Below are 52649 nucleotides of genomic sequence, written 5' to 3'. Positions count from 1 at the left end.
TTTACCCGATATTTAGAAAGCGAATTGAGTCATATTTGTTTTGACGACTAATCCTTATGCTATTTCAAATCGATCCGGTACCTTTGGATAAAAGAGTCCATCACGTGACGGCGTCAAATGGCGAGGAAGAAAAAAAAATCTCTTCATGTCGGTTCCGTATGACATACGTAAGAAGCGGGTCTTCGCAGTATTGCACTAAACTCGCCGTCGGGTGTTATGTCTGAATAGTTACGGCGCTTGCGCTCCCAGACTCCCATCCTTCTTAGAATCCGGCAGCAGACTGAAAATGTTATTGATTCCCATTCGTGTTGCAGTATTGGTTGGAGGCTGCCATTATATTCTGGCGTATCTTGCAATACGAGAGAGATGTAGACGAGCTCTGGCTGTGTTTTTCGTAAAGCTTGCTGCTTTTTTTTCTCGTTTTATCTTCAATTATTGAGCTTCCATCATTCTAGCTGTTACCTCGTTGGTAATAAGTGAGTGATATAAAATGTCTTCGTTGACAAGATCTTCCTTTCGAGAAAGTGGTGCAACTATAGGTTCAGATAGTGACCGCAGAACTGTGATCGTCGAACGGCTCAATGGATCTTTTGGCTTCACTTTACAGGTATCTAATATTCAAACAAGGACATTTGATGCCTTGTATATTTAGCCGAGAAACTAACTACAATCTCATCCCGTTTGATGTCGCATATTTAGAGTTATGGCATCCAATATCGTGAAGAGTCTGATGTAGAAATTGTCACCTACGTCGACTTCGTGGATCCTAATGGACATGCTAATAAAGCTGGCCTTCGTTCAGGTACTGGACATTTTCTGCCAAACATTTCAGTTAAATGTTATTGTACGACCGCAGTCGTGATCCTAATTTTGATACTTACCAACACGGAGGCATTTCCCGTTATTAATTTGGTCACGAATTTAAATTGTTCAGCTCGATGATTTTCTCTAACAACTCATTCTTGCAACTCATCGTGACCTGAAAAACTGTTTGTTGTTTTTTTTGTTTCGTTCTCTTACACAAAGGGGACGTCATTGTATCGATTAATGGCCAAGATGTGGAGCGTGCGGACCATGCAACCTTAGTTTCGATTATCCAGTCGTGTCCCGATCGTATACGGATGGTCGTCGTGTACGAAAATTGGTCTGTAACGAAAAACAACAACATATCATACATAAAATATGAGATGAGTCAGTCTTGATTTATTATGGAAATTTGTTTCTTTTTTTTTTTGTTCTTGTTATTTCGGTTGGGAAAAATGACACTCAATAAAGTGTCCGTAAGGTGGAATTGCACATGAAGTACATCCGGCTGACGCAGATGTTGGAGGCCAAGGCTCGCGACTACCAGGAAGTCTGCGCCAAAGAGAAAGCTGTTGTATCCCGTATGGAAAAATTATTTTAATTCTACTCATACAAAGACAGCAATGTCCTACCCAAGCGCTGGACAGCCAATAACTTGGAAGAACTGACCATCTTTTCCCCGATAGGTTTGGATAAAAACCGAGGGCCAGGAACGTACCACACGATTCAGAATCCGTCTCGTGTAGTGATCCGTCGCCATCCCACTAATTCACCGCCATCTATTACTCCCGGATCTTATTCCAGCAAATCACTACCCCGCCCTCAGAATCCGACTGAAGCAGCTCGGAGGAGTCCATCGGCTGGCGGATCTTCATTTCACACGGATGCACAATGCAGCCAAGGCAGCAGTAGAGGGCTGTCGTATTTGTGTATTGGCCGTGCATCTGATTGTGACTGTTGCTTCCGGCCAGAAGGATATAGGATCTCTACGTCAGCGTCTGAACCTCGCCGTTCCAAGCAGCAAAACCAACAGCGTCCGCGTAGCGTTCATTTATCCTGTTACAAGGAGACCAGTGCTCCTTCACCAGATGAACACTACTTGATCCGTCCGTCAGATCGAGGTGGTGGTAATTGCAAGGCTTATGGTGGTTACGGGTTCGGGTACGAATACTCAACGGTCAGAAATCAGCATCCCCATAAGTAAGAAAATTTCGAAATTTCCAGTTGGTACTGGTAGCGAAAATCTTATTTTTTTTATATTTGTAGCCCAACGTCTTGTATGAACAGGCCGGTGGATCCCCAGTATTACGGCCTGTATCCCCAGCCGCCAATCCCTCCACACAAGTCAGCTGACGATCTTCTTTTGGCTGCCCAATTCCAGAATCAGTGTCATTTCAACAATTTCACACATAGTCAGCATCCCCAGGTTTGAATTTTATTATGAACAGCTCAAAATCTAATTCCATGCTATTATGCATAGACATTTTTACGCAGTTTCAGGTTCCTTGCCATCCTGTTAGCCGTGGTCCACATCAGGGGAAGCCGCAACAATCGCATGCATTAGATTCCATTGCATTTTACACCCGTCCGCCTCAACCTACGGTGTCTCGTTCAGCAGCGAGAGTGGTGTCGCAACCCCACCAACCTTCACAATCTCATTATCGTCCGTTTTATCAGCCACAAGCCGAACGTCAATTAAGCAGCCCGGGAAACGACGACGAGGGTGGCTTTAACGAGGCTCGGCGCTTCCGTACGTTACCGGCTGTTAATGCTAAAAGAGGCCCTGATAACCGTTAGGATTGTATATTTTTCATTTTCGATAATGTGTTATATACCTGTCTTCTCTACGTGATTTAAGAGATTTGTTAATTGGTTTTGTATTAACGACATTTCAGTATAATAAAGAAAAAAGAAATTTTCCAACATTAAAATGCGTGTCCGGTTCATCTGATTTCAAACGATGTGTACTAAATAAACAGTGGATCACGATTGCTGTTCGATCGGTTCAAGGAGGTTCAGCTCAAATATGTCTCAGGCCAATGAGTATGGCTTTCAACATAAATCCAAACTGTCACAGTGACTATTGACTAAAAGAAAAAAAAATAAACCAACATAGCATGGATATCATCATGTAACCGTGTCAAAATGTTATCGTAACGCTGATTAACGCATTCAGTTTCGCCTTGGTTTACTTTATTGATATACACCTACCTGTGTGCCAAGGTTTCATTACGTGTGTACGTGTCAGTACGGCCAGAACAACCGCACCTGATTGACACACGATAAATCTCGTGATTGTTTTGGCCTTTCGTTAGAACAAAAGTGAAACGAAATGGCGGATCTTAAAAAGTTGTCGGTGAAAAACACCTTCAGCCGTTGGGCTCGGAGGAAAACTTACGGGCTGGAAGAAGCGGATCCGAATGCCGGACATGGAACTACAGCGTTGGCCAAAGTGCTCAACACCTTCGATTTGACCCTTTTGGGTGTCGGCAGTACATTGGGTGTTGGCATTTACGTCTTGGCCGGTTCTGTTGCCCTCGACACGGCCGGTCCAGCTGTTTGCATTTCATTCATGGTAGCGGCCATCGCATCCGCATTCGCAGGTATCATTGAAATTCCATTTCTTGTTTTTTTCCGATAAGTATTGCATATATAATTGATGACTTCATATTTTTGACGTTGGGCTGATGACGTTTGAAGAGATAGAATGCCTACTAGAATACTTTTCAAAAGTTGTCAGAGAACGAACAAAAAAAGGAAATGGGAGATCAATGTCCAGTCAGATAGAAGTTGTGTCAAGTTGAAAGATCAATGACTACTGGGAGATAATGTGTGGTTTCGTTCTCACTTTGTTTACGATTTGAACGTTTATTTTTGTTACGTCTTCTGTTATTATTGACTTGATTGGGAAATGTATTGATCACTATTTATTTCTATTTCAGCAATGTCGTATGCGGAATTTGGTGCCCGTGTACCCAAAGCCGGTTCTGCTTATATTTACAGCTACGTCACCGTTGGTGAATTCATCGCCTTTGTCATTGGCTGGAATTTGATCCTCGAATATCTTATTGGTTGGCATTAATTTTGGGACATGTAGAAACGCAATATTTATTTTAAATTTATGAATCTTTAAGGCACGGCTAGCGTGGCTCGAGCCTTTAGCGCTAATTTGGATGCTTTGACCAATTACACAATGAGCCAGGCGTTCCAGGAGACGTTTCCGCTTAACTCACCAGGCTTCTCCCCTTATTTCGACTTCTTTTGCTTGACCGTCACTCTTGCTCTGGCAGGTAAGCGAAATTAGATGCCATTCATTCCACCGGTTCTAAATTTTACCTTCTATATACTAATCCAACAGTACTTCTGGGGCTGGGAGTCCGCTCATCGGCCATCTTCACAAACATTTTCACGTTTGTTAATATTACCGTAGTTATTTTTGTCATCATAGGAGGTTCTATTAACGGTATAATATTTTAAACTTTCTTGTCTTTGACATAATTCATCAGGCCTTTTCAAAATTTAATAATGTTGAATTCTGTTGCATAGCCGATCCGAACAATTGGCGTATTCCAGCTGAACAAGTACCGGAAGGTTTCGGCACTGGAGGTTTCTTTCCTTATGGATTCTCCGGAGTAATGGCTGGTGCCGCAAAATGCTTCTTCGCTTTCGTTGGTTTCGATTCCATCGCGTCTACGGGTATGTATTTAACAACTTCATTTCATTAATTGGAAATTTAAACTACCCTTTACATCGTAATAAGATCCTCTTATTCGTTATAGGAGAAGAGGCCAAGAACGCCAAAAAATCCATCCCTTTCAGTATCAATTTGACGCTCATCATCGTCTTTTTCGCCTATTTTGGCGTTTCCACCGTTATTACACTTATGCTGCCCTACTATCTTCAGGTGATTGAAATTTCTCAGGTCATTTTGAGGCCTTTTCTTAACATCTTTTTGCGTCACAGGATCCCAACACACCATTGGTATACGCTTTTGAGCAGATTGGCTGGGACATTGCAGCCATGACAATCAGCATTGGGTCCCTGTTTGGGCTAGCTGCAAGGTATGCATCTTGTATTTCATTGTTTAATAATTTCTCTTGCAATAATTAAACAAAATTCACTGAACCTCAGTTTGTTGGGAGCCATGATTCCTCTTCCGCGCGTGATTTATGCCATAGCCAAGGATGGACTCATGTTCCGTTTTCTGGCCAAAATTAACCCAAGATTCCAGGTCGGTATTTTCCCCAGTACATTAAATTGTTAAACAGTGCTAATTTTTTTTATTGTTCAAAATATAGACGCCCGTCATTGCCACAGCCGTTTCAGGAGTTTTGGCAGGTACGCAAAATGTTTTGTTTCAGTTGCATCGGAGTTCGTTATAAATAAGCTATCTATTTTATCACTAACAGCCGTCCTTGGATCTCTTTTCGATTTGGACTCATTGGTGGACATGTAAGAATGAATCCAACAACATTCAAACGCCGCACAAGCAACCATTTAAATTATTTTTCATTACATGTTTCGGGATTAGGATGAGCATTGGCACTCTACTAGCTTATACGTTGGTGGCTATTAGCGTTCTCATTTTACGGTAAGTGACCGAGGAACTCATTAAAAATGCCCGTATAAATTCCATTTAAAATCTACATGTACCTTGCAGCTATGAAGCGGCTGAAGTGGACCTTCTTGCAATGAACGGTGAAGTGGACAAGGAATCCCGAATGCCATGGCAACGATTGCCTACCAAGCAGTCGTCTAGAAAAGCAATTTATTCGACTGTTGCCTACTGTACATACCCCCTGCCTCATTTGATATTGATTGTGCCACTAGTATAGCGTGTGTAATTCACTTTCCTCTCAGGTATTCTTTCCCTCATCCTTTGCGGGATGTTCGTTCTGCTGGAAGACAACACCAGTCCTTGGGTGCTTTTCGGAGTTGGAATCAGGTAAGCATGTCGATTCTCTAATCATTAAGTAAAATCATTAAGACCAATTACTTTTTATCTTGATGCAAGTTTTGGACCGATGGTGATGCTTGTTATTTATCTCATCATGCTTCCTCGTTCGAGAATCCCGCTGTACTTTAAAGTACCTGGCGTTCCCGTCGTTCCGTGTCTTTCCGTCATTATCAAGTAAAAGCATCAACTTTTATTTATGGAGATTGCAAAATTTATAACATACTTATTGTAACTCTCGTTCAGTACCTACCTCATGTTAAAACTAGACGGTGCTACTTGGATCCGTTTCGGTGTCTGGATGGCCATTGGTAAATTTGGAGTTGCCATCGCATTAACGAAAGTGTTTATTAATTTTTGACGTTTGCCAATGTATCATCATCAGGTTTCCTGCTCTATTTTGGCTACGGAATGTGGAACAGCTCTGAAGAATACATCCGAAGAGGCAAAATTCCACCTGGCGGTACGGCTCCTTTGCCGGATAAGAATACAGTGAACGCCGTTGCGTCCGTCACAACCACCGCTAGCATTGGGTTCGTTCCAGATCCGACCAATAAGAAAATGTCTCTAACTCGTCTTGTACCTGTAACATCGTTGGACGATGATGACCTTCACGACAAACAGCACGATGCGCATCAAGAGAAAGGAAATGAAGACGAAGCTGCGAAAGCTTTTGCCCTGGCCAACCTCAAGGCCCACGAAGAAGCTCAAGAGCTTTTCGACAAAGCCCGATTGGAGAAAGAACAGGCTATTTTTATGGCGGCCATGCTTCATTCTCACGAGCTCTCCGAGCAAGTGTTTCAACAATTGAGGGCTGAGAAAGAGGCGGAGCAAATGGAATTGCAAAAAAATATGGCCGTTGTTGCCCAGCAAGTCGCAGAGCTTCATAACAGTTTGGAACAAATCTTCGCCACCATCGGCAAAGAGCAGCAAGTGGCTGTTGATGCGATATCGGAGAAACCACCACTTACTCCACGTCCAGCTGGTCCGTTAGTTGCCATTATGCAAGAGCTAAAAACCAAGACGCCAGTCATCGATCCGACCGAGGAAAGCGATAAGGGGGATAATTTGGGCGTTGGAGAACATGGCAGAGCAATTCCGATTTCCGAAACTACTCCGGTTTCATCAGGTGCAAGCCCAATAGGACATCGTACGCCACTGGACTCCCCAGGAAGTGAAAGGAAAGCTTCCAACACTTCGTCCGAATTGATGTTGAACGAGTTGAAAAAAGCTTTTAATTCCGCCCTGGCCGCTCATCCGTCTGACGGTGATGACGACGGCGTCTCTGTCGAAAACGTCAGTATTACGCCGAGCGCTATTGCTCACCGTCGTGAATCACCTGGCCTTATAACTGAAAATGATTCGGCTGCCGCGGAGGCACATTAGCCATTTCTTATGTTTCTTACAGCTATTTAGTGACTTGAAAAGATGTATTGAGATGATCACTAAAAGGTAAACACACCTTGTTCAATGAAAGCCTCTGCTAAATCAATATACATTTTGCTTATTGTGTTCAGTGCCCATTATTATCCTTTATCGCCAAGACGCGCATTTTACATCCGCGCTTTGTATATCATGCCTATAAGAGACGGACGGCTGCATATCAAGTTATATGGGAAAATAGAATTTTAAAAATTACGATCACATCCCCGCAAGGGTTATGCCGTGATCATTATGTGTTCCGTCCTTATCAAAGGGAGTGCTAAACAGCTGTCCTTTCGTACTACACAATACGCTTCGCGCTAGCGCTGTAGCGTACTGGAGCCCTAGTGTTGTGGTTAATATTCCGTGTATTTAAAAAACGATTGATTTGACGCAAAAACAAACCACTTTATCGAAATTAACGTTTAAGTTTGCTTGTTCATTGTGATTTTTAAGGGAATCTAAGCGTTTTCATTTTTTGCAGATTTTGGCAAAAATGGTAAGGCTATAGCCTTCTCACTTTTCCATTTTTGGCCAAAATTTAGATTTGATTTAAAATACATGATTCCGATTCTAAATTGAACGAGAATCACAAATATGAAGTTTATTTTTACGTTGGGCTTATAGCTTTTTTAATAAACGGAAAAAACGGGTGATCAATGCTGGCACGCCAACGGTTAGTTGGACGAGAAAATAAATATTTTTACTGAAATCAGCGTTGTATTTTAGGTTAACTTGAATCAAATATAATGTCAAAATTACAACCCTGAATTTCTTCCATGCTCAAAATTAACCCCGACAAAATAAGCTCGGCAAAATAAGCCCGACTTTTTCGGCTATTTCATTTTTTTGCTCGAAACATCTAGATATAGCTATAAAAATACATGAAATTGATTCTAAATTAAACGAAAATCACAAATGTGTCATTCTTTTTTCATTAGACCAACCATTTTTTAAATACACCGAATATTTTTGCTGCTTCGCGCTAGCGCTGTAAGCCGAGAAAGCTTTTGCCCTGGCCAAACTCAAGGCCCACGAAGAAGCTCAAGAGCTTTTCGACTTATGCTTATAAGGACCGCTCGGGTGCATATCTAGTTACATGGAAAAATAGGAATATTTAAAATTTTGAAAAATTATGATCACACCCTGCTAAGGGTTGTGCCGTGATCATTTGTGTGTCCGTCCTTATCAAGGGGAGTGCTAAACAGCTCTCCTTTCGTCCTACACGATATGCATTGTGTAACGCCATCTATTTATATGGTCTTTGAGAACAGTCAAACAGCGTTTGCAATGTGTTTGCCAAATTTTCCAATGTTAAAAGAATACTAAAAGGCAAATTTGTAAGACAGAGCTGTAAAATTAAAGTTTATACTTGAAGCTATACAGTTCATTTATTAAATCTATAAAATATTGGTTACACTCAAACTTAAAGTGAAAATGATAAAATTTTTCTTATTTTAGAAAGCCAAAAAGAATAACTCAAGGCTACAAGAATTATTTTCGTCAGGTTTGGTTCATTAAAGATTTTTTGTCTAGCATGATTCTTGTCGTATTGCTACTCGACTAGAATATTAATCGAGGTAAAAACAGAAAACCTTCGTGAACCAATTTAAGCTAATTGAATATCTCCTAAGTGCCTCACTCGTGCAACACAGGTGAGAAACGCTTCCGGGATGTCTTGTTTCACAGCTATCACCTATTTTCATCTAAGCATCACATATGCTAGATTCGAGCTTGTAGTTATTGATTCACAAGGTGCTGCAAGTCGTCTTCATTAATGCACGAGATGTAACTAATGGACCTCTGTACTTTCAGTGCTACGTAACGTCGTTGTATACCAAGTTGAAAACCATTGAGTTGTCGATACGATCCCGTTTAAGCAAGGTTGCCGTCTGGACGCAGCTGGAAGGTTTGGTATTTTGTTTTAGGCTCTACAAACCAAGAAAAAATAGAGATGTGTAAGCGGTTCCCGTTTCCTTCAGTATTTCGGGCAGCATTCGCCGAATTTTTAGGCACCTATATTTTGGTAGTAAGTTGTCTTTAAAATCACTTATAAATAACCTTGGGCAAACAAAACAGAATGACAAGCAAACTACAAACGCCTACGTGTCAATTGAATTGCTAATATAATTATTTGCAGGTCATTGGGAATGGGAGCATAGCTCAATCGCAGTTAACCAATGGTGAAAAAGGTGACTATTTTACTATTAACTGGGGGTGGGCTTTGGGTTGTTCTTTAGGAATGATCGTGTCAGCCAATATATCAGGTACGGTAAATGTAAAGCCAACTCTTTATGATTTTCATTGTCGCATGCTTTGTCTTTGCGGACAGGCGGTCATTTGAATCCCGCGGTGACAATGGCGCTAGCATTGGTTCGTCGTTTTCCTTGGAGAAGGCTGCCAGTGTATTGGTGTGCTCAATACGTAGGAGCTCTTGCCGCTTCTGGAACAGTTCTCGGAGTATATCACGGTAAATACTAAATCCCAGATAACTTTTTTCGCGTATATTCCGATCGCCTTTCTTTCTCGAGTAGAAGGAATTTTAGAAGGAAAAGTCAACGGCAAATTTCGCATTGAGAAGAACATTACAGAACCTGGAATGGCTTCAATTTTTGCCAATTATCCAGCCCATTACTCGTCGGCTAGTATTGGTTTAATTGAAGAAGTATGTTTGAAACTGCACTTTCTTTTCGTTACCCCCGGGATGTATCATTAATGCGTTACATCGCAGATATTATCGACCATGATTTTCACGCTCGTCATATGCGTGGTAACTGACAAACGGTATTCAAACGTGCCAAATTTCTTGCAGCCACTCTATGTTGGTTTCACGCTGTTGGCCATCGGTGTCGCCTACGGATCTAATGGAGGTTACGCCCTCAATCCGGTATGTCAAGGACACTACCTTTTTTTTATTAACCACGATTCTTGTTCTTATTTTGGTTATGATTAAATGATATTTCAGGCGCGGGATCTCGCTCCTCGATTGGTTTCCTTCCTTGGTGGATGGGGACTAGGTGTATTCAGGTTTGCTAGTTGTTTAGTAAATTAAAAAACATATTCAGTTTTTCGAAAAATGAGTTTTGATTTACAGCTTTCGAGAATACAACTGGTTCTGGATATTTTTGGTCGGCCCGCATGTTGGAGCTATTCTTGGTGTCTGCATCTTTCACCTAATTTTGAAGAATGGCTCAACAGATATCAGTGAGCGGGTTTCATCTATAGACGTTTCGATGATCAATCCACGTCTATGGCACCACTTTCCCAACAGAGGACTTGATGTTGAACCATCAGATGGACGTGAATCTCACAACAGTCACGAAGAAAATCATAAAAGCACGGACTACAATATTGCGAGGACACTCTGAACATTATACAGGGACTTCCTGTCAGCAATAACGGCAATTGCATTACGGCATTTGCCTATTACAGCACTTTAAAATACTACTTACGTATTGTACTTGCTATTCGTTCCTTTAATTAAAACAGGAAGAATAAATCTTATTTGGGATGATAGACTGAGAGAATAAAATTGAATATGAAAATAAATAATGAATAAAGACATCACGTTGGCTTTTATGTTTTAAAAATTTGCCTTGTACAATGAATCTTTAGTATGCAGGTCAAAGCCGCTGCTTGCTCGCATAACGCATATCAGTGTGAAAATGGAAACACTTTCATCCAGCGTCTAGTCACGCATATGTAGTCTATCAGCCAAGGCGTACATCCACGCAAAGTCACGCTACATTCCATATGTTGTAGTATAAGATTCTTTCGTGCTGCACGAGACGCAACTTGATTAATAAAAACATGTGAGTCGCACTTACGTTCTTCTCAAGAAGCTGTGGACGATTTCAGCATGTCGCTAGTAAATTATTCCAGATCGCCATATATTTTCTTCGCCATCATACATCTTCCATTATCCTTGATGACATCTATATCAATAGAATGGAGCCATACACACTAACAGGAAACCAGTTAGCCCTACCATGAGGCCTCCATCCAGCACGACGTTAGATTCCTACAATATAACAAAATGTCATTAACCTCACATTTTATCTTTTTAAAGAAGATTAAAAAAAAGGACCAAATGCAAGGTCAGACGATCAAAAATAATCAAGAAAGGCCTAAGGTGTGGCTAAGATCAGGTGTAATTTGTCCTTAATCTGAGCCTCGTGACTTCTTAACTTCACTCTGACAGGCACGCAAGCATCTGCCGAAAATCCGTTCCCTTTCTCTTATCTCATATACAGGTTCTCGACATTTCCATGTTATTAAACCCACGCAGCTTTTGTTGTTTCAAAAGGATGCCATGTATGCAGTGGAACTTTTGAAGCCTTCGTATAAATAGGGTCGAACGATGAATTCTTTGTTCTTCAATCCCAGTCTCCTTTCGTAGAATGAAGGTACCAGTCGAGTATAGTTAAGTTGTACATTGCGATAAATACTTGTTCTAATAAATTTTTGCAGATTTGGCTAGCTGTCGTTCTTCTAACCGCCGTTGTGTTATCGACCGCGGCTCCAGCTAAAAATGAAGCTAAAATTTCTACTGAGGTCATTAAAGCTGACGTTGAAGATTCCACTCTAGCATCCACTGATATCACCGAAACTGACGAAGATTCCGAGGCTACCGATACTGTAAGTTGATCTTAAACATTACACAAGTTACTGTACTGAAAATACGAATGTCATGTTTTCATGACAGCCATTAAAAGCAACCACTGGAGAAAAGAATGAACCTGAAAAAGAAAAATCTGAGAAAATGAAACAAAAGGACGAAGGAGATTATGGGAAAGAAGAAAACGAGGAAAATGAAAATGAAGAAAATGAAAACGAAGAAAATGAAAATGAAGAAGAAGATTCTGATGAAGGAGATTCAGAAGAAGAAGATTCCGAAGAATCTGAAGGAAAGAAAAGTTTTAAGAACAAAATTAAAAAGGTTGAGTCCGAGGAAGAAAACCACGAAGGCAAGGCTGGTGCCGTTGAAATCCCAACCCGGGCCAGACCAGTTGACTCACCTGTTGCCATTCAGCCACATCGGGCTTTCGACGTCCCTCGATCCGGATCGCGCATGTCCAAGTCTGAAAGTTTTTTTAGCCCTGCAAAATCTACCTATGGAACAGCAGGAACACACAACCCAAGACCCGACAGCCCAAAATCTTCGGCCGTTGAATTCCCCTTTTGGCACACACCAGTTGTCCCAGCTAAGCCCTTAAATGAAGAACGCCCAGTTTCTCCTTCAATTAAATTTCACCAAGCCGAAGAGCATAAAACTAAACATCCCAAGTGGTTTTTTAGTACCCCCAAATCTAAACCTTCTGATGACTCGTCTAGCAAGAATGAGAACTCCAAACCCTTTGTTGCTGAAAGCACTATCAACAAACCTGCTGATGTTCAAGTGCCGGCCTGGCAAGTTACCAACACCAGGCCCGCTGTAAGAGGATCGTACAATCCTACTGTTTCGCAATCGGATCATAGCAACTCGCAATCCAAATGGTTTTTTAATACAGCTACAAAATCCTCTGATGAATTTGGTAGGAAGGAAAGCAGGCAGTCTGCTGACATTGAAAGAGTGACGCATAAATCAACTACCGTTCAATCAGACCCATGGTCTAAGCCTGTTATCGCATCTCCATCGACGGTCCAAGTACCAGCTTACAAAGCTGCTGATGTTTCTCAGCCATCCACACGCAAGGTTTATCCTAGATGGTTTTTTAATATAAAAGATTAAAGATACATTGATTATTTGGCACAACAGCGAGGTAAAAGTAAAACAAATACACGCCTTAATTATTTTGCAAGCTTACTATTTTTTACTTTAAATCAACAGGCGGCATTGTTCTTATGAATATTATTTATAAATGATGTCTGTAGTTTATAACAATACAAATAGTGAGCGTCACCATATTGCCCAAAAATTGATTGCTTTTCTCGATTGTTCATAATTGTTAAGTTTTGTTTGCTACTTAAAAAAAATGAAACATGCTATTCAAATTCACAAATTCAAGTGTCAAAAAAGAGAGAGTGGGGTAAAAACAGTGCAAATTGCTACGTACATTTATAGAAAGTCACTTTAGACTTGACCTAAAATTTTGGATTCAGGTCGGATCCGCATGGATGAGATTGATGAGCGGGAGATGATAACGTAATAAGAGGAACTCCAAGGGTAGCGCGACTTTCATTGTAGATAGAAGGGTCACACACGTGAGTGAACTTGAAGGTTATTGTTGAATAGGTCCAACAGTGACTTCAACATGCTGGTACTATTAAAGAACTTATAAAAATAGATGAAACTCGATTTCTGCAAACTAAGCACGAATACGAATGCGATAAGACGAATTAAAAATGAATAGGGTTGGCCAAACAAAAACACTGCTTTTAACTTAGAGTGTGGAAAACGGGACGGTGCGAAAAATGGCGACGAGACATGTGAACGGCGAAAATGTGTCAATCTCGTTGGACACGTTACACAACATGCCGTTGCCATCAAAACAAAAGACTAATGATGAGCGATCAGCAATAGGCATAAAAAGGGCGGGGGCAATTTGGGGGCGCGCGAAGCCCGACCAAGTTACCATGGCAACTCGAGAACATCGATGATTCTTGGCGACCTAGCGATTTAAAAAAATAAAGAACCAAAAAAAAACCCTACGATATTTGAGTCTGTTATCTGAAAAATCAATAATTAAACGATTAAGTTGCCGTGTGCGGCTGGACTCTCTTGGTAACATGTTTTTAAAACGGGAAGAGAACAATATTGTTTCCCAGGGTGTGATGGCCTAAGTTATTGATAGACGCCTTACGACGGCAACGGCAGACGGGAAATCCGTTTGGAAAATGCTTTTCTTTCTTTTTTTTTAGAAACGTAAGTGATTAAATATTGAATAATAAATAATATTAAAGCAACCGTAAAAAAATAACGTTACAAAGATTCAATTTCTATAGAGCCCTTGGTAAACTACGAGGAGGTAAATAACAGATTAAGGATTGACGTCCGCATGAAATTTCGCGTTTTAGTAGAAAAAAGATTTCTGCGTTTCTTTATCGCGGTTTAGACGCTCTTACTGTTGCATCTCCATAGTTTGTGAATCGCTGTGGAAACGAAGTATGCCCGTTGCATACATTATTTTTGTTATTGACATTCTTAATTTCATAATTCCTTGCAGTACTCAATGATCGATGCATTCGATTAGAAAACGTTAGTGAGCACACAGTTTTATTTGCAACTAGCAAGCAACTTTTTAACTTAACCATTGTTTTGTTAGTGCTTTCATTCCAGGGTACTGGAGCCTTATCCCATTTAAACTGTAGAGAAAATAAATCCTCATATTTGTTTGTGAAACCAACCTCAAGTTACTGCAGTTCCCCAGCACAAAATACTATAGCAAGCATGCAAAATCTTAGTAAAGAAATCCTACTTCTAGAAATGAAGAAAAGTATTCCAATTCTTAGCAACTCATTACACAAGGGTGAAAGTGGACGAATCGGTGTTATTGGAGGTAGCTTGGAGTACACAGGAGCTCCTTATTTTGCTGCAATTGCTGCTCTACGTGTTGGATGTGACCTAGTACATGTTTTCTGCATGAAAGAGGCTGCTCCAGTTATTAAAAGTTATAGTCCTGAGCTTATCGTCCATCCCTTGCTTGATGCCCCAAATGCATTTGAGGCTATTTCAGCATGGCTACCTCGAATTCATTCTCTAATACTAGGACCTGGTCTTGGTAGAGATGAATCAGTTTTCAAAGTATTGGGTCCCATAATTAACCATGCAAAGGAACTTAAAATTCCTCTTGTGATAGATGCAGATGGATTATTCTACATCAATAGCAACCACCATATTATTCAAAATTGCACCAATGTGATTCTGACACCAAATACTATAGAGTTCACCAGACTTTATAAAGCCATCATGGGTATAACCATTGATCCTAGTCAACCTGTACAACCCGAAGATGTAGGTGCCTTGGCTAAAAAATTGGGACATGTAACAATTCTCCAAAAAGCAGAAAAAGACATAATAACTAATGGGATTAACATCAACATCTGTGAAAAGATGGGTTCACCAAGGAGATGTGGTGGACAGGGTGATTTAATGTCTGGAATGTTAGCCACTTTCCTCTACTGGAAGACGCACGACCAATACAGTCATGAAGTTACCTTATCGGCAGGAGCTGCGGCAGCCCATCTTAGCCGAATGATCAACAGAAAAGCTTTCGAAATCCATGGTAATCTTATTTTATTGTTTCTTTTTTTATAATTTTTAGTTCTAAACATTTTCTTCGATCAATATTTTCACATAGGTCGTGGAACACTCGCCTCTGACATGATTCCTTATATCCCTGAGTGCTTCAGGTCTTTGTTTAATCAAGAGTAAATAAATTTATGAATGTTTTCGCACGCAGTTAGAAATTTCGAATTATGTGTAATATTTTTGTAGAGACAATCAACTATAATACAAAATACGTCCTATGCTGTAATTTATCACCAACCGGCTTGATGGCGTTGATAGTAATTTCATCCGGTTTTTTAATTAGTAATCTACAGATTTGCAGCTTGGCCCGCAGAAGAATCCTATACCCGAAAAGACCGCGTTATTTACTGGAGTTATTGCAGTGTGAAGAACGAAATAAATTATACTTGTTGATCACTGTTTTGAGAATGGTCCGCTGAAGTAGATAGCTCCGTGAGTGGTATGGCTTCCTTATTTCCATTTCCTCTTTGGACAGTAGGGTGAGCAGAGGAAGAGCGTGGTCGGACGGGTGTATCTGATCTACCTGTTACGGCTAGACCAGGAGCACGGCGGAATCCGACTGGTCTTATGCCAAAGGGTGAAGGGAAGGCAGTTCCGGTAGGTGAGATTCCTAGATTTCCAGGCAACCCACGACCCAAAATAGCATGTCCTTCAAAACAGATGGTCAACAGTACTAATATACAATTTGTAAAAAATAAAATAATAATTTAACACTTGTACGGGCAATGGAATCCTGTCGCAAAGCATGCAACGTTCCAGGCGGTGGTGAGGACGGAGTGGAGGTATTCACATCCAGTATTTTGCCGATCAAATGCATTTTTCTCTGTCGAGCTTTGATTCTACCTTTACTTAATCTGAAAAATGCAGAAAAAATTCTTCTCACACTACCTAATAAATGTTTATAGAACAAAGAGATACCTTTGTTTAGCAGCCATACATCTGATATGGTCGTCGAAGACAAACCGAGCTGCTAACTGTGGCAACCTGTGTGCAGGACTCCGATCCGAAAGAAACGTCGTTGACGTCGGTGAATTATGGACGGTCACATGCAGGCAACGTGAATCATCTTTATCCCCGGTCACTTCAACATCCTACCCAATCCAAGAATCGTTTTCAAATACGCAGCGTAAAATTAAAGTAAAGCAAAGAAGAACACAGACACACACACACAATAATCGGCAAGAGAATATTATACCTGTAAGAAACCAACAAACTTGGCTACTCCCCAACCAAGTCGTCTCGAATCAGGTTCAACTAAAATCAACTGGATGGGGTCAATAACCAAGAATCGCCGCAGCCTCGTACCCTCTCGGTTTACCACGGTGCACGCAATCAAATCCGAGTTGTCTAGATAAAAAAAAAAAATAGAAGCAGCTAGTAGGGGTTTTTTAAAATGGTAAAACCATTAAATGTCATCTCACTTAAATCAAGAATATCAGATATTTTTATGCACTGCTGCACACAGACTAGAGGAAGTTGTGTTTCGACTTCCCCGCTGATCGCTATACTTAAGCGTCGCATCAGCACAAACACTCTTATGGCTCGACGAGCCCTTTCCACCTAAAAAATACTTGTTAAGACATCACTTTACAAATAGAAATAAAAATACACTTTCATACTTCTCCGCAAGGGAGACGCTTTGTAAATTCGATACCGGTCATCGGCGTCCCAGTAGGAGGAAGTAGGATAGACGAATCTTGCAGAAGATACTCAACCTAAGAGATATACAAAAATATATATACATTAGATTGAGTGAACCACTATGTGGTTTAATAAACGAACCTGTAACGGGCGCTTGATAATCTCATTGACCTCTGCTTCAAACAATTCGAGAAACATATCTTCCGACTGAAATATTATATAGCACGGTTATTACTTGGTATTTTTTTTAAATTTTTATTGCACGTACCTTGAAAAAGGTACGAGCCACCATGATGCTTTCTTCTTTAGCCTGTTCCAGGACAGCAAGGTTCTTGTCATCCAGTCCATGGTGATTCGGTTGATTCGTTATAGCCACTGCAATAAGCAAGTTGATAGCAAGATCAACAGTAACTGGGCGAATCTTGCTCGTCATCTGACAAGCAGATGTCAGTAACAGAACAAGTTTTGCAATCAGAATCGGCTTCCATTCGGTCGTATTCCAAAAAGGTTGATCTTCGTTGACACCTGAATATTTCACCATTTTGAGTGAATGCGTGTACCACAGCTATTTGACGTTCGTTTACCTCTGTTTTGTCCTATGGCGTAAAGAAGACTAAGTCCAAAAAGAGCCTCATAATCATTTTCGGCCGGGTCGAGGCAGTCGAGAATTGTTTCCAAATGAGAAGTCAAGTTACTTATGCTGTTGGAACTAACAGCCGTAGAAGATGACATTCGCTGCTCTTTTTCTTCATCAGTGATATTATCTTCGATGGCTACAGAGCTTTCATGATTAGAACCACTTGGCATAATCTGGTTTCCTTCGAAATTGATGAGTAACTTAAGAATAGTGACTACTAAAGGCTTGTGATGAATGATGAGGAAAATCTGGCTCAGAAGAAAGAGGGAAACGACTCGACTAACCATAGGGCGGTCTCCGCTTTTTGTTTGAACTTGTCCTAAGAAAAGTAGAATTTTTCTTTTAAATTGCGAAACAGGTTATTTTAGAGGTTTTACCTTTATTGAGCGAATTGATGTACAGGGGGAGTAAAAGGCGTTGGAAGAGCTGTTCAACCAGAACTTCATTCAAATTGTCAATCGAGAGACAAAGAATATCGTTTACGTAATGTATGTGGTCTAGGTGTTCAGCAACTAAATCTGAAAGTCGACCTCGGCTTTGGTGACTAAATTAGAAGATTATTAATGAAACGAAGCACGAAGAAATGTAGTCTGTGGGCTAACTTACTCAGCATCAGCACGAACGCAATTGTCCAATTCCACAATATGGTTTCCAATAAACCAGACCAAATTTGAAAAATAAGGGGCAGCTGTTCGGTCACGGATGAAATTGAGCATTGCTTCATCTCCAACCTAATTTAAATTTTTTATAAGGCATTAAGAATATTGATGGCCATTAAATTTGACCCAGATTAGGAAGTACTAGTGAGTACCTTATAAACATTCAGGGTAAGTGTCCGAACAGCAATTCGTACCATACTTTCAGAATGATTGAAAAACTTTATTGCTTCAGTGTAAAGTGGAAAATCATTGGTGTTCTGGTGGATCATATATATATATATATATGTTAGTCATTGGCTTTGCAGGAATCAATCCAAAAACTTTAAATTGGCAAATTACCTCATTAAAAAAAAAGTGTATGGTGTGAATATTTAATTTCAGTGACAAAGTTTTTAGAAATGAAATATAATAGGCCATAACTTCCTCGTCAGAGAAATCAAACTTGTGCACAATTATGCAGTTGACATGGTTATTTGATAATAAATAATCTACATAAGCAAAATTAAATAATTTTTATTACAAATTTGATTACTAAATACATTTAAAATACTTACACAATGAAGTTTCATTGCGGATGTTTTCAAATAAAATATTCAAAGTCTGCAACAGCTGGACACAAACAAATGATCCACATTTTTGTTTCATAATCCTCAAAAAAAATGAAAGCATATTCTTTTCCAGGAAAAAACTAGAAATGAAAAATGGTTACAAAGGAATATAGAAATGGTACACTAAATAAGCATACTCAAAAACTGAGCTATCATTTTGGTCTCCCCAGATAAGAATCTCTGTTATGGATCTCAAAGTTTCAACTAGCAAGCTCCTGTTGCTTTCACTAACTGTTTGATTTTTTATCATAACATTGTAGAGGTATCTGAATGCGGAAAAACATTGTTGGTGTTAAAAAAAATTCCCACCTCTGCTTTTTATTTCTATTTACTTCAGGTGTTCCAGTGAATGTGGATTTTTGGGCTTCGATCCACTCCCGCCGAACCAGGAACCAGAACGGCTTCGAAACATATCGTTTACCCTTAGATTTTGAGCAAATTATTGGTTTTTAAAAACGAATGCCTTCATCAGTGTAGAGATACAAGAATTATAATTCATCTATTTGCAAATGTTTTGTTCACCAATGACCCTATTATATTGTTAAATGGACGTACACTAGCAGACTACGATTGGTCTTATTACTGGAACAGCATTGTGAGTTTTGATCGATTGTGATGAGATTATTAAAAGTTCAAAAGTTTGTTCTACTAGTGCTAGATTAACAAGTTAATCCACGAATTCAAAATCATTTTGAATAATTTAATACAGTTAATAATGGGCGATATTCGTTTTTTAAACAGTCAACTATATTTTAATCGCCAATAAATTAGTTTACTTTTTGAATTTTCCTTCGTTTTGGCTCTATTCAAAAATTCAGATTTCAAATTCACTATGAAACAAAAATTTTGATTTTGCCATTAGTCTTTGTTATTTACGGTATCGGTAAGTAGTAATATAAATTTTCATGCGTGCGATGGCGCGTAAGGTGAAAAGAAATATTGCAACGGTTAGTGAGTTGTCAACATTAGTAAGACTGATAGCCGTATGGTGGCGCGTTGAAACTTCACGTCCTTGTCCAAAAACTTTCAATCCGGTGAGTCTCTATTTCCATTCCTCTCTATTTTGCATTTCCAGATCATCATTCTTGGTATATCAATTTTATTCGTTACTTTATAATGGCATTTATTGAAACATGAATTTTAAAATGTTTTATTATTCTCGACGGGACGAGTAATAAAGCTTCGACAAGATACCCGGCATACGGCGTCCAATATTTGAATTGGTTGAAATGATAGATTGTAATGTTAATGTTGGCAGTAATTTTATACAAATAATTTGAGCAATGTATGACGAAGCATCAAATTTGTTGTTAAAGTTTTAAATTCATTAAGCTAATATCTCTGGTTCACTATTTATAGGCCCTTTCACCATGGATAACTGGTTAAAAATCTGCCTAGTTGTTGTGTTTGCTGTTGCTACAACAGGAAATGAAGAAGCTACACCTGCCAAGCTACTGTTCTCAAAACAAATTCTAAACAAATATCTAGTGGAAGGAATGGACATTGTTATTAAGTAAGTTGGTGCTAATCATAGTTTTCTAAATTTTTGCTAATATTGCAGTTACTTTTTTGTTTAGATATTCTTTATTCAATGTTGGTGGTACTGCAGCTCTAGATGTTCAAGTTGCTGATAACACTTTTGGTCCACAAGACTTTGAAGTTGTTGGTGGGCAGTTGAAGGTCACAATTGGTAGGTTTCTGTTAAAGATAATTTTTTATGGTAGATTCATGTAAAAATATTTTCTCTATGTAGACCGTATTCCTCCTGGTTCTAATGCGACACACGTAGTTGTTATCCGTCCTTCCAAATACGGATATTTCAACTTCACAGCGGCTGAGGTTTCCTACTTACCTAGCGAAGATGCTGCCGAGGTAGAAGGAATAATGTTTTTGCCTTGTTTTTTTTCTCCAAAGAGGAAAAATAGTTTTAAAAATTTCTTTTTCTCTAGGCACTTGTTGGTCTTTCTAGTGAGCCTGGACAGGGTGCTATTGTGCCATTCAAAGAATACGACCGAAAGTTCTCTCCTCATCTGGTAGGTTTTGAGTTATGTTTATTTTTTAGAAGCAAGGTATTAACTGATCGTTTTATTCATTAGTTGGATTGGCTGTCCTTCGCTGTCATGTCGATGCCTTCTTTGGTGCTTCCCTACGCCTTGTGGTACTCATCCAAAACCAAATACGAAGCTATCATGACACAGAAGAAAGACAAATAAGAAATCGATGGCCAAGTGTCAATTTGTGTCTGTGAAGTAATAATAACCCTCCATTCTGCTAAGCATTGTGTTCTCGATGAGGCAGTAAATTACCATGTTTCTGTTAAGGAAATTGAAGAGAGGGTTTTACGGGTGCAAACAGTAATAAACTGTTTTATCCTGATCGCATTGTCTTGCATCCAAACACGCATATTTTTCGTCTTGGTTATATATTCGTTGTTGATACGTGAAATATTCATGGAGACTATAGAAAATAACTTGCTGGGAAGCTGTCATCTTTTCTAGAAAGCGGGTTGCATATAAAATTGCAACGCATTTGGTATTAAGCTTCTATGGCGAACTTAACGACGGATTTCGTCGAATTGAGGATAATGCTAGCTGCAAAGACAAAAAAACAATCTGCAGACTTAGACGTGATAAGGAAATAGAATACTGAAAGTCCCTCGAAATTGGCAAAGGCAAATAGCGTCATACAAACTGGTAAGCAAAAGAAGAGTAAAGATTACGCTAGCATGCATAAACAAATGTTGACCATATGGTTTATTGCTGTTTTACCTCACTATGCTGGACTAAAGAGTTTAAGTCACCTTGACTCGATAGATGCATAGATATATAGATGTACCGACGGGCGACGGGGAAATAAACCAGTCAAGAATCATCTTGTTAAAGTAAGCTGGTTTCCGGAAAAGTTTCGTTTTATTCCTTCGTTGTACACCAGTATTTCTTAGTAGACCAGTATTTTATTTTGGATGTCTGAAACATCTCTGGTCTGAAACCGATCAACAAAAAACCGAGCCCGAACGGTATGTCAAATTATCTTTTTAGCAGTAATAAAATTAGAGCATCCGTAAAAATTGTTGCATTGGCCTACTGTCAAAAATTGTGTTTACAAGCTGGAATTCGAGAAGTGGATAAAACTATAACGTGAAATATTTGTACCATTTATGCAGTGATAGATTCATATTAATTTAAAATGAGTGAATACGAATCTGCTGGCAGTCTTAATCTGCCGATTGAATCCATGAAGATGATGGCAGAGAGTGTGGGGGTCGCCGGTCTTTCAGACTCGGCGGCTAAAGAGTTAGCTGATGAAATAAATTTTCGACTGAAAACAGTCATACAAGATGCCACAAAGTTTATGCACCATGGGAAAAGGAAAAAGCTTTCCACAATGGATATTGATCATGCACTTAAAATAAAAAATATTGAGGTAAGCCCTAGAATAGTAAAACATTTCTTTTGAATCTGATGTTCTTATGAGTCTTGTACCATTGTTAAGCCCCTGTATGGATTTGCAAATGCAGACCATATTCCATTTCGCTTTGCAAGTGGTGGAGGCCGTGAACTGCATTTCCTGGAGGATAAGGAAATTGACATTGCAGAAATTATTGGTGGTCCCTTACCAAAATTACCTTTAGATGTTGCCCTGAGAGGTATGCATTAGTATATGCTTCAAAATTATCTGATACTTAATTCAAAGTCATATTTTAGCTCATTGGCTCAGTATTGATGGAATTCAGCCAGCAGTTCCAGAAAATCCCCCATCACTGTCCAAAGATCAACAGCGACTGGAGAGCTCTGATCCTGTGTCTAAGCTAGCGAAAATTGGAGACAAAACCCAGAAAAAATCTACAACTCTCACGTACATAGGGGAATTTTTTTCCATGTCAATTGTTACCTCATGTTTGATTTGTGATTTTAGAGCAATTAAGAAGCCCAAAACAGAGACTGTCCAAGTTAAACAGCTTACAGCCCATGAATTGTCTGTTGAACAGCAATTATACTACAAAGAAATTACCGAAGCTTGTGTGGGATCTGATGAAGCAAGACGAGCCGTAAGCCTAAAGAATCATGCTTACTCTTTCATTTGTAGGTGTCGAGCCATACTTACCATATTGTTTATCCATGAATAGGAAGCTTTCCAAAGTTTGGCTTCAGATCCAGGATTACATCAAATGTTACCCCGCCTTTGTACTTTTATCGCTGAAGGCGTACGTGTTAATGTAGTACAAAACAATCTCGCCCCTCTGATTTACCTGATGCGCATGGTTAAAGCGTTGCTTTCCAATCAAACACTCTACCTTGAAAAATACGTGAGTCGCTTTTCTTTCTTTCATTATTTCTTTCAAAGATTATATCCTTGTTGTTCGCTTTCGCCTTTGCTGAATATAGCTTCACGAGCTTGTTCCTGCAGTCACATCTTGCATGGTTAGCAAACAGCTTTGCCTTCGACCAGAAGTGGACAATCACTGGGCTTTGCGAGACTTCTCCTCCCGCCTCATTGCACAGATTTGCAAAAATTACCACACCACGACAAATAATTGCCAGACTCGTGTCACCCGATTGTTCTGCCGAGCATTAGCTAATGACAAAATGCCATTAGCATCATTTTATGGCGCACTTGTTGGTAACGCTGATATTCAAAGATAAATTCCACCGACGAACAAATCCAACATTATCTTTTAATTGCAGGACTATCGGAGCTAGGGACGGAAGTTATCAAGGCCTTTATCATTCCGAAAATACGTGCGATAGGTGAACGTATCGAACTTTATTTGGATGGATCAGGCCAGGCAAATGCTGATCGTATTGCGGCTTCTCACATCAAACAGTTGACGATTGTAGGTTCCTTGAGAAGAGCAAACAATTTAATGCCAAGTTCCTCTACAATAGTTTTTTTTCGTATTGTAATATACAGAAAGTCATGGTACCTATATTGAAAGTAACCCGTCAGCCGCCCGACAACGTTGACGACTATCGTCAAGAATTCGGGTACCTTGGTCCGGCACTTCACGGTGCCGTAAACAGGGCGAGATCGCAGACTACGACAACGACAGCGTCCTCGGGTGTGATTTCATCAGGTGCAGGTAAAAGTGTCTTTTCGCGGAATAAAATTTTACGTGTCATTACATTTATTTCTTTGTTTTATACAGCCGGCAGCCTGGGATTATCTGCTGGACGTGGCACTATCGTGATGGGCGGAGCCACTGGCTCGGCAACGACTTCGCGGAATCAGACTAGCGCTGTCGCGAACGCTGCTAGCAATCCTACTAAATACATGTTTGTAACTTCCAGACCATCAACACCAGTTCAGGTATTTTTACTAAAGTTAGATCCAGCTAACCAATTACACCTTATTGTACTACGTGGATATACATAGGCGACAGCTCCTCAAACCACCCAGGTCGTCAAGTTAGTATCGGGCGCTGGACAGGCCAATAAACAGACTGTTATGACGACCAATCAACCGAAGTATGTGATGGTTAACAGCAGCCAAATTGTTCGGGTAACGTGACATTTTTTCGTTAAAAATCATTGGGAACGGTCAATATTTGAACTTGCTTAGGACGTCGGAAATAAGGCACCCATAAAAATGGAAGGCACTGAAGTGGCGCCAGAAGTCAAAATGGAATCATCGATGGTAATTAAGACAGAAAATATCACCATTCTCGACGATTAACGAGAAGAAAGGAGGAACGATGAAGTATCTTTAATGTGTTGCTTATAATCGATTGATTTAAATAAAATCTCAAAGAGTAGTCGAAACTGACAAAGGATAATAATACAAGTTGTCGCGTCTTAAATAACGTGAACTTGTCCGGTGCAATGGGCGCAGCAAGTATAAAACGATTTGTTCATGGAGCGACGGGCAAGCGCAGCCACATGATGAGCTGTGAGGTCATTCGCTAATTCTGACATTTTGCAAGTTCCAATCGGATCTTCCGTCAAAACCTGAAAATTTAATTGATTGGTTGCTGTGTGCGCTGTAAGTACGAAAAGGCGAAGAAAACATACCTCTCGTGCTGCAAGCTGGGCAGGGGACTGTTTCGCTGCAATAGAAGGAGTTATAGAACGGGCTCCTTCTTCATCTCCTCTCACTTGCGTATAGGTTCCCAATAAACGTTTTGTTAGGCTTTCAACGAGTTTCAATATGGTCGCGCTTCCCTTGATCACGTCGTAGGCCACCAATTCCGGGGGCTTATGACTCGAGGTTCCAGCAGGATGAAAGGCATTATTTAAGGCCGTCAAACGACTAGGTGCGGAGAAGAAATAATAATTTAAAAAAGGATAATATTTAGGAAATTTAAAAAAAAAATCATAGTTATAGGTAGTTCATCATACTTGTACGTTTGATTTTGATGATTCTGAATGGAATTCATTTCGTCTAGCAGCCCTTGAATACAAAGCTGAAGGTTATTGTTACGGGTGCAAAGGGCAGCTTTCCATTTGGTTAGTTCGTCAATTATGACGCTAAATTTTAACAGGTAACAAAACTCAAAAAATTATTATTAGAAGTAAATTAGAAAATATACCTAGATGCCAAGAATTTGCTTCGCCATATATCGGCTTCAATAGATAGTTTCTCTTTCTGCTCAAAATCTAAAGCTATTTTTTCCACATATTGCCTAATGTCATCAGCCAGCTTCACCTTGTCTTCTGTCAAGAAATGAACTCTGGCTTCCATATCTTCCCCAACACTTGCAACAAGCAATCTCTTCAATTCTGCGTTAACCTGGATAGAAAAAGAGCTTAGGATGAATTATTTTCATAACTGTGAGAATATAATACATACCCTGGATTGAATTGCCACCTGTGCTTCCAGTTCTTCTTTCTCTTTCACAATTTTGTCGTAATATTCTTGACAGACCATACCACTGATATGGGGGTCAAAATCCTTCTGTTTCCTTGTTCTTTGAATATTATTCTCTAATGAAACTGTTAATTCTTTCTTGCTGATCTTCTTTTTGTGTGGAACAATTGGTTTGACTGCTGCCTTGTATGGCTCGTAAGGTACAAACTTGGCTTTCTTGTTTTCCATAGCAGAATTGGAGTTCTTGGGTTTCACTCCTGAAAGATTCGCTATGGGAACCAGACTGATGATTCTCTCTGCTGGTGGCAAAGATTTTAGGGGTAATAAGCTTAGTCTTTCCATTGTTGGAAAGGCACTTTTGACATCAGAGGTAATCGGGTTGTCCATTGCTTCCATTCCATCACCTTCCGTCCGAGGACAGGGTGTAGCGATCAAATTTGATTTATTATTGATGCTGTTACTCTCCATTTTTTCGGAATGCTTCCAGGTAGGTTGCGAAAAGTTTGGAACTGAAAATTGAATACTTTAAAATAGAACTAGTCTTGCAATAAACCTGTTGTATTTACTGTGATGAATTTTACACACACTACGTTGTAATTATTTCGCCAGGCTGCCGTCATAAAATTGAGATGACGTGGTCAATTGATTTTTTTTATTCGTTCTTGATTGTTTTGACATGTAACTAGAATGATCTCTGGGCACCGTTGCCAGATCACTGAGCCCGTTCATGCAAAACTAATTTGCATCATTCTCTTCCTCATCCCAATCAGACGGACCAATGGGTCGATGAAATGTGACTTGCTTATCGTATACAAATCGTGGATCTAAAGGGTTGATGGCATTGTTGAGGAACGTCAATTCCATGAGCTCTTTCTGCCGTTTTAATTCCGATTCTGAAACAGTATTCAGGTCACGCTCGTAATTAACAGTGAAATGTTCTGATACTTTATCTATCGCTTCTGTGATGGTCAGTCCGATCAACACTTGCTGAGCGATAGAGATCAGTTTGGTCAATACCACTGCAGGCACACTGGCCAAATACGTCATGTGACGTAATTTGAATTCTTCAGCTCGACAACGCGGATCAGCTGTTGCCTTGAGGCTCCTAATTGGCATAGATCTCTTTCTCACCTTAACTCCGTCTTCGTAAAGTAGAATTAAACTCAAAGGTTCAAGTCTCAGTCCAATTTTTCTAGGATGGATAACACGACCGACCGTTTTACTAGCGACCCACTGACGTTCCGATGACGCCATCATTGACGAGAATACCCGTTTATACTTTCCTCGTGTGTGACTCACGCTGACTGTAAACAGGCGAGCCCGGCGGTTGCCATGGGTAACGGGTGAGTTATACAAACACAAAAGCGACTGCCATGTCTATAAATCGTGATCTTGACGATGCAAGTCGACGTTGGGAGAAGCTAAAAGTTATATGTACGAAAAACCGTCAATTACTCACAGCCCAAATTGAATTAAAAGAAATATATATATATTTAAGACGCAATGTGGGGGAATCGGTAAACCCGTTAACCAACTCTTGAGACTGCTTATCTTTAGACGAAGAAAAAGCAAAGGGGCGTTGCACCGAGAGAGCCTTTAAACGAGACTATGTGAATACACAAAAGAATGGAAGCAGCACACTGTTGAATGAGCAGCTTATATTGTAAATATACTTGGATATCTCTCTCTCTTTGGGCAAAAGAGCGTGCAGCCTCTAATGAATAATTCAATAAGTTCAGGCGGGGGGGAAGCCGGTGGCTGCGGATCTAATTGATCAGGAGGGGGGGAGGAGTACGCGTGAATCAACCCGGTTGGAAGGGCTGAGACAGTCAGACGAGACATTATTATGTCAGTGGAAAGACTATAGACCGCCCATCAGCTAAAAAGATCTGCCCCTGCCTCGGCGGATTGACTCTTTTTATTCCCCCCTTTATTCCTACCCCCCTGTTTGATAGTTCCTTTCGTGCAATGCACTCTATAGCTTGTTTTTTCTAGTATATAGTATACTATATATAGCTGTCTGTCTGGAACACATTTTTTTTGCAGACACGCAAATCTTCAAAAGACGAACGAATGTATACGTACGACTTGAATCTAGTTTAAGTTTTATTTGTATTCTCTACTATGGATATTATCATACGAACGTATCTGGCCCCTATATGTCTGGCCCCCGCGTGTAATTATACGTATGCTGTGAAGCGGGGAGAAAACTTTTTTTGGCCGCAACAGACATAAAGTTTCGTGTCGGAGAGGGTAGGATGTTGGGGTAGCGTGAGCAATCCCGCCCTTTTTTTTCGGTCTGTATCTACACTATGTTGAAAATGTTGTGACAGGAACGCAAATGAGTTGGAGCTTCATCAACGAGTCGCGACACGTGACTTGATCTATTCCAAATGTTTATACGGGTACTTTAATTCATTTGGATTTAAATACATAGGCGTAGTTTTAGCTAAACGATGAGGAGGTAGAGCCTGATAAAGAAAACAGTCTGTTCTTTATGGACGTACGTGCTCGATCGTGAGAAAAGGATGTTGAATCAATTGCATCCAGATATACACAAGTTGACTAAATGAATATGCAAGGAAAAAACAAATTTGTTGAGAGGAAAAGTTTAAGCAGCCTTTGGGCATATACTGTACAAACAGAGCAGTTTACGATTATGTGTTCAAACGTTTTACTAGGGACAGAGAAATAACTTCGTGCCTTTGCATAAAACGACTTACCTAAAGTGCTACGTGGGTGTCAGCTACTCAAAGCATCCATTTAAGTCTATTGGGGGATGTAAATCCATAACCAAACGATAATAAAGCCCTGCATTATCAGATTGGTTTTGACCACAAGAGCTTTTCTTTAATGCACTGCAAAAATATGGCGACTGTTAAAACTTTGAAGCAGGCGACGCTAAATTCAGACTCCATCTTCCTTGCTCGCATTGAGTGTGAATCTTACGTAAACTCTTCACTGTTTTGCAGTAAATAAATATTGTATTAAAAAAAAAACAAAAAAAAAACAAGTCGTGTGTTTGGATCGAGGCGGTTCCATTTATCTATAGATAGCGCTATGAGCAATAAAAGGTTAACGAGCCAACAAGCGCAGTCGATATTTTATGTACACCAGACAAATTACATTTGGCTGGTGCTATGGCTGCAGTGGAAACGATCGTTGTCAAATTGCTTTACGTGCACGGTCGTATTTATAACAGTAAAAGTTTGCTTAGATTTCCTACTGCCACATCTCTACCATTTCGGTTGCGTAAATTTAACCTTTGCTGCCACACAGATTAAGATATGGTCTTCATTTCATACAGTCGGTTAAAATTTCAGCGAGGGATAAATCTTGATAAAAATCTGTAAGGCTGCCCTCTAGTGGCTGACATTTTAAATGGTTTATCAGTTATAATTAATCAAATTAAATTGCTAGTGTATAGAAGTTGGCTTATTTTAAAAAGGTGATTTATGAATCCTTCGTGTTATTTGTATATTATACTTGAATAGGCACAGTCGTGGATAACTTTTTTTCGCGTGACTGGCACAAATTTTGTTGTTGCTGTCCATTGGGGAATCGTCGACGTTTAGGCCTATGTTAAAGTATATTTCAATGGAGAGCTAAATTTTAAGATGATTATGGGCTGTAATGATTATTATCGCCCTTTGCTTTCGTGCATACAAAAATTACATTTTAACTTATAGGGAAGGTTCCCCTTCCTTTATAGATTACGGGGGATGGGTTTGCTTTTTTCATTTGCATTTCGACCTACTGAATTCCCCTGTGTATTTCTGTTTTGAAAAAAAAAAATACCATTCAAGGCTATAGCTTTCTTACCCACCCCAACAACCCTTGAAAACACTTAAGAGGGAGAAAAAATTTAAATATTTTTCTGAATATCATTTTTTCTGGAGGGTACGTATTTGGACAATGTTTGGGTAAATTTTACGTCTAAGGACTTCATATACTGTACGGCCTATGTATATATAATGTACCCGACTTGTTTAACATGCTGACTCATCTTGCTCTGTCTGCATAGTTACTTGATACCTAGACGCATTGCCACTATTTTCTTTTTTCTGCTGCTGAACGTAAAGGAAACCTAAAACTTAACGTGTTGTATCAAACAAAAGAAGTACATATATCATTTTACTGTCGCAAAATATTCCCCGCATTTTTACCGTAACCTTAAAGAGGTTTGCAGTAACCAAAAATTTACATGTGAACCATACAGGGCAGACTTGGGAGGTGTTCAAAAATTTGCATTTTTAACTTTTCGTTTTGTCAATAATTTTTTTGCCTAATGTTTGACAGTGCCTCAATATACGATCTGAACTTCGATCCCACACACGACGCCTGACCCTATTTTATTTTTTTAAAATTTATTTTTCGTTACATAAACTTGTTCATGTAGACGATGACTATGACCTTTTCGTGCCTTTATTATGCATGTGGCCTAAGGGAGAGGTAGCACTTTGTGCCGATGTGTACTGCTATTGCCAGAACATCTAATTTCTGATTCTATATACAGGTCGTTGAATGTACAACTTAATTGGATGTATTACACAAAAGGTGCTCTGTGTTACCCAACTGCCTTTCTGTTTTGCGTTGCCATTGAACTCATCTGTACTCTATTCAAATGGATATACACATCACAAGCGTCTATGGATATACTAGCAGGCAACTTTTTAGCTATTATATTACACGAGCTTCTATAAATTCGACCGATCATTGATTGTGTTGCACATAGCAGATGTCTGGCACATCATTTATTACGTATACAAAAGAACATTATCAAATATTATGGGCTAATATAACGATCAGATATTGATGTCTGAAAAAGAGTTGTCCAATTACTACGTTCCTTAAACTTGTAAGATTGTAATTAACGTTTATTTTTTTAAAAATTGAATAGAAAGTTGTATGACATGAAAAAAAATGTGATCCGAAAACAGAAAATGTAGTGCAACTCGCCATCTGTTCGGCCTGAATTTTTGGACTTAATCGGTCAACGCCCTTTATGGTGAGGGTTGTCTGCAAATGGATGCTGATGCCCAAATAATCTTGGTAGTAACAAAACATCGACAAAACGTAGTTATACACGTATAATTATGCTTCGCTGATATAGTATAAAATGATGCTGATAAAATGATAGTTTTGCCTTAATCGTAATGTTTAGAAACAAAAAGGAAAAACTGGTTTCTGTATCTACATGTTACACCATTTTCGGAAAAGAAGGGCGTTGCAGCGTTTTTCCTTAAAAAAAAACGCAATGCAAGGGCGTATGTCTGCTGCCTTAATGAATTATTACGTTGTTTGGCCAATAATGGAATAAAAGTTAACGTCTTTATTATATGTGGTAAGAAATCGGTTGGAATAGGGCGCAGTGTTTCTCGTTTGGGAGAAGCAAAAGTCTTAAGGGATCCTGATATAAACACAACAGATAATAAGAAAACATTGGATATTTTTATAAACAAAAAACGTTCTACGTTTATTTGTGTAAATTCAATTTGATATTCAATCTGGTTTGTAAAGTGTCTATGGAAGGCACATCAATGACAACAACGCAGCGTAAAATATGCTGTAAAAATGTTGAGCTATACATGCATGTATGGAGGGAAAGAAACTGAATTTGCATGGTGAGTCAAAGTTTTTCTGTAGAGTTTTGTGTATATTAGATCGAATTATATAGAGCCGATTGCGAACATATAAAGAGACCCGACATAGGGAGATGTCACATTCACATGACTGCATCTTATATATATAGAATGTGGGGGATGAAGAAAAATCGATGAGATATGAATATTTATATAGGCGTCCCTTTTTATAGAGTTTGAAATTTTTTATAAAAATTATTTTTCCGCGTTGCTTCGTATATATTTGATCCTTTTCAAAGTAATTGTATATTTTACGTGGAATCCTATACATAATGGATTGAACACAAATAAATCAAACGTAGCATAAATTGGTTTTCATTTGTAATTTATTTACACAGGCTTCAATCAAAAGGTAGTAGATTGTAGACATTGATCCAATATATGCCGAGAATTGTGCATCATGAATAGGTATAGCTGAATACATCTCTTAGGAAATCTACAAGCTTTTCGCATCTAGGATTGTTAAGGCATTAGAGCACAGCGGCGCATTTCTTATATCTAAAGCCATCATTTGATTATAAACACTTTTTGATGGATTTGATTGACATTATAAGGAAAGGTTTTCATATATTTTTATCCCTAGATAAAGACAAAAATAACATGACAGCAATATAAGACAAATAACACGTCCAACCAATAACTTGTTGATGAACTGGTGTTGTGCTGGACACGCAAGAGCCTTCGGGGAATAATGCCTGAAGGGTGCCAGCCATTTCTAATAAAGCCCTAATATCTAGCCTAAATCAACTCTACGCAGTTAAATAGATTTCTTATGTTTATTGAGTTTACCTTTCCAACTATAATAGATCACCTCAATATACCGTATATCGTTAAGCTAAATTTAAGACATTCTTAGCTTCACGTCTATGAACGTCAATTAAAAATTTGAAACACAGATTTACTTAGATAGATAAGAAATGAACTAACTTTTTATACAGTAAATGTGTAATAGGCTGCAGGAAAAAGTTTCGCAGCATGTGTCGTGCATAACTTAATGTCTATACCCCAAACACGTAAACCTGGAGAACTGTGTATAGAACCCCTTAAATATCAGTATAGTGGGACGCGTCTCTCCTGAGCAAATAACTCTCATCAACTGCTCCAACAGTCCCGCAGTACTTTTGGATTCTGCTCGTGAATTGTCGGACGGATATAGACAGACTTTTTGGGTGGGGGGAGCAAACTCACGGGGACACACAATATATAGTAGCAAAACTTTGGCCAAGTAAGGGGACGACTATCACGCTTCATTTGCATATGTACAACCAAGCGTGCCCTGAGGCTATATACACACACACGGCAGACATCTTAATAGGTTATACTATACAAGTCTACAGCGGCTGTTGACTATATTGTGACTTTAATGTCTCTGATTGTGCGACAGCAGGCGAAACGGCAAGTTATTGGATCAATCATTTAAACTCATCAAGAGTGCGGTGGCCATTTATTTAAATGTATACAACTTTCAAGTATTACAGTTTTCATATAGAATCAAATCTAATCGTGTCTATTTGGGCAATTTCTTTTTTCGTATATAGTTTCGTGCACATACACACGAACACACGAAAACTGATGCATGGAATCTTATTGCTTCATTGTTATTCTTCGTTCATGTTTCCCGCTTATTCTTCCCTTTTTTCATTTTCAAATTTTTACATGTCATTATTGGTAGCAGCAGTTGCACCACTTTCTCTGTCCTTATCTTTGTGCATCTCTAAAATACATCCGACCAAATTCTATTGAACATTTCAACTCAAAATCATTGCCCAAAGAGTCCCAGAACAATATTTGGCATATAGTATATACGCATCATACATTCAAATATATCGTCAATGATTTTTTTTTCTGTAATATCCTAAAACAAATTCATCAAATAATATTGTATGAAAAAAAAGGCGACCCCGATAACAAAAGAGACTTTTATTATAAGAGCGTCTGCTGCAAGGGCTTTTTATTGATCCTTGTGCAATGGGCCTGACGATGTCCCTCGCCCCTTATATTCTGTGTGTTATAGAGCACAGCATGAAGAGACATTTAACCCTGCAGCAGGAGGGGAGGACAACGACTATATATATGTATATATATGGAAAATGGTTTTCGCGAGAGAAAAAAAAGCACTTAACTGAACATGGTAAATATGCATGAGATATTCTGAACGATCGAACGTATTTTTTTTTGTTTTAACCTTTTGCCCGCAGTCTAAATTGATGTTGTATGCAACAACATGAAAAAAACGGGTGTGATGTGTATTTTGTTAAATGAAGAAATTGTTCTTTTATAGATCGTCTTGTTTTTTCTTGTTTTATTAAAATAAAATGGGGAGTTTTAATACAAAAGGATTTTGATAAATCGATCTCGGAAAAAGAACCCCCCTAAAAAAAAAGAGATTAAAAAACTGTGGCGTGGTTTCTAAGCCGCTTTCTGTGGCCTAATAATAATAAAGCGATTTTTATTCTATAAGGCTATTAATCCACGAATAAATCCCCTCTGCATTTACGTATAGGATATAGATGTGTTAATAAACGAATGCGGGCTAGAATATGCCAATGATTGATAGTTTATTATACATTTTCATCTATGATATCAATATATATTATCCTAGCTTAAGATTTTTAATCTAAGGATTTCTTCGTGACAGTCTATACATATAGGCTGTTGAAATATTCGCAATATCCCAAATGCTTTATCGCGGCCATCTCCTTAAGACTGGCTCCGTGTATATATAAAAGTCATTGGACTCTCATTATGTTGCTTTTATTATCCGAGTCTACCTCGTAATATATGCACACAGCCTATCAATGTTAAATGATGATTTATGTAGATGCATGCGCAAAAATAATGAAGAGACGTGAAATGAGATGTGGTATACTACTCTTTGTTGTTTTCGGTGTGCACGCGAATAACACAAACAAATGCCGCATTTAACAAAGAGACTCAGATTTGATCCTGGTCTTAGTCGCATTTATTCAGTGGCTACACGAAATCAGCCTGCAGCAATTGTCGAGTCTTCCATCACGCATAATGATATCAACTCATATAGGGACTGCAAGAATTTTACTCTCATTTGCAAGACGTGAGAATCATTTAGATAGTGCGCTTTATGCGTGATATTCAGGAGCTTTTCTGATAAAACTTGGTGGTGGTAGTTGATTCATTTGATGATGCTATTCCGACATTGCCTATTATATGACATGAAGCGACTGTTTATGATGGCCTATGTACGTGATGATGAACGTGACTTGTGGCTAGACAGGCTCATTAGCAACTAAAAATAGGTTGCTTATATGTGATGGCATTTAGTTACAGTTGCTAATGATGAAACATTTATTGTGTAGCTTCTAAAAATCTAATCAAAAAAAGACTCGAGTCTTAAATATCTTGGCATCTAATTAAATTAAAACCTTTTTGTAATATCTGTATTGCTAGACTGGATGCCTTTACCGGATTTTAGTTCAACATAATTGCGCTAGTCGCCGTTATTTGTGAATTCCCTGGGATTTGTTTTTGGTATCAAGGAAAAGTCTACTTCCCTTAACTCAATTAAATTTTAGAATTTGATGTTTTCACGTCTAAATGACGATGGACATAAAGAAAGCAGCAAGCTTCAGGATAAATATAGCCAAATTTGATTAGCGTCATACCATTAGAAAAAAACTTGCGGTTTTCAACCTCGGTAGATATCGATCGCTAAGCAACCCCTCCTTTTACTTTTGGCCTTATCTATATAGACATATGGTATAAGGAAGCTCATTTTGATCGAATCGGATATGTGTGTACTGCAATGTGCTTCATTCCCGCCATCCATCAGACATGTACAATACATGAACACTGCAGTTGGTGCGTGCAAAAAACGTTGTCAACCACGCCCTTTGTTTTTATACACATAAAAAAAAAGACGTCCCCCTTTTTTTTTATTAGATTCCCTACGAGACACGATTTTCCCCTCTACGAAATTTAGTTTCTCCCTCTTTCTGTCTAGTTTGATTTGTATATATAGACACATCTGAAAACCACAATTTTCTTTTGTAAAACGAACAACACATTTCCCCCTTCAATCTTCGAATCTGTGCTGCTTCAACTTTATATTTAATAGGCGGCGTTAGCCAATGAGCCTTCTCGTCCCAACCTTGTGTAGTTTTGGTATATCTTTGTCGTCAATCGATGAGCAATTCCCGCCACCAAACGTATATACAGTAGGCTACACACGTTCGTGCATCATATTCTCAAAAGATATGGTTTCATGCAGATAGACCACCGACCAACGGACTGTATATATTATTTGATTTTATCAAGAGATTCTTTTCCTGTATATTTCTTTATGCGTCCTATCCTACACCACCGTCTGCTTGAACATTGGATTTTAAATGGTAGCTGTCTGTGTGATCACACAACGTTGACACATGAACATTTCAAATGACCATTAAAAGACGACCTTTTCATTTGGTGTTTGACTTTCAAAAGGTTTCTGATGTTTTCATTAGAGAAAACATCGAAGACTTTATGTTAAAGTCTATGTATATTCGTATGAGCTTTTCGCTTATATAGCCAGCAGGATTTCAAAAGGGGTGAGAAAGTCACAAAGTTGGCCATCAACTTTTCGTGGCCATTGTCGTAAATTTGTCGTCGACGAAATGAAAATCCATAAAACTGTTCAAAACGTACTCCGACGTTGGTATGTACACACATAAGCTTACATCTATGTATAGAAGGGAGAAGGAAAAAAAAAGGCGTAAGGAAATGACGTTTGGGCTGCAAACAAAGTTTTATTTTTATTTGAAAAAAAAGGAAAACATTTTTCAACGTTTTCGCGCAGCTCCTGAAATAGCTTGTATTACACAAAGAATCTGCTGTCTTTGGATCACGACGACGTAGACACACATATGTATTTACACCCTGAGATATGTATTTATTATATGAAAATTTGCATATAGTCCTCTGCGATCCTCAAAGCTGCCTCATATTTACTTGGGCACAACATCGATTGACATGAAAGCCTGTGTGTATAAATTCAAAAGATTTCCATTCCCCTCTTTTGCTTTAATTGAAAAATCGAGACATTATTGATTAAGCATTTGAACATTTGTTCATCAAAAAAGCAGTTTGCGATTTGTTCAGAGAAATAGACCGCGAATGCATAACGTATCAGCAGATTGTTATAAATAGAGATTGGGGTGATGAAAATAGATCCTCTTTGAAATGAAAATCATGAAATATTTAACTTTCTATCCAGAATCATCCACTGTCTTTTCCATCTGCTGCTTCCTTCTTTACATCTATTTGCCCATCCAATTTTCTTATATCTATATCTATATTTGTGGTTTATCCTCTCGTGCATGTACAGATTTTTATTTTTCATGCTATTTTTTGGGTTAGAATCGTCTGCCAAAATGATTTAATATCGCACAGGAATGATCTGGAAGTCAATCAAAATGTGATGTTGTTGGGGCGGTACGAATTTAAATATGTCATTTAAAAAGCTGATATTGGTGAAGCGGCACTTTATCTACGTACAGAAGTACAGGATAACCCCAGCGTTGCGGAGATTAAATATTTAAATTGAATTATCGATCGCATCTATGACGTCCATCGTCAGTCGAATACTTTGAAAAATAGGACTTTCCCTTGCCTTAGGATCAATCTGATAGTAAACCTTTATGTATAGTAATTAATAAAGCGACCAAATAAAGCAATATCCCCTCCTTTTACTTAATACAAGTCGGCCATGTACGCTGGACCCACATCACGCTGGAAATTGCCTGCGACATTGTGCACAGTCTTTATTTTTTTTCACACTTCCCCCCCTTTTTTTTTTACATGTAAAGGCACTTGCCCCAACGATTGTCCAGCTCTTTTTAATCCAATCCTATATATAACTATTTCCTTGGATGAATATATGTTTATTCCATTAACTCGCCATCACCCCAGTGTCGTTCACTAATGGAACGTGCGCACAAAATAAAATAAGAAAAGAGTGGGAAGAGAGAGTGCTATCGTGGGGAGCCCACTTGTTCCTCAATTCAAAAAAATAAAAAGAGCCGGCCCTGTGTGAGGCCACTTTGACCGCCAGCAACACGTCCACTTATTTTCTACAACAATAAATAAATAACAAAAAAGTGCTCTAGGGGCAGTGGCATCATCATCAGCCTTTGAATATGCAATTTCAATATTCTGATATGGCAGACAGCTGTACATAAATATATACTCGATGGATTATTACATTAAATGCATACGTCTTTATTTCGGTAGATTTTTTGACGTATATCATAGAATAAAACCAGCAGTAGGGCCTACATATAAACTAATATCGAAGGAAACGCATACAACATGTTGATGTATTGCTCCGTTTAAAAGACGCCCAAAAAAAAAGGCATTCAAAAAAGAAACGAAATGACGTAACGCCTATTGAATGACAGGGCGCGGTAGCTGTACACTAAAGTGATGTATTATATATATTTTTTTAAGGCCATATGTGATGTGTATGCATATCGAAGAGAGAGAAAAAGGGATGATGTACATTCATTTATTTCGATGTAAAGAGGAAAAGTTTCGAGATTTATGTGCCTGCCGCGTGACAGATTCAATCACTTGTTGCCTTTACGCGGTATACGTTCATCTTTTATTTATGTTCGTCTATTTGTTATGCATAGTTTTATTTGGTATCCAAACGTTTTCCAAGTAGATGCTATTAGATTGGAAATTTGTGTTTTGAGTTTTACCTAAATCCGTACTTTCTATTTTTTTGGCACGTTGAGATCTGTAAGAAGGGTAGGGAAAACAAACCTTTTGCCATTCGCAGTTTAGGGGAAGGGTAAACTGCTTTTCTTCTTCGTCATTGCATTATCTCTTTTTCTTTCAAGCCGAAATGCATTTTCTTTTAAGTCGAAATGTAAATGTCAATAGATGGCAGCACAGTCGTTTCAACTTCTCTTTTCTTTGTCGTGACCACCGTTTTCACAAAAGTTAGCCTTTACATAAATAAATATATATATTTTTTCTTTCTACCCGTCTTGTCTTGTTTGTAGCCTATAAAAACTCTGACGCGCTGAATGACTCATGCAAAGGGAAAACGCAGCCAGCCAAGAAGGCCGTCACGCAACTCACGACATTACAAAGCAAATCACAAAAAAATAAATCACAAACTTTTTAGCGCTTTCTTATACCGTACTTTCGTGTACACAGCAACTGCTGTCTGCATTACCCGGCGCAAAAAAACGCTTCAAATTTAATTTCTAATTCCTAGTTGATGGCCATCGATTCAGAGTTTCTCTCCACCATTTCCATGCGCCGTTAAGTAAGAAGATCTTTTGTGTGTGAAACACTTGTGTACATAAACACGGGGGTGAAAGGAACCTGATTTTTTATTGCTTGCATTTCAATGAAGAAATAGTTTCGCTCGAATGGAAATCGTACGCTTTATTATGCGGACAGATGGAGCGCTGAACAGGAATGTCTTTTTTGTGTGTGTGAAAAACCGGTCATTTTTATTAACGACGAAGAAATGCTATTGCTATACCAATATATGAGGGTACACGATGGACGGATCAAGAAAAATTGACGATCTCATTGCATCCCTTTTGTCAAAACTCTTTTTTCTTTTGGGAACTGGGAATTCCTTCGATTCGCCTTTTTTTCCTCCCCCAATTCCAGGGAATTTTATGATATCGAATAGAATGCGAGCAAAGATGAAGAACTCGTATGGTATGTGGTCAACAATAGTGTAGGGTTCTTATACAGCACTTATTGCACGTAGATAAAGAGATTTTTAAAAAATATATATTTCTAAATTGGCGGACGATGATGATGTTTTTAAAAATAAGAAATGGGTCTATGAATGTTCTTGTTCAAAGCATAAAGGGTTGTAATCATTTAGAAAAATTTCGAGTGTATTATAGATCAGTCCGGGGGGTGTCTACATTAATATTGGATAAGGTGCAGGATGTGTGTGTGTGTGTGTGTGTGTACATCCTGGTTGCCTATATAAAACTTATTGAACCTGAAAAACGGGTGCGTGTTGCTTGTTCTGATATGCACTTTACATATAAATCGCTGTCACTCGACGTTCCTGTCCAATACGAAAAATACTGGGTGATGGTGCGTATATATAGTTTGTGGCATAACTCATTATTAAGTTAAACAACAATTTAATAAAAAAAAGAAAAAGGATTTTTTTTGGTGTGATTATCCTGACGACCGGAAAGAGTCTCGTATATACAAAAATAGATTGTATATAAGAAAATGTGATGCACATAATAGCATTATTTATATTCCGTTATTGCTTCTACATAATAACATGCAGCAAGGCCCCAATATGGTTTTCCCCATTTCTGTGGGCCCGGGAAATTTTTTTTTTATTTGTATAGAAAAAAAAACAACAAAAAACAGACGTTTTCACGCTAGATTGAACAGGATGACGGAGCGAAAGAACGAAACTGAGAGAATAAATGAGAAAATGAAAAAGAAAAAAAAAAGAAGAATAATAAAAAAGAGTTTAATGAATCTTGTGTCTAATTTAGCATATAATAGCAAACGGAAGTCAACATAATGAACCTTTTTCTTTTCTTTTAAAGCATAGATAAATACGTCGTGACGAATTTTACAAAATTGGAGAAAAAAACCCTTCAACTTTGTACGCTTCAGACGCGTAATGAGCGAAGCCATCAACGGGAAAAATGTATTGGCACGTGATTCACGGAGAAAAAAAATATGATTGCCGATGTGCAAAAATGGAAACGGTGAAGGTCTTGCTATCTTTTTGAATGCCGAAATCCCTCGGGACTTCGTGAGTCACGCGGGAACAAGTTTTTTCTTTTTCATGACGAAAAGAAAACGGGTTTATATGCAGCACGTTCGATTGACTTATGGCATGCTGGTCATCAGCGTTTTACATCTATACCTTTTCTTCGTTTCGTTTTATAAAAAGTATATTATGCATAGGGCGACTGTGTGTTGTGGAACAACCAAATAGAGAAAGACACGTCACACAGCAGGGCGGAGGATAATTTTGTTTTTTTAAACTAAAATTTTTTTGAAATATTTCTTTTTTTTTTTACGTTTCATTATTTTAATTATTTTTTACCGTTATATCGTAATGCATATCCAATTGCTAGTGAACAATTCCCTTATTTTTGTACATATATAGTTTTAAAAATAGACATGCGCACACAGCGTCTCGTATTTTTATTAACATTCCTTCTTCGTGAGCGGAGGTATTGGTTTTCAATCTTTCGTATAGTCGTGTGGTAAAACGGGTTCCAGGAATTGGAAAAATTCTAGTCGTCTCTCATTTCGTTTTCTCTCTATTATAAAACAATGACCGCAATTTAAAAACAGTGAGAGAAATTTTTCAATGAAAAAAAAAAAAAGAAAGAAAAAGGTATGCGCGTGTTTCGTGTCACCGACACCTTACAACAATAAGAAAAGGTGTCTGGTTTATATGATTGTGGTTTTCTTGACGCGATGACAACACGCAAAGATGCGACCAGGAATGCCGACAGTGACGAAAAAGGCCGGACACACACACACCCATTTCTCAGCATTTTATTCGATATTTGATATTTTTCTATTATTCTTCCGTATGATGTTTAATACATTTGGGTGTGTGTGACGCTCGTTAATATAAAAATTCGTCCTCCCCCTTTCCATTTTGTTGTTGTTGTTCCATCCAATACCGTTGTTGTAGATAGACACACACACCTCATCGCACATTCAGACTTCCCAAAGTCTGGCGTTGCGTGTTTGGATATTTTATCTGACGTATCACGCGCGCACCTGTGCGTGAAAATTCCCCCTCTTTACGTAGCTATTTTTCGTTCCTAGAAAAAAAATACATAACAAGCCTTCCTATATAATGTTTATTCACCATTTTCGTTCACATGCGTACACAGGTATATTCGTCACTGGCCATTTTTTATTTTATAAACGAGCTCTTGTTTAGTCAGATCTAGATGTGGGGGGCTAGGGGGACCAGGTGTTTTTTTTTTTTGTTGTGCATTTTACTTCCCCCTTCTTATCGTATTGCTTCCATATGCATGTGTTGGCGTGTGTGTGTGTGTGTGTGTCTGTCTCGCTGTAAGAGAAACCGTTATTAATTTCAGCTACCCGTACATGGCTCTTTATGATTACAGAGACAATCGAACTCATCCTACCGACCTTAATTACCCAGACAGACCCGTCATCATCATCATTCACGTAAGGGTTTTCTTTTTGTTCCAGACGCCCTTTTGCTACACAGTTTCGGTTGGAAATTGTACTTGGATCGGCGCCGAAATTATTGTGCCAGATATGGCGCTACTTTTCCAGTTTCTTAAGAATTTGTATTTTTTTTAAATTATCTTGAATCGTAATTGTACGAAAACGACTTGTGCTCTTTCGGAGGTGGTTAATAATCACTTTTCATTAAGGAAGAAATTGATTTTGATTAACGATAGTGCTGCCACCGGAATCCGTTTAAGATTCGTCTGCTATCGTGTTTGTAGCCTTTGTAAATATTCTGATATTTTCATGTCAAAAAAGCGTGTAAAAGCGTAATCAAGGATTGGAAAGCAGATGTAAAAATTATCTTTCACTGAAAAAGATAAAGTGGTTATCTAACGAAAATCCATGTTTAAATATGATAAACATGTAATAAATAGAGGATTGAGTTTCATTTGATTTCCGTTCTGCGGCGCTGCATGTTTATATTGAGAAGCGGCACCCACTTTCAATTTCAATATGGCCGACTAGGGAGGAAACATGGTTGTTATTTTTTGTGTTGTTTCTCTCTTCCAGCTCTTCTAGAGTCCCACGAGCTGCAAGTTTTTGTAATATTATCAATTCATTATAATTTAAAAGCAAAAATGCTACAGTAAAAAAGACGTGATTTAGATTATTTATTTTTGAATTTTCAGCTCTGGGTTTGTTACGCCACCACCTCCCTGCCTGCCTGCTTGTTGTTTTCAGTTTTTATCCCCCTAGAGAACGAATTGTCCAGAGAAAAAACTATTTAAAACGGTGAGTCAAGCATTATTGTATTGTTTTTCCTTTCTTTTTATTCCTTCTCGTGCTCGCCCCTAACATTGCACACTGGGTATAGACACCCCATACTGGGTATATGACCTTCCACCACACACATTCTATTTGTGGCGACGTGATGCATTTCCAAAAGGTAAACATGGCAAAGCCGGGGCGCTGTCACTCGACACCTTTTGGCCGGGTTATGGCGTCGCGCCCCTCATTGCCTTGTACACCCAAACAACTGAGCCAGCCATGGTTATAACAGCATAGCAACAGGCTACTAATGACTGTGCTGTTCCTTTTTTTGTTTTTCCTCTTGGAAAAAAAAAGTCTTCACTCACTCGTGCCAGTTTCCTGTTTTGAACTCATCAAGCTGATGCATGAATCACTTACCGAGTCACCTTTTTACTTTTTGAACACAATCTTCATAGTGGATCCCACTCGCTCAGGTGGTTCCTTAGACTTTGTTTGGTACTCATCAAGAACATGACAGTAACCCTTTCGTTCCCAATTTTGTTTGATACATTCAAAAACACCCAGCATGGTGGAATTGAATTCAGCATGTTCGCAGTGCTTTTGTTGAACCACATGTATCACTTTGAGGCACCTCCGTTGAGATCTTGTTTGCATCTGAGATTGTAATGTTGAAACTCACAGCAAGAAGAAAAAGTCAGGCACTTTTTACGCATCTTGTTGCTTCCTCTCTCGCTTGCGTAACCATTGATTTCGATTCTTTATCAGAGCCAATTGAGGAGAGGCCCCCTTCCATTCTCCTTGATGCCACTTTTGTCCATTAATCAATATGGAACGAGGGTGGCAGAGAGAGGACTACGTACGTATATAGAAAACCACTTTTTTTTTTCCCTTTTTGTGTTTGATCTGGGGTTTTTCGGTCTTTGGGGTCGGAGGTTTATCAGCCCCGATTCTTGTCGAGTAGTTTGTCAATGTCATCCCCGTTTGTTGAAAAAGGGCACATTTTAGAGATTGGGTGTACAGTTCCAACCCCTGCACACATCGCCTCATCAGGTGAATGGATTCTAAAAGAGGGGTGGGTCTGTCAAAAAAAAAAAATAAATAAAATAGGAGGAGGTGAATAGTCTAAAATACAGAGAGAGACTTGACGACTTTTAATCTTCTTGGTCCACAAAACTCGATATTTAACTGCCCATTTTTATACTACGTTGGGGGGGGGGGTTTAATCGCATGTTTCTCAAACGCTCGCTCGAATGATTAACATTTCTTTTGTTGATTCTTTTGTATTTGTTCAGTCCCGCACTCACGATCAAAAACGGCTTGAATAGATAGGGGATCCCTCTTATTACATCCCCTCATTTCCTCCTATTTTTTTTCCCTTTCCGGGAGGGCCCCCATGAGAAGTGAGTGTAGTAGCCTATCCAACAATTGAGTGGGGGGTTCAATCTTTGTCGGCAGTAATTAACGGTAAGAGTCGCGTGCTGATTACCTCCCACGAGAGCCAGACGTGGTAAAAAGTTTTTCCGTCTCGCTCTTTTTTTGATTGCCAATTTTATTTTACTTCGAAAGCAAAATACAAATGCAACTCTACTTGATTGCCGTATCGTTTTATAGGGATTGCGTCATTTTTCTTTGTGTGTGTGTGTGTCCGGGTGTCTTTAGTGTTGGCTGAAAAACGTTCGTACAGACTTGAGCTGGGGGGATATAGGAAAGGTCTCGGAAAACAAATGATGGATGCATTTCGTCTTGATGGTGGGTATAAAAACTAGTGATGGATCTGTTGCTGCGGAAACACACACACACACACACAAAGGAGGAATCAAAACTTTTTTTTCCCTTTATCGTTCCATGTCCGGATTTTACAAGGAAGAATTCAATCATCAGATTCTTCTTATTTCGCGCCCGTGGTCTTTTTTTTTTTTTTTTCAATGAAATTTGTGTGTCCCGTCCATTTAAAAAACAAAAACAAGAGACGTTTCTTAAAAAATGGAAAATACACTTGATTTGATAGTGGGGAGGGATGGTATCGATTATTTTCGAAGTAACTAAGTCGATTACATCGTAAACACACAAAAAACTCTGTTCTTTAACCTCCCCACCGTGCATCTCGGTGAGTCTAGACGTTTTGGATGGCTGCCGCGTTTATGTAAAAAAAAAAAAAAAAAAACGAAAACTTTTCTTCTCTTTGGGTCCTTTTTTTTTTTTTGTCAGTCGTTATTATAATCCTGTTTCTTTTCCCTCTACACACGCTGCGACGACGTTTGGTCGTTTGGAACGGCGCCGAACAGTTGCCCGTCCCGCGTGCTAATTGACCCCGAAGGCTTGGCTACGGTTAGCCCCCCACCATTCCCCTCGAAAGGGGGTGGATGGGGGACAACGACGTGATGAACGATATCTTTGGATTTTTTTTTTCTTGTATTTTTCACGTCACCTGGAAGCGAAGCAAACACAACTGATTGATATTTTTTTTTTCTTTTTCGCTCAACGTTAGAAGGAAATAAAAAAAAATAGTTTCCTGTGTGACGTTGGTGAATGTTTTAAGAAGGAAATCGAAAGAGAAGATCGTTTTTCAAGATGCAGTTTAGAAAAAAAAAGAAAAGAAAAGAAAGAGATGGGAGAGTAGGTAGTAAGTGAGGGTTGGTTGGGAGAGGCTTGCGATGCGGATTCACGTCACTCTTTTTGGGTGTGATGGATGGCCTTTAAGGAAGGGCATTGCAAAAGGGAAAAGGAGAAGAACCCCACGAAGATATAAAAATCCCAACAACCACCGGAGAACCGTAAAAATTTCCTTTTTTTTTTTTTTTTTTTTTCTTTTCCTCTGCGCTTTCGATGGAACATCTTTTTTTTTTTATTCCTCCAACAACACACACGCATATAATGCAAATATAAAAATACAACTGGGGAAAAGAAAAGTAAAAAAAAAAGGCTAATAAAAGGGAGGATAATATTGGAGTCGATTCCTGGAAGAAAGAAGGGCGGCAACTCAGCTTTGCTGGAGAGAAAAAAAGAAAATAAAATAAAGGGCTGTTGTGTTGGTATGCATTCTAAAAGAGAGAGAGAGAGAGAGAGAGAGATAGAGCGAACAAGGAAATAAAAGAAAACAGTACGGCATAAATCGTTACTTAAAAGGCCAAACGGTGGGCGGAATGTTTGTCTCGTTGTCCCCGTGTCTGCAATTCGATGGATCGCTTGGATGGATGTGGGCGGTCATGACTCATCCCTCCTTCTGCAACCGATTTTTGCAGCCACTCTGCACGTAGAATTGCCTTTTTGTTTTTGTTTTTTTTTTTGCTCCATCATTTCGTTCGTCGTCATCCTCTACATGCTTTTCCCCCTTCTTCTTCGGGATCCAAGATACAATTGAATTGTTTTTTTTGTTTTTTTTTGTTTTTTTTCGGTTGATGTTGCCCCGTTGGTTGGGGTTCTAAGAGACGCATCGTTCGGGAATCGCGACATTCTTGGAGGCGGGTTAAATGTCCCTGCTGATGGTTTATCGTCATGTCTGCGGACAATGAACAGGACCAGCTGTTTGTCGCAAAATGTGTGTTGTGGAAGCATTTTTTGAATTCTTATTTTGTTGTTGTCTTGTTGACATTGTATTCCGAGTGGCATCATCAGATGCTTGATTGGTCCATTTTTTTTTCTTCTTTTAAGGGTTGAATGATTTTTTAAAGATATCTATTCATCATGTTGAAGTTTAGATCTACGCTTTCCCTACCAGACTTGTAAGTGGGTTTCAAGTATTTTTTCGAGCCGTTTTTCATTTTTTTTTTATTTTGGAAACCCGCTTTTGTGTAGGCTGGGTTCAAGTCTGTTACATCGATCTTGTGCGCTGGCTTGGGTGTTGTCGATGGACGACCAAAAAATAGCCTCCTTTTCTTTCTTCATTCCCGGTCATTTAAATCTCATTAAATTGTTAAGAGAGAAAAAAAATAGTTTCACATTTCTTAGACTTGGATTTCCATTTTTTTTTTTTTTTTTTTTTAAGAACTCCGTTGAAGGGATGGATTTCCTGGGAATGTCTAGTTCGCTAGACATCGTAGACGCTGAGCAAAAATCGCGTGGAACGCATTTGGATTGAATTTATTTTTTTTATTTTTTTTTTTTAACATATCCCGCTGTTTTTCTTTTTAAAGTCGAAAAAAAATCGGGAGGGTTTAAAGAGATGCGTTGGTGTGTGAGCTCTGGAAATCGTTTGATCCTTGCACGAATGAACCCGGAATGATCGGATTTGGTGCGGTGCGCGCGTGAAAAGCCGCGCGGGACCGTACAGAAACGCGCTAAAAAGGAATAAACACGAAGAAAATGTTGGGAAGGCAAAAAAAAAAGAACATGTAAGATCTTATACAATAAGAACTGGCATGCCCTTCATATAAATAGCGCTCTTTTCTCCTTCTATTCTTTTTTTTTTTCCTTTCTTTCTCTCATAGTTTTATGAAGAGAAAAATGAACGTGAAAAAAAAGAGGAAAGAGAAGAAGATGCAATCACCGAGTCATTCTGGTACACGACGACGCCACCCGACGTCAATGGGGGGTAGGGGGGAGGTCCAAGAGACAGAGAAGCATATTATTATTTTTAGGAAATATGTATATACATATATAAAATGTGTACGCGTGTCACTTGTTGATGTTTTGCATTGTTTTCTTTTCATCTCGTTTTCCAAGCAAAATGTCCTCCCCCTTTTTTTTTTTCTTTCACGACCGGAAGTTACGAACGAACGATCTTTGATGGCTATTTAACGTCCTTCGGCTTGATTTTTTTTTCTCCCTTACTGTCTCCCTTTGAAGGGGGATGGTGGTAGAGGATTTCTTTTGACTTGATGAAGAAAACAGCACAAGCCGTTACGTTGTGGCTCGAAATCTGATCCAATCTTTCATCTCCCCCCCTCCTCGCTCTCTCTCTCTCTTCGTTCACCGAAAAAAAAAAAAAAAAGCCGCACCCCTCTCGAAAACTAGCGAGATGACGTTGTCCCCTTGTGTTTTTTACATCTTGGCCGTTATCTGATGAATTTTTTAAAATTTATTTCATCTTTACAAGCATTTCATTTTTCTATAAGGGAAGGGTGGTGTGTAAGCGATTTTTTTTTTTTTTTAGCACACACGCACGACAATTGACGATAACAAAGGATTGAAAGTGGATAAAATTTGATTAGTTTAAAGACTCTCCATCCTCCCTTTTCATTTGTTCTTATCTTGTCGAGGGGGGGGGAAGGGAAAAAAAAAAAACTGTTGATGTGTGCGGTTAAGTCGGTCGGATAATGAAACGGTTTCTTATCTCTTTTAACTTTTGTTTTTGTGTGTTTGAAAACCCGTCTCAAACCGCATCCGCACCGCAAGCCCTCTCCTCTTTTTTTTTTTTTTTTTTTTTCTTCGGGGTTTTATATTAGAAATATGTTTTCTTTTTTTTTTTTGTGTGTGTGTGTGTGTGTCGGTAACCTCATCCGGCAACTGAGGAAGAGTTCATAAAGTAACTGCATCCGAACTGTCGAGATAACATTGGAACAAATATTTTGGCTCCCATTTTTTTGTTTTTTGTTTTTTTCTTCCTTCTTCCTTCTTCGTTCTAGAAAGAAAATTGCATCCAGCTGGAGTTTTCAGATTTTTTTTTTGTACTAAAAAACTCAAAAAGGATTCCGCTTTTTTTTTTTTAATTTTCTTAAATAGAAAAGAAAATTGATGTAAATCTTTCGGCGTTGTCAAATTGTTCCCGTTTCATTGCCGACCACAAAAGATAGTTTTTTTTTTTATCGCTCCGCTTTCAATTGTTTTTTAGTTTTATGGAGCCAGTGGGCTCTTCCGAGGCTTTTAAAAACTTTTTCTTTCCCCTATTTGCATTTTGAATTTGAATTTTTCTTTTTAATTTTGAAATTTATTTTGCGTGTATTTTGAAATTTATACTGACTTGATTCCAATTGGAATGAGACGGCCAATTGTGCGTTGGGAAGGGTCTCGGGTCTCTCTACACGCACGTTCTTATGGGATGTAATTGGTAACCGAGTGCTGGTGTCGAGTTGTGTGACCCAAAGTCTCTTCACTTAAAAAAAAAAAGGGGGAAGAAAAAAAAAAAAAAAGAGGTTCGACGCGCCCCTCTTGTCTCATCTCGATCGAATGATCTAATAAAATAAAATAAAAAAAAGAAGACGGGCTTCCCAGAAAGAAAAAGAGAAAACATTGCTCTCCTCCTTTTTTTTTTTTTGCTATGTTTTTATAGATGTACAAAGATTGCCACTTGGTGTGATGAGCTGTGCGCGTCATCATCTTTTTTTTTTTTTTTTTTTTCTTCACTCTTCTTCTTCTCTTTTCTGATGTCCCATGTTTTTCTCTCGATTGAGGACACGAAAAAAGAAAAGTCCCAACAACGAACGCCACAATCCAAAGTGACCCATTCGAATCGAAACGGAAGGAGGGTGGGGATGGATATAACCAGAAGAAAAAAAAAAAAAGGCCACATAAAAAACTAGGGAACGGACATTCGCTCGTATATGTGTTTTTGGTGGTTCGAATGGCTCTCTTGTTCTTCTATATACACAAATAATAATATATTGGGAAGTTGAATTACGAGAAAAAAAAAAAAATTGTGTGAGGGTGGGTGAGGCTTGGGGAGGATATAGAGACGGCGTGTACAGTATACGTAGTTATATATATTTATATATAAAAGAGGAGAAGAAGAGGAAAAAAAAAAGGATAAGGCAACACACAATTGGATGGTAGGACATTGATGGCGCATGATGTGTGCGGATGCTCTTATTGGATGGATTGTCGTCATCGTCGTTATGCCATTATGACGGTTTTGGGGATGGCGAACAGGGAGGTTATAACGACCGCTGCTCCCCCCCCCCCCACACACACACCACCAGGCTTTTTTTTTTTTTATTTTCTTTCTCTTTTTTGATGATCCGGAATGAGAGAAAAAAGTCATTGGCATTTTTTATTTTGTGAATATATTAAACACGTTGTTTGTCTCTCTCGTTATGATGGCGATAAAACGAGAGAGAGAGAGAGAGAGACACGTTCTGCTGGGATGATTGGATGGTGATGATGAATTTCGTCGGAAATACCCTTTTTTTTCGCTTATGTCGTTCATTTTTTATATTTAAAATTAAAAGAAATATATACGTATGTCGAGGATACGTTTAAATATAAAACATTTTTAGATTGGGGATTTCGTGGGAATGTCACAGCGGGTGGGGACTTTTTTTTTTTTTTTTTTTACCCCCGAGGATCGTGTTTGGTCGACTTGTCACAAATACCTATTCATGTAATGCTAGGTTGTGAAAAAGTCACTGTATTATGCACTTGACAACTTCACTTTTGACATTAGCCTCAAGTTTGACATTTTCTATATTTAAAAGAAGAAAAAAAAATCTTGAAATCGATTGGCCCCTCAGCGTTGGGATTTCACGTATGTCGATCCTTGTGCTAGAATTCTCACGTAGATTTCGCCCCCCCCCCTCCTCCTCGCTTATATATATAAATATGTTCGCGATCTGAATATCCGATGAAACATTGAACGCCATCATCGAATTCCACATCGTTTAGAAGACGATGGGTGCGCAAGCATCCGTCGTTCGTGTATACATTGACCATCAGGCCGTTTATATTTACACACACACACACACACACACGTACTGTACATTTTTGTTTTCTTCTCCTTCAGTGTCTGTTTTGTCCCGTGTCAGAGTTTATTTACACTTTTTTTTTTTTTTTTTTTTTTGCAAAATTGTGCATTTGCTGCAATTTCCTCTCTGGCCCGCCTCTCGTTCCAGCGGGAATGTGTTCTATTTTAAGCCTTTTTTTTTTTTTTGGAGTTGCTCGTCTAATGCGATCGTCCATTTTCTTTGAAAAAAAAAAGAGAACTTCTTTTTAAGCCACTTATATATATATATATATATTTTTGCAGCTTTACCTACTTGGTGTATTAAAGAAAGTCGGGGTTTAAAAAAAAAAAAATGTATATATATATAAAGGGCGGAGGGTGGGGGAAAAGGTATTTTTAGACACATAGTCGTTAGTAGTAAATAGTTTTGGACACGGTGTTCGTGTGTAGAGCAAATAGGACGGCGGAGGCGCTTTTAAAATTGGCGCGCGCGATGACGGCGAACGTTTTCGGGAAAAAATGTCGACTATTTTTGGTCGTCTTCTTTTTTTAATCACTCGTTTGGATTTGAAACTAATTTCCTAGTTATTTCGATGTTAGCGAACGAAATTGGGGTTTTTCGTGGGATGTCGTTGATGTTTTTTTTCGTGGGGGGTTCGTTTGAATATTAATTTTTCTTTTCGTTGGCTTCGTGACAAGGGTTTACTTAATCATCAGGCAAAAAAAAAGCGAGTCAAAAGAGAATTTTTGGTATGGTGAGTTTTTATGTCAATTAGGCAAATTGGATGCGACACTGAGAGCAAAAAAAAAAGGAGATTTGCTTACAACAGCTGGTCCTTTTTTTCACGCTTCTATTGCGTCTTTTATAAGAGAAAAAAAAGGTGACGATGTCATCACTGTCTACTGTCATCAAGTCCCAATTCACCAACCCTTTTTTTTTTTTTTTTTCTGTTGTTGTTGTTGCTCTTTCTGATTAACCGCGACTCAAATTCGATTACACAATCAACAGCTGTTTTTTTTTTTTTTTTTTTTTTTCTCCTTTTTGGCTCCGATTGTATATTATTAGACGCTTAAACCCTGGCATTTAACTCTGAAAATGAAAGCAAGATCGAATTCAGTTTAAAGACCAGCTCACCCAAATAAATGTTTGTTTTCTTTTGCCCCTATTTAATTATCATCATCTTGTGCGGACACATCAAGTGGCGACCGGCCGAGCGTGTGATTCGTCCGCCTGGCCGTGTCTTTGTCACTTTGGCTTGATTGAATGAGAATTGTTGTTGCTCCGCTGCGGCTGCTGTTTTCATTTTTGCTTTTGTTTTTTTTTTTTTTGTTTCTTCCTATAACACACAAGGAGGGGATAAAAGGTCAAAGGTCGTTCCACCCCATTGGCTTCACTCTCTTGTCTCTTACTGCTGCTGCTGCTCGCGAGATGTTCTCGCCTCTTTTTCGTTGTTTTCTTCCGACCGTGCCTGGGCAAATGAAAAAAAAAAAAAAAAAAAAAAAGGAGAAGTTTGGTTGGACAATGATAAACACACATGAGCTCATCACGTGACTGCTTCATGTGTCTTCGTTTTTCTAAGCGAAAAAAAGGGTTGCGAGATGGGACCAAAGGATGATGGACGAATGTTATTATTATTATCTTTATATATATATATATATATATATATATATAAATAAGCCTATATGGAAATGATGAGTACTAGCGCTTGATGATGACCATGGCGGCGAATGATTACAATCCAACATCCGACAGTGGCCAGGCAAAGGCCACACAGTCCCATTGGTAATTTTCTACCAAGAGACTCTCCCCCTCCCTCCCTCTCTTTTTTTTTTTTTTTTCGTTCTTTTTTTTTTTTTTTTTTTTTTTTTTTATTCGCTTGGTTGCGTACTTATTAAGTTCTATCAGTTCGTTTATTTTTCGGGAGAATTGCGGGCAGAGTTTATTCATCAATTGTTCGGGAAATTGAGCAGTTTTTTGTTTGTCCCAGAGCCTGCGCATTCTCTTTTTATTGTGATACTAATAATTATCTTTTTTTGTTGTTGTTGTTGAAGAATATGATGTAGAGTGGGAGAGTTAAAAAAATAATAATAATAACAAAAGTAGTGGGAAGCGGTTGTTTTGAAAAATGGCGCAATATTTAAATATTTATTCGATTACTCTGCATACACTGGTTTTCTATATTTATTATACGGTAGGCAAGGCTGGTATTGTTGATGTTTGTTTCCTTCCGTTGCGGATGGATGGATGACCAAGTGATGTTGTATATAGAGGAAATGAAAAATCGTGTTGCTTCTCTCGCTCGCTCGCTGTGTGTGTGCGCTGTTACACGTAATAACGTTCACATTTTTAGCCGAGTGAAATATGGACATGGGCCTCCCCTACCGAGAGATCTTTTACTTCCCTTCTTTTTTGTTTTGTTTCGTGTAGTGTTGGTTTGTTGTTGTTCCCTCTTCTTCTTCTTTTTTTCTCGCTTCGTCATGGATTCTAATGAGATTCTATTCTCTCGTGTACGCGTCCGGGGTCGATTCAAGGTGAAAAAGAAAAAAGAAAATCCCACACGACGATAACCGAAATATTTTTTTATTTTTTTTTTTAAATAAATAAAAAGGGAGAATCGTGATCGAGATTCTTCTGTGTGAGAACAAGCGGACGGGGGGGGGGAGA

General features: G+C 38.7%; 10 protein-coding genes, 1 long non-coding RNA gene and 2 other non-coding genes across 19 annotated transcripts; 8 read left to right on the top strand and 5 right to left on the bottom strand.

The window, feature by feature from the left end:
* The first annotated feature begins 252 nt into the window (after window positions 1-252).
* LOC130696701 (microtubule-associated serine/threonine-protein kinase 3-like) lies at window positions 253-2735 on the top strand. Its single transcript, XM_057519797.2, has 7 exons — window positions 253-607; window positions 700-802; window positions 1027-1144; window positions 1276-1385; window positions 1491-2004; window positions 2071-2230; window positions 2299-2735. Exons 1-7 carry the CDS (start codon window positions 491-493, stop codon window positions 2599-2601), a joined length of 1425 nt encoding a protein of 474 aa, XP_057375780.1. The 5' UTR covers window positions 253-490; the 3' UTR covers window positions 2602-2735.
* A 325-nt stretch (window positions 2736-3060) lies between these two features.
* Window positions 3061-7270, top strand: LOC130696587 (high affinity cationic amino acid transporter 1-like). The gene is made up of 16 exons (XM_057519679.2): window positions 3061-3407; window positions 3747-3875; window positions 3939-4094; window positions 4163-4267; window positions 4351-4500; window positions 4584-4708; window positions 4768-4865; window positions 4936-5035; window positions 5103-5142; window positions 5214-5256; window positions 5336-5395; window positions 5465-5592; window positions 5665-5749; window positions 5819-5935; window positions 6005-6069; window positions 6144-7270. The coding sequence occupies exons 1-16, from the start codon at window positions 3137-3139 to the stop codon at window positions 7142-7144; spliced, it is 2673 nt and encodes an 890-aa protein (XP_057375662.1). The 5' UTR covers window positions 3061-3136; the 3' UTR covers window positions 7145-7270.
* A 117-nt stretch (window positions 7271-7387) lies between these two features.
* Window positions 7388-7487, bottom strand: LOC130696960 (U6atac minor spliceosomal RNA). The gene has a single exon (XR_009002765.1). It is a non-coding gene; the product is annotated as a U6atac minor spliceosomal RNA (small nuclear RNA).
* An 820-nt stretch (window positions 7488-8307) lies between these two features.
* LOC130696952 (U6atac minor spliceosomal RNA) lies at window positions 8308-8407 on the bottom strand. Its single transcript, XR_009002761.1, has one exon. It is a non-coding gene; the product is annotated as a U6atac minor spliceosomal RNA (small nuclear RNA).
* Window positions 8408-9070: 663 nt separating this feature from the next.
* Window positions 9071-10697, top strand: LOC130694554 (aquaporin-9-like). Its single transcript, XM_057517630.2, has 7 exons — window positions 9071-9209; window positions 9321-9447; window positions 9513-9650; window positions 9715-9845; window positions 9912-10067; window positions 10146-10207; window positions 10275-10697. The coding sequence occupies exons 1-7, from the start codon at window positions 9135-9137 to the stop codon at window positions 10546-10548; spliced, it is 963 nt and encodes a 320-aa protein (XP_057373613.1). The 5' UTR covers window positions 9071-9134; the 3' UTR covers window positions 10549-10697.
* A 795-nt stretch (window positions 10698-11492) lies between these two features.
* On the top strand, window positions 11493-12981 carry LOC130694543 (SPARC-like protein 1). Its single transcript, XM_057517622.2, has 3 exons — window positions 11493-11586; window positions 11651-11818; window positions 11886-12981. The coding sequence occupies exons 1-3, from the start codon at window positions 11581-11583 to the stop codon at window positions 12909-12911; spliced, it is 1200 nt and encodes a 399-aa protein (XP_057373605.1). The 5' UTR covers window positions 11493-11580; the 3' UTR covers window positions 12912-12981.
* Window positions 12982-14231: 1250 nt separating this feature from the next.
* Window positions 14232-15657, top strand: LOC130696413 (ATP-dependent (S)-NAD(P)H-hydrate dehydratase-like). Its single transcript, XM_057519497.1, has 3 exons — window positions 14232-14378; window positions 14446-15405; window positions 15481-15657. Exons 1-3 carry the CDS (start codon window positions 14360-14362, stop codon window positions 15552-15554), a joined length of 1053 nt encoding a protein of 350 aa, XP_057375480.1. The 5' UTR covers window positions 14232-14359; the 3' UTR covers window positions 15555-15657.
* Window positions 15589-19580, bottom strand: LOC130696394 (protein CLEC16A homolog). 4 transcript variants are annotated; one of them, XM_057519483.2, is made up of 18 exons: window positions 19532-19580; window positions 19309-19398; window positions 19114-19242; window positions 18923-19056; window positions 18708-18856; window positions 18521-18625; window positions 18316-18440; window positions 18087-18253; window positions 17657-18028; window positions 17341-17597; window positions 17214-17279; window positions 17051-17146; window positions 16853-16991; window positions 16627-16778; window positions 16350-16522; window positions 16146-16285; window positions 15818-16080; window positions 15589-15751 (listed from the first exon to the last, which is right to left on the bottom strand). In XM_057519483.2, the coding sequence occupies exons 2-18, from the start codon at window positions 19386-19388 to the stop codon at window positions 15719-15721; spliced, it is 2580 nt and encodes an 859-aa protein (XP_057375466.1). In that variant the 5' UTR covers window positions 19389-19398; window positions 19532-19580; the 3' UTR covers window positions 15589-15718. The 4 variants fall into 4 exon arrangements, with proteins under 4 accessions (XP_057375466.1, XP_059351494.1, XP_059351503.1 ...); XM_059495511.1 differs by lacking the exon at window positions 19532-19580 and adding an exon at window positions 19499-19517; XM_059495520.1 differs by lacking the exon at window positions 19532-19580 and having other exon boundaries at window positions 15829-16080; window positions 19309-19488.
* A 303-nt stretch (window positions 19581-19883) lies between these two features.
* On the top strand, window positions 19884-21352 carry LOC130693803 (translocon-associated protein subunit beta-like). 2 transcript variants are annotated; one of them, XM_057517019.1, is made up of 6 exons: window positions 19884-20010; window positions 20336-20489; window positions 20554-20666; window positions 20730-20848; window positions 20926-21009; window positions 21073-21352. In XM_057517019.1, the coding sequence occupies exons 2-6, from the start codon at window positions 20347-20349 to the stop codon at window positions 21187-21189; spliced, it is 576 nt and encodes a 191-aa protein (XP_057373002.1). In that variant the 5' UTR covers window positions 19884-20010; window positions 20336-20346; the 3' UTR covers window positions 21190-21352. The 2 variants fall into 2 exon arrangements, with proteins under 2 accessions (XP_057373002.1, XP_057373010.1); XM_057517027.1 differs by having other exon boundaries at window positions 19951-20064.
* A 665-nt stretch (window positions 21353-22017) lies between these two features.
* On the top strand, window positions 22018-24776 carry LOC130692204 (transcription initiation factor TFIID subunit 6-like). Of its 2 annotated transcripts, none has more exons than XM_057515287.2 (11): window positions 22018-22399; window positions 22469-22622; window positions 22681-22831; window positions 22892-23024; window positions 23103-23282; window positions 23362-23596; window positions 23662-23810; window positions 23888-24056; window positions 24123-24283; window positions 24350-24475; window positions 24551-24776. In XM_057515287.2, the coding sequence occupies exons 1-11, from the start codon at window positions 22163-22165 to the stop codon at window positions 24647-24649; spliced, it is 1794 nt and encodes a 597-aa protein (XP_057371270.1). In that variant the 5' UTR covers window positions 22018-22162; the 3' UTR covers window positions 24650-24776. The 2 variants fall into 2 exon arrangements, with proteins under 2 accessions (XP_057371270.1, XP_059350090.1); XM_059494107.1 differs by having other exon boundaries at window positions 24536-24776.
* LOC130692147 (golgin-45-like) lies at window positions 24665-28649 on the bottom strand. 2 transcript variants are annotated; one of them, XM_057515236.2, is made up of 6 exons: window positions 28504-28649; window positions 25763-26289; window positions 25503-25702; window positions 25312-25440; window positions 24985-25222; window positions 24665-24921 (listed from the first exon to the last, which is right to left on the bottom strand). In XM_057515236.2, the coding sequence occupies exons 2-6, from the start codon at window positions 26246-26248 to the stop codon at window positions 24769-24771; spliced, it is 1206 nt and encodes a 401-aa protein (XP_057371219.1). In that variant the 5' UTR covers window positions 26249-26289; window positions 28504-28649; the 3' UTR covers window positions 24665-24768. The 2 variants fall into 2 exon arrangements, with proteins under 2 accessions (XP_057371219.1, XP_057371209.1); XM_057515226.1 differs by lacking the exon at window positions 28504-28649 and adding an exon at window positions 26347-26478.
* Window positions 26321-28460, bottom strand: LOC130692160 (centrosomal protein of 19 kDa-like). Its single transcript, XM_057515247.2, has one exon. It carries the CDS (start codon window positions 27035-27037, stop codon window positions 26516-26518), a length of 522 nt encoding a protein of 173 aa, XP_057371230.1. The 5' UTR covers window positions 27038-28460; the 3' UTR covers window positions 26321-26515.
* Window positions 28650-42030: 13381 nt separating the features above from the next.
* LOC132087785 (uncharacterized) lies at window positions 42031-46686 on the top strand. The gene is made up of 3 exons (XR_009420595.1): window positions 42031-42221; window positions 42309-42415; window positions 46524-46686. It is a non-coding gene; the product is annotated as an uncharacterized LOC132087785 (long non-coding RNA).
* The last annotated feature ends 5963 nt before the right edge of the window (window positions 46687-52649 follow it).

This window comes from Daphnia carinata, chromosome 1, assembly GCF_022539665.2.
Source record: "Daphnia carinata strain CSIRO-1 chromosome 1, CSIRO_AGI_Dcar_HiC_V3, whole genome shotgun sequence".
Taxonomy (NCBI): Eukaryota; Metazoa; Arthropoda; class Branchiopoda; order Diplostraca; family Daphniidae; genus Daphnia; species Daphnia carinata.
Note: the sequence above shows the minus strand (reverse complement) of the source record. Positions and strands in the feature narration are given on the sequence as shown.

Bases quoted from the DNA above. Each gene is read 5' to 3' on its own strand.
- LOC130696701 (XM_057519797.2), top strand. From the start codon at position 491: ATGTCTTCGTTGACAAGATCTTCCTTTCGAGAAAGTGGTGCAACTATA. The intron at 803-1,026 runs GTACTGGACATT...TCTTACACAAAG, and splicing joins TAAAGCTGGCCTTCGTTCAG to GGGACGTCATTGTATCGATT. The intron at 2,005-2,070 runs GTAAGAAAATTT...TTATATTTGTAG, and splicing joins AGAAATCAGCATCCCCATAA to CCCAACGTCTTGTATGAACA.
- LOC130696587 (XM_057519679.2), top strand. From the start codon at position 3,137: ATGGCGGATCTTAAAAAGTTGTCGGTGAAAAACACCTTCAGCCGTTGG. The intron at 4,268-4,350 runs GTATAATATTTT...TCTGTTGCATAG, and splicing joins CATAGGAGGTTCTATTAACG to CCGATCCGAACAATTGGCGT. The intron at 4,709-4,767 runs GTGATTGAAATT...TTTGCGTCACAG, and splicing joins TGCTGCCCTACTATCTTCAG to GATCCCAACACACCATTGGT.
- LOC130694554 (XM_057517630.2), top strand. From the start codon at position 9,135: ATGTGTAAGCGGTTCCCGTTTCCTTCAGTATTTCGGGCAGCATTCGCC. The intron at 9,210-9,320 runs GTAAGTTGTCTT...AATTATTTGCAG, and splicing joins TAGGCACCTATATTTTGGTA to GTCATTGGGAATGGGAGCAT. The intron at 9,448-9,512 runs GTACGGTAAATG...CTTTGCGGACAG, and splicing joins CGTGTCAGCCAATATATCAG to GCGGTCATTTGAATCCCGCG.
- LOC130694543 (XM_057517622.2), top strand. The intron at 11,819-11,885 runs GTAAGTTGATCT...TTTTCATGACAG, and splicing joins ATTCCGAGGCTACCGATACT to CCATTAAAAGCAACCACTGG.
- LOC130696413 (XM_057519497.1), top strand. The intron at 15,406-15,480 runs GTAATCTTATTT...ATTTTCACATAG, and splicing joins AAAAGCTTTCGAAATCCATG to GTCGTGGAACACTCGCCTCT.
- LOC130696394 (XM_057519483.2), bottom strand. From the start codon at position 19,388: ATGTTTCGAAGCCGTTCTGGTTCCTGGTTCGGCGGGAGTGGATCGAAG. The intron at 18,857-18,922 runs GTAAGTATTTTA...TTGCTTATGTAG, and splicing joins CCGCAATGAAACTTCATTGT to ATTATTTATTATCAAATAAC. The intron at 16,286-16,349 runs GTATCTCTTTGT...TGCATTTTTCAG, and splicing joins TGTATGGCTGCTAAACAAAG to ATTAAGTAAAGGTAGAATCA.
- LOC130693803 (XM_057517019.1), top strand. From the start codon at position 20,347: ATGGATAACTGGTTAAAAATCTGCCTAGTTGTTGTGTTTGCTGTTGCT. The intron at 20,490-20,553 runs GTAAGTTGGTGC...TTTTTTGTTTAG, and splicing joins GGAATGGACATTGTTATTAA to ATATTCTTTATTCAATGTTG. The intron at 21,010-21,072 runs GTAGGTTTTGAG...TTTATTCATTAG, and splicing joins GAAAGTTCTCTCCTCATCTG to TTGGATTGGCTGTCCTTCGC.
- LOC130692204 (XM_059494107.1), top strand. From the start codon at position 22,163: ATGAGTGAATACGAATCTGCTGGCAGTCTTAATCTGCCGATTGAATCC. The intron at 23,025-23,102 runs GTAAGCCTAAAG...ATCCATGAATAG, and splicing joins CTGATGAAGCAAGACGAGCC to GAAGCTTTCCAAAGTTTGGC. The intron at 23,283-23,361 runs GTGAGTCGCTTT...TGCTGAATATAG, and splicing joins CACTCTACCTTGAAAAATAC to CTTCACGAGCTTGTTCCTGC.
- LOC130692147 (XM_057515236.2), bottom strand. From the start codon at position 26,248: ATGGAGAGTAACAGCATCAATAATAAATCAAATTTGATCGCTACACCC. The intron at 25,223-25,311 runs GTATGATGAACT...CTCCGCACCTAG, and splicing joins CATCAAAATCAAACGTACAA to TCGTTTGACGGCCTTAAATA. The intron at 24,922-24,984 runs GTATGTTTTCTT...TTAAATTTTCAG, and splicing joins CCCAGCTTGCAGCACGAGAG to GTTTTGACGGAAGATCCGAT.
- LOC130692160 (XM_057515247.2), bottom strand. From the start codon at position 27,037: ATGATGGCGTCATCGGAACGTCAGTGGGTCGCTAGTAAAACGGTCGGT.